General features: G+C 43.4%; 1 protein-coding gene across 1 annotated transcript; it reads right to left on the bottom strand.

Moving 5' to 3' along the window:
- Positions 1-33,486: 33,486 nt before the first annotated feature.
- LOC124723165 (nuclease SbcCD subunit C-like) lies at positions 33,487-47,701 on the bottom strand. Its single transcript, XM_047248364.1, has 5 exons — positions 47,670-47,701; positions 47,137-47,186; positions 46,998-47,047; positions 38,859-39,113; positions 33,487-34,233 (listed from the first exon to the last, which is right to left on the bottom strand). The coding sequence occupies exons 2-5, from the start codon at positions 47,171-47,173 to the stop codon at positions 33,847-33,849; spliced, it is 729 nt and encodes a 242-aa protein (XP_047104320.1). The 5' UTR covers positions 47,174-47,186; positions 47,670-47,701; the 3' UTR covers positions 33,487-33,846.
- Between the last annotated feature and the right edge of the window lie 24,388 nt (positions 47,702-72,089).

Here is a 72,089-nt window from a genome sequence, read left to right on the forward strand (position 1 = left end):
TATTCAACACGGTGGCGTTGCTGTCAGGGTTGCTCCGAGCCATAATCCGTAGGTAGCAGTCATCGACTGCAGTAGTAGCCCTTGGGCAGCCTGAACGAAGCATGTCATCGACATTTCCTGTCTCTGTATCTCCTCCATGTCCGAACAACATCGCTTTGTTCCACTCCGAGACGTCTGGGCACTTCCCTTGTTGAGAGCCCTTCCTGGCACAAAGTAACAATGCGGACGCGTTCGAACCGCGGCATTGACCGTCTAGGCATGGTTGGACTACAGACAACACTAGCCGTGTACCTCCTTCATGGTGGAACGACTGGAACTGATCAGTGTCGGATTCCCTCCGCCTAACAGGCGTTGCTGATGCATGGTTGTTTACATCTTTGGGAGGGTTTAGTGATATCTCTGAACAGTCAAAAGGACTGTGTCTGTGATACAATAACGACAGTCAACGTCCATCTTCAGGAGTTCTGGGAACTGGGGAGATGCAAAACTTATTTTGATATGTGTAGTTCCTCATGGTAGTACCACGAGAACGCCGACCAGCTTCGCCGTTTCTGTGAAGCTCGTTCCCATCAGAGAAAAGTAACCTTAACCTGGATCCATGAGGTCAAAAAGCACTGGGATATCATCAGGATGACAACAGGGAAGGGTGATAGGACCGCTGTTGTTCTCTCTATATACATGTGTTACAAAAAGGTACGGCCAAACTTCCAGGAAACATTCCTCACACACAAATAAACAAAAGATGTTATGTGGACATGTGTCCGGAAACGCTTAATTTCCATGTTAGAGCTCATTTTAGTTTCGTTCACCTACGCTCAATGGAGCACGTTATCATGATTTCATACGGGATACTCTACCTGTGCTGCTAGAACGACACAACAAGTGGTCCATGCACGATGGAGCTCCTGCACATTTCAGTCGAAGTGTTCGTACGCTTCTCAACAACAGATTCGGTGACCGATGGATTGGTAGAGGCGGACCAATTCCATGGCCTCCACGCTCTCCTGACCTCAACCCTCTTGACTTTCATTTATGGGGGCATTTGAAAGCTCTTGTCTACGCAACCCCGGTACCAAATGTAGAGACTCTTCGTGCTCGTATTGTGGACGGCTGTGATACAATACGCCATTCTCCAGGGCTGCATCAGCGCATCAGGGATTCCATGCGACGGAGGGTGGATGCATGTATCCTCGCTAACGGAGGACATTTTGAACATTTCCTGTAACAAAGTGTTTGAAGTCACGCTGGTACGTTCTGTTGCTGTGTGTTTCCCCCCAGTGATTAATGTGATTTGAAGAGAAGTAATAAAATGAGCTCTAACATGGAAAGTAAGCGTTTCCGGACACATGTCCACATTACATATTTTCTTTCTTTGTGTGTGAGGAATGTTTCCTGAAAATTTGGCCGTACCTTTTTGTAACACCCTGTATAAATGATTTGGCGGACAGGGTGGGCAGCAATTTGCGATTGTTTGCTGATAATGCCGTGGCGTACAAAAAGGTGTCGAAGTTGAATGAATGCAGGAAGATTCAAGACGACTGACAAAATTTCCAGTTGGTGTGATGAATGGCAGCTAACCCTAAACGTGGAAAAATGAATGTTAATGCGGATAAGTAGGAAGATCAAACGTGTAATGTTCGGGTACTGTATTACTAGTGTCCTGATCGACACATTCAAGTCTTTTAAATATAGGGGCGTAAAGTTGCAAACCGATAGGAGGTGGAACGAACATGTGAAAACTGGTAGGGAAGGCGAATGGTCGACTTCGGTTTATTGGGAGAATTTTAGGAAAGAATGGCTCATCTGTAAAGGTAATCGCATATAGGACGCTGGTGCGACCTATTCTTGAGTACTACTCGTGTGTTTGAGATCCGTAACAGGTCGGATTGAAACAATTCAGAGGCAGGCTGATAGCTTTGTTATCGGTAGGTTCGAATAACACATAAGTGTTACGGAGACGTTTCGGGAACTCAAATGGGAATCCTTGGAGGGAAGGTGATGTTCTTTTCGAGAAACGCTATTGAGAAAATTTAGAGAACCGGCATTTGAAGCTGACTGCCGAACGATTCTACGGCCACCAACATATACTGCGCAGAAGCTGACTGCCGAACGATTCTACGGCCACCAACATACACTGCGCATAAGGACCACAAAGATAAGATACGAGAAATTAGGGCTCATACGGAGGCATACACACAGTCGTTTTTCCCTCGCTCTATTTGTTAGAGGAACAGGAACGGCCGTACGGTGGCTTGCGGAGTATCTGTGTAGATGTAGATGCAGATTTAGAAAAGATTTGCATAAGTCCATCAGACATTTTAAACAGAAACTCACGCAGACAAAAAATTGGCAAATGGGAAGTATTGCCAGTGAATGAAGTCACCGCCATTTCAAGGACAAAGCTGACTGAAGGAAGAAGAAGAATCCAATGAGAAAAAAATGAGAGCTGCTTGGAAATTTCGAAGATTGAAATATAATAGCTTTGCAGCCGGCCGAAGTGGCCGAGCGGTTCTAGGCGCTTCAGTCTGGAACCGCGCGACCGCTACGGTCGCAAGTTCGAATGCTGCGTCGGGCATGGATGTGTTGATGCCCTTAGGTTAGTTAGGTTTAAGTAGTTCTAAGTTCTAGGGGACTAATGACCTCAGATGTTAAGTCCCATAGTGCTCAGAGACATTTCTTTATAATAGGTTTGCGTGTTTGGATAGAGCTCAGTCGCACCTACTAATAACAATAGTAATAACGATATATGTACAGACAGAACAATATTCACTGCTAACTGATCAGGCATTGTATTGACATAGGTATGCATGCAACAGCACCGTACCTAATACGTTCCAAAATGACGCGTATAAGAATGAAATTCTCCGGTTCGCATACCTCGGTTTCTGTTGGTGGTAAAAAGGTGGTCAAGTGTTTCGGATATCCATGGAGATAGGGACAATTTCCATACCCAACAGCAAGATCGTCTTAATGCCTCTATACTACAGTGCTGGGTCGAAGTACGAATATTACACATTTTCTCCCGCTTAGGCAAATCGAGCAAATCCGTTGGTACTTTTTGCAATTGATGTGGTCTGCGGTGGGCTCGATGGGACTTACGGAGTCTCCATTAATTCATGGCCGGCTCCTCGGAAAACCCACAACAAGAATTTTTATTATATTTTCGCTATCACCAGCGGACCACAATCCAGTCGAGAATCCCAAGACGGCTATGCACAGCAAATGGCTGAAACTTTTTACGATATATTCCTATGGTTCCGATCTCGAACAACCTAGAAAATTTTCTAGGTAGTATCATCCATTTCCAAGATACAGAGATTCAAATTTACCCTAGTTCTACACGTAAAACAGGGTACGAGGCGAAATCTAAATAATAAAGAACAGCAGCAAATTGCTGAAATTTCAAAGGTATATTCTCTAGGCGTTTTTCTAGAAGTGCCATCTCCTATTTTCAAAAATCGTTACCGTTACCGAGAAATATCCCAAAAACATGTCTTTGGATTCCAAAACCCAGCCCCGAATTTCTAGACGGCTATGAACAGCAAATGGCTGAAATTTTTTACGATATATTCCTATGGTTCCGATCCCGAACAACCTAGAAAATTTTCTAGGTAGTTTCATCGGTTTCCAAGATACAGAGATTCAAATTTACCCTAGTTCTACACGTAAAGCAGGGTACGAGGCGAAATCTAAATAATAAAGAACAGCAGCAAATGGCTGAAATTTCAACGGTATATTCTCTAGGCGTTTTTCTAGAAGTGCCCTCTCCTGTTTTCAAAAATCATTACCGTTATCGAGAAATATCCCAAAAACATGTCTTTGGATACCAAAACCCAGTCCAGAATTTCTAGACGGCTATGAACAGCAAATGGCTGTAATTTTTACGATGTATTCTCAAGATCTCGATCTCGAACAAGTCTGAAAATGTACTTCGTATCTTTACCGTTTCAGAGATACAGAGGTTCAAACTTACCCTACCTTTACGTACAGTACAAGAACGTAAAACCTTGTCTGAGGCTGTAACAGAGCGTGGTACGAACCCTCCGAAACCACCAGTGCCGAGCGCGTGGGCGGCCGCGCAAGGTCGAAAACAAAGGATGAGTCGAGATCAATGAATGAATATGAAATAAGACGACAGATTCGGGAACTTTCGACGAGGAAAAAAGCACTGCTCTGTCCATAATTTACAAATAAATTTTATTTCGCAGTACCTGAAGATTCAACTGCGAATTAAAGCATTTAAGTACACTTCAGGCCATTAAAATTGCTACACCAACAAGAAATGCAGATGATAAACGGATATTCACTGGACAAATATATTATACTAGAACTGACATGTGATTACATTTTCACGCAGTTTCGGTGCATAGATCCTGAGAAATCAGTACCCAGAACAACCACCGCTGGCCGTAATAACGGCCTTGATACGCCTGGGCATTGAGTTAAACAGAGCTTGGATGGCGTGTACAGGTACAGCTGCCCATGCAGCTTCAACACGATACCACAGTTCATCAAGAGTAGTGACTGGCGTATTGTGACGAGCCAGTTGCTCGGCCACCATTGACCAGACGTTTTCAATTGGTGAGAGATATGGAGAATGTGCTGGCCAGGGCAGTAGTCAAACATTTTCTGTATCCAGAAAGGTCCGTGCAGGACCTGCAACATGCGGTCGTGCATTATCCAGCTGAAATGTAGAGTTTCGCAGGGATCGAACGAAGGGTAGAGCCACAGGTCGTAGCACACCTGAAATGTAACGTCCACTGTTCAAAGTGCCGACAGTGCGAACAACAGGTGACCGAGACGTGTAACCAATGGCACCCGAAACCATCACGTCTGGTGATACGCCAGTATGGCGATGACGAATACGAGCTTCCAACGTGCGTTCACCGCGATGTCACCAAACACGGATGCGACCATCATGATGCTGTAAACACAACTTGGATTAATCCGAAAAAATGACGATTTGTCATTCGTGCACCCAGGTTCGTCATTGAGTACACCATTACAGGCGTTCCTGTCTGTGATGCAGCGTCAAGGGTAACCCCAGCCATGGTCTCCGAGCTGATAGTCCATGCTGCTGCAACCGTCGTCGAACTGTTCGTGCAGATGGTTGTTGTCTTGCAAACGTCCCCGTCTGTTGACTCAGGGATCGAGACGTGGCTGCACGATCCGTTACAGCCATGCGGTTAAGATGCCTGTCATCTCGACTGCTAGTGATACGAGGCCGTTGGGATCCAGCATGGCGTTCCGTATTACCCTCCTGAACCCACCGATTCCATATTCTGCGAACAGTCATTGGATCTCGACCAACGCGAGCAGCAATGTCGCGATACGATAAATCGCAATCGTGATACGCTACAATTCGACCTTTATCAGAGTCGGAATAGTGATGGTACACATTTCTCCTCCTTACACGAGGCATCACAACAACGTTTCACCAGGCAACGCCGGTCAACTGCTGTTTGTGTATGAGAAATCTGTTGGAAACTTTCCTCATGTCAGCACGTTGTAGGTGTCGCCACCGGCGCTAACCTTGTGTGAATGCTCTGAAAAGCTAATCATTTGCATATCACTGCATCTTCTTCCTGTCGGTTAAATTTCGCGTCTGTAGCACGTCAGCTTCGTGGTGTAGCAATTTTAATGGCCAGTATTGTAACTACAGAAACGAAAGAAACCTTGTAATAATCATTCCCTACGTACAGATGAAGCGAAACCTGTAAGCAAATCTCGGCAGCTGTCATTTTGAGAAGAATTAATGAACTATTCAAAATGGCGGCGGCCGTTAAAAAGATTTAAGTTGAAGTGGAGCATCCTCTTCGTCTTGAGGCGTGCACAGTACAGAACATCTCGCCGTCCAACGACATAAGCTGCGGCTGGTTAGGAAACATCTGGGTCAAAAAGGAAGCGTTCAGGTCTACGGCCCGGCAGGCGACAGCTATCCGCGTGACCACTCACCAAGTTTTTTTTTTTTTTTTTTTCATCTGTAGACACTCCAGCGTGAGGTGCCGACCTACTAACAAAAGCCCTGAGCACCGCCGTTCCGGCCCATTCTTCTTGAAAGGCCTGTTTCGCCTGCGACCGCCTATTGTCCATATGTACTCTCTGCCACGCGACGTTAAAGCTTAACGGTTCGTGACTTCGGGCACAGTCTAATAATGATGCTCGGATTCGACCGCCGTTTCGTTCGGCTATCGCTAGCATTCCGCTATACTATGGGCGCCAGCGGTAGGGTTCACCGAATTCTGCCACCCCCACCCCCCTGTTTCTTGCCGAAACGTCGATATCATAGTTCAGGATCCTCACTCCGAAATGTTCTCAGTTCAACTTCTGTAGCTACTCTATATATCTTTCTATGAATGTGTCTATGTCAATCCCCCACCACCACTACCACCACAGCCATAGTTTATACTTCCCCCTCCGCCGCCACCACCACCATTACATGGTGTGCCCAGTCACAGCCCCTTCTTTCCATCCCTCCTCTTCTCACTCTCCCTTCGCCCTCGCTCTTTGTCGCCCCCTCTCCAGCTTCTTCCTCCCGCTCCTCTCCCTCTGATCCTTTCCCCCCACTCCCCCTGCCAGTCCCTGCAGCTCCAGCTAGGGTGGTGCCCCGGCAGGCCACTGCCCATGCCCAACTCTCCCCATCGCCTTCGCCATCACCGCCACCACCGTCGCTGTCGCCGTCGCCTTCACCGTCACCATCTCCGGCGCCGCCTGCTGCGTCCACGCCGGGATCTGCCCCTTCCCACCACCTCCCTATAGCTCCCATCCATCATGTCACCACCCATCCTTCTGCCGCCGTTAAACGCCCTAGTGGCACCACCACCTCCTCCGCTCCCAAAAAGGCCCCGCCCCGTCCTCCTTACCCCCCCCTCCCCCAGTTGCCATGGATGTCTCCCCGCCTGGCCCTGCTCCCTCCGCCTCCTCCTTTTGTTGACTCCGACCTACATAGGGAGAAACGATCACCACGATAAAATACGGGAAATCAGAGCTCGTACGGAAAGATATAGGTGTTCATTCATTCAGCGCGCTATACGAGATTGGAATAATAGAGAATAGTGAAGGTGGTTCAATGAACCCTCTGCCAGACACTTAAATGTGATTTGCAGAGTACCCATGTGGATGTAGATGTAGATGTAGATCTGGGAGCCCATGTTGTAGTACTGAGGCACGTAAAGGCCGGTCTGAGTAGTAAAATATGTTTTACGTTTCCAGAATGAGATTTTCACTCTGCAGCGGAGTGTGCGCTGATATGAAACTTCCTGGCAGATTAAAACTGTGCACCCGACCGAGACTCGAACTCGGGACCTTTGCTTTTCGCGGGAAAGTGCTCTACAATCTGAGCTACTGAAGCACGACTCAGGCCTGCTCCTCACAGCTTTACTTCTGCCAGTATCTAGTCTCCTACCTTCCAAACTTTACAGACGCTCTCCTGCGAAACTTGCAGAACTAGCACTCCTGAAAGAAAGGATAATGCGGAGACATGACTTAGCCACAGCCTGGGGGATGTTTCCAGAATGAGATTTTCACTCTGCAGCGGAGTGTGCGCTGATATGAAACTTTCTGGCAGATTAAAACTGTGTGCCCGGCCGAGACTCGAACTCGCTGCAGAGTGAAAATCTCATTCTGGAAACATCCCCCAGGCTGTGGCTAAGTCATGTCTCCGCAGTATCCTTTCTTTCAGAAGTGCTAGTTCTGCAAGTTTCGCAGGAGAGCTTCTGTAAAATTTGGAAGGTAGTAAACGAGATACTGGCAGAAGTGAAGCTGTGAGGACTGGGCGTGAGTCGTGCTTCGGTAGCTCAGATGGTAGAGCACTTGCCCGCGAAAGGCAAAGGTCCCGAGTTCGAGTCTCGGTCGGACACACAGTTTTAATCTACCAGGAAGTTTCGTTTGTTTTACGTTGTTTGAATTTCACGTAAGTCAATTATCTAAATTTTGCTGACTAATACATTTCTTTTCATGTATGTTACATGTCGTGCTGAAGCATAGAAAAGAAGGGAACCAGCGGAAAAGTGCTCCTATCAGAGCACAAAAAATGCGAGTATGTTCCTATTTATTTGAAAGACTCTGACTGCAAAATAGGGTACCACCTGCCTCATTCAGCCTTCCTCAGCACCTTTAAAAATTTACGCAAAATTTTTGTCATGCAAACATATTCGCGCTTTTCTATGCCGAGAGAGAAGAAGACAGTGGCAATAGTAAAGAGACGCAAAAGTGATACATACTGGAAGATAGTACACAGTAGTAGTATTATAGAAAGAGCGAAGAGGACAATGGCGAGAGAAAGAGAGGGACACAGTGGCAGTGGAAGAAGTTGACAGTGATAGAACAATGCTAGGAAAAAATGAAGGGGTGAGTGGCCGTTGGGGGGGGGGGAGGTGTAGGGGAAGGAATAAAGAGAAAGAGAAAGTGGAATTGGGTGAGAGCCAGTGATAATAATTTAAAGAGTATATGACAGTGACAATGAGGAAGAGAGAGATAGTGACAGCGGGAAAATACAGCAGCAGTAGGAAAGAAGGAATGAGACATTAGCGGTAAGAGAGAGCAAGAGGGCAGGCCGGTGTGGCCGTGCGGTTCTACGCGCTTCAGTCTGGAACAGCGTGACTGCTACGGTCGCAGGTTCGAATCCTGCCTCGGGCATGGATGTGTGTGATGTCCTTAGGTTAGTTAGGTTTAAGTAGTTCTAAGTTCTAAGGGACTGATGACCACAGATGTTAAGTCCCATAGTGCTCAGAGCCATTTGAACCATTTTGAGAGCAAGAGGAAGGCAACGATAGGAGACTAGTAGTAGGACTGTGGCTGTGACACGGGAGACAATGACAGAGAGATACAAAGAGATAATGACAATGAGTTGTGCTGAATGAGTGAGTGAGAAAGTGCAACTGGGAGTGGATGGGTACGAGTGACGTATAACGAAGGAAAAGTGGGTGTGAGTGGGCTACAACTAGGGGAGCTTGTGGGAATTTGAGGAGCGTTAACAAAAGTGCAAAAATGTTCACATGCCAAAATTTTTGGGGAAAATTTTAAAGGCGCTAAGGAAGGTAGAATGAGGCAGATTGTACCCCCTTTCCAGTCACAGTCATAGACAGGAACATAGTCACATTTGCCGGCTGGTATAGTAATTATCACATCCAATTGTTAACAATGTAGTGGTAGTGCCGTGAGTTCTCGGTTATACTTCCGAACTCGTGTACTCGTTTTCTTTTCTAGGCTGGTAGAGTTCACTTGTCTCCGACAAGACTAAAGCGACGAGTTGCTGCTATAAATGGTCGAAGAGTCGAATCTCCGAGTGTACGGATAAGTCCAGATCAGGGATGAGGTCATACGGCCCGCTGGCGAGTTTAGTGGGGGCGTATGGAGCTCATTCCCTATCTCTAGTTCCCCAGGTGTCTGGCCATTACAGTTTTCCCTTAGTTAAAGCCTCTTATGTCGGTGTATCTCTAGTTCCCCAGGCGCCTGGCCATTACAGTTTTTCTTAGTAAAAGCCGCTTATGTCGGTGTATTTCCCAATTTGTGGCCCGTATCCTGGTTAGAATCATCTCGCGCCTGTATACTTTCCTTACCACGTCACGTGCCCTTAACGCCATCAGGAAGTATTTAATCTCTGTTGGTCCATCATGGACAGGGAACATCGGCTGGTTTAGTAATTGTCAATGTCAATGAAATTAACCAACAGCCGTGTAGCCCAAGATGTCATTTTATTTTATTTTGAAGGCTACCAGTTTCAGCATTTCATTATGCCATCTTCAGGCCCCTGCATAATAAAACAGTATACATGTAGTGCATATCAGGGTGAACAAAGCAAGCTTACAGAAAGTGATGGGTAATCATCATGTTTATTAAAGCTTAAAAATGAAAGTAGTGGCCTTAAACCAAATCTCTGTGTACATCCAGCATAATAGACTAAAACATGTGTACATATTTGTTAGTGGCGTTAAACCAAATCTCTGTGTACACACAGCACAATACGCTAAAACATGTGTACATATTTGTTAGTCATAAACCTACTTAACACCACAGATTTACAAGATAACATGCAAAAACATTAAAAATATCAGAACTAGATAGTATACAATCAGTAGCTCCGTTGAAACAAAGCTTGTCCTTTCTGTTTTTTTTTTTTTTTTAATATAAAATCTTATAAAATTCTTATAGCCGCCTGGGGTAGCCATGCGGTCTGAGGCGTCTTGTCTCGCTTCGCGCGAATGCCTCCGTCAGAGGTTCGAGTCCTTCCTCAGGCATGGGTGTTTGTGTTGTCCTTAGCGTAAGATAGTTTAAGTTACATTAAGTAGTGCTTAGGCTTAGGGACCGATGACCTCAGCAGTTGGTCCCATAGTCCGTACCACAAATTCCAAAATTCTTATAAGTGAGGAAATCCCTAGGCCTGGATACTACCACAATTTGTGATACGATTAGTTGTCACATTATCAAAAAACAACTTGACGCAAAATCCAACAGCAGTCGACATACTAAGAGAAAAACAGCATGGAAAGATCACAAATACCTTGTGGGCGTAGGTTAAACTGCAAATCGAAATAAAAAGGTATGATTCGGTTTCCTTAATATGACTTAACAGTTCGGCATTACCACAGTGAAACAAACCGATAAGGATCTCAACTCCTTCTTAACCAAGGGGAGTTCTCCACGTTCTCAGCCGACAATGTCATACTATTTCCCAGGCAGTGTAAGGCAATACCCTAATGGCCTATCTATAGATGACGAAGCCATCTAAATAAAAAGACATAGCAAGTTGTGTTGCGATAGCTAACATGGGTATGGAAAAAAATAAAAGGTAAATGAGTGTGCGAAGACCACCATATCATATGAGTTGAAGCCCACAAAGGGTGTAACATCATCAAACTCCACGAACACCAAATCACGTTTCTAGTAAGAACATCATAACATTCCCCCTAAGCTAAGTCAGAAAGGGTGCAGGCTAAACACAGGAAAAACGTAGATACAGAAACCATTGGTATAACAGTTGTAAATTGTCGTAGCTGTGTTGAGAAAGTAGCAGAGCTAAAAGCGCCTAATAGAAAGCACTGATGCTCAAATCGTTATAGGCACTGAAAGCTGGCTAAAGCCGGACATAAGCTCAGCCAAAATTTTTGCGAAGAATCTAACGGTGTTCCGAAAGGATAGGCTAAACACGGTTGGTTCAAATGGCTCTGAGCACTATGGGACATAACTGCTGAGGTCATCAGTCCCTTAGAACTTATAACTACTTAAACCTAACTAACCAAAGGACATCATACACATCCATGCCCGAGGCAGGATTCGAACCTGCGACCGTAGCGGTCGCGCGGCTCCGGACTGTAGCGCCTAGAACCGCTCAGCCACTCTGGCCGGCAACATGGTTGGCGGTTGCGTGTTTGTTGCTGTCAGAAGTAGTTTAACTTGTCGCGAAATGGAAGTAGATACTTCCTGTGAGTTAGTATGGGCAGAGGTCATTGTTGGCAACCAGAATAAAATAATAATTGGATCATTTTACCGACCTCCCAATTCAGACGAAACAGTTGCTGAAAGGTTCAAAGAAAACTTGAGTCTGATTTCAAACACGTGCCCGTCTCATGCGATAATAACTGGTGGTGACTTTAAGTTACCCTCGATATGTTGGTGAAAGTACATGTTTGATTCCGGAGGTACGCATGAAATATCATCCGAAATTGTGTTAAAAGCATCCTCTGAAAATTATTTCGAGCAGTTAGTTCATGAGCCCACGCGGTTAGTAAACGGTTGTGAAAACACACTTGACCTCTTAGCAACAAATAATCCTGTGTTAAAAACGAGCATCAAAACCGATTCAGGGAGTAGTGAACACAGGGTTGTCGTAGCGAGACTGAATACTGTAATCCCCAAATCCTCCAAAAATAAGCGAAAAATATATTCCTATTCAAAAAAGCAGATAAAAGTTCACTTGACGCCTTCCTGAGAGACAACCTCCACTCATTACAAATTAATAATATAAGTGTAGACCAGATATGACTTTAATTCGAAGAAACAGTATCGGCAGCCATTGAGAGATTTATACCAAATAAATTAACAAACGACGGAGCTGATCCTTCTTGGTATACAAAATGGGTTAGAACACTGTTGCAGAAACAACGAAACAAACATGCCAAATTTAAACATACACAAAATCCACATGATTGGCGATCTTTTACAGAAGCTCGAAATTTAGCGCGGAAAACGGTTGTTTAAAGTTTGTGCTATCAATTGAAAGCTCAGCCGTCTATCAGAGTTCAAACAAGCGCGTACGACGGTTTGAACATGAAAAAGATGTGTGCCAAACTCGTCCCAAAGTGTTGACCGACGATGGGTCCTACGCAACCTGTAACACCTTCAAAAACCACATGCGAGATTTTCATATTCCTTGTTCGCTACACGCAAACTATTAGTCCTACCGCAAAAATGAACAAGATCTTTTTGTGTGAAATTTAATGTATACAAAGTTTGTAGTGGGATACGTTGTTGCTGGAGCCTACGATTTCCGAGTTACTCAAGAAAAACTCTTTTGAACGTCACTTTTATACATTGTTTTAATAACTCGGAAACTATGGCCTCCAGCGGAAACATATCCCAAAACAAAATTTAAAGACATTAAATTTCCTACAAAAAGGTCCTGTTCATTTTCTTTGTAGGAGTAATAGTTTTTACATATAGAGCGACAGAATATGAAAACCATGTGCATGATATTTGAGGGTGTTGGGCGTTGCATAAATCCCATCTGCTGGGGCAACTGAATCATATATATATATATATATATATATATATATATATATATATATATATATATATATATATATATATATAGTATCGCTCAAAAGTATTTCGGAGATTTTCTTACACTATTATACAATTTTAACTTATGCATCAATAATAAAACACAAATGAACAAATTACATAGGATGAAAAAACATTTTGTTAGAACCAAACAGAAGAAAAACAGTGATGAAGTCTTGACCCAAGATGTTCTTGGCTTCATACTTGGTTGCTTGGCCTTTGCATGTATAACTGCAGCACACCTGGATGGCCCTGAATTGCTCACGCACTTCTGTGTAGAGTGCCCCCTACTGCAGTTTCGTTGTCGAACTCGTCTATCCAGCTCGCCCCAAAGATGTTGTATGGGCTTTGGCTTGGCCATTTGAATACTTTTACTTTGTGCTGCTTCAGAACTGTCTTGACACGACCAGAAGTGTACTTGGGATCGTTGTCATGCTGAAGTTGCCAATTACGAAGCATATTTCGTCCTCTGTGAGGTACGATATGGTCTAAAATATTTCATCATACTTCAGACTATCCATTACCCCATGAATTTTGACGAAAGGACTTAAACCACTTCGTGAGAAACAGCCACACTGCATGGTACTTCCTCCTTCGTGCTTCCTGGTGGGTACTTGGTACTTTCTGTTATTCTTATTCGGCCGTTGAACATACTGTATCCCGCCGAGCACAAGAGATTAAATTTTCTCTCATCACTCTATAGAGTTTTTCGTCAATATTCAGTGGTCCACGATGCGTACTTCTTAGCAAATTGTAGTCTGGCCTTCCTGTTTTTCGCTCTTATCCTAGATTTTCGAACAGGTCGCCTGCCATTCAGATCTATAGCTGCTAAAAGACGTTTAACTGTTGAAACATTGACCTTCACCCCTTGTTTTACCTGTGGATCATCACATATTACCCGGGCTGATCTTTTGATATCAGTCACCGATTGTCTTCGGATGATCCTATCTTCTTTTTGGATGGTTTTTCGGGGCCGACCATTTCGTGCGTTGTTCTCCATCGTCTCCCTTTTTTTCTGAAGCCGGACCCAGACACTCACAAGCTGTTGTGGGAGGCCAAAAACCTTCTCAGCAAAGGATTGAATTTGGCCTTCATGCAGTGGTACTGAGATAACTTGTCTGAAGTCAACTGAATATTCTTTAGTTGCAGGCGTTACTGTAAATAAATAAAAATATTAGCATTAGATTTACTTTATGTAGATAGGTGTGTTACAGCATTCTCGTTCTACAAAATTCTTATAAACCCCTTGGAAACACTGTTTACGGATAAAATTCATGCTTACCTGCACTGAGCAAGCAAACATGTGACCGCGACGAGGTCAAACAATCTTCTTTCTGAACAACCGGTTTGTTTTGATTTCGCTTATAGATAAACACGCCTCCAATCTACCAGTTCAACTACAAAATACTTTTGAGCGATACTTAGGGATACGACAAGAATGGGCATTCGAAACATAAAGGTCTAGTAAATGTGAGGCATGAAATGCGTACCTTAAGAGCTATGCCTACTTCAACTTAGATATTGTGAAGCACATGTCCTCTGCTGCAAGCCCTTTTCCTTCCATATTTTGAGAAGTGACAGTCTAGTAAACCATGGTGTCTAAGGTGCCTACCTTAAAATCTATGAGCATTTGTTCAACTTTCACTATTGTTAAACATATTTCTTCTACTTGACAAGTGCTCGTAACTCTTAAGGTATTCCTTTTACAGCCCATGTTTATTAGAAACTTTTTTCCTTGTTTCACTCATATCACCTCCTCCCAAAATTTGGAAAGCAAAGAGCTTACAGTACAAGAGATTTGTCTGACAGTATTGAAGATGAAGAAGCGCTCATAGCTCTAAGTTAATCATTCCAGAGACCATGTTTACTAGACAGTTTTGCTTCTAATTATCATTCCTGTCGTGTTCCTGAATGCTGACCATTCCTCTTGGAACTGCGCAACCTGCGCAACAACTAGCATTTTCGTCTTAACAATTAATTCTGGGCACAACCTACCCTCCAACACCCTTACATCTTTTATAGACTGTTTCTGACTCGGGACCTTTGCTTTTCGCGGGCAAGTGCTCTACCGACTGAGCTACCCAAGCACGACTCACGCCCCATCCTCACAGCTTTAAGGTTCGCAGAAGAGCTTCTGTGAAGTTTGGAAGGTAGGAGACGAGGTTCTGACGGAATTAAAGCTGTGAGGACGGGGCGTGAGTCGTGCTTGGGTAGCTCAGTCGGTAGAGCACTTACCCGCGAAAGGCAAAGGTCCCGACTTCGAGTCTCGGTCCGACACACAGTTTTAATCTGCCAGGAAGTTTCATATCAGCGCACACTCCGCTGTAGAGTGAAAATTTCATTCTAACTAACAGATAGTTAACATTCCTGCAGATTATAAACAAGCTAGCTCAGAAGAGGAAGTGAACTTAGTAAGTATTAACATGCAGTTGAAACAAAGACTATTGAAAGTGAGTGATTAGGAATGTAACATGAGACTAAACCATGTCCCATAGTTAAGAAATGTAGGACAGCTGATGGACAAGAAAAGATGAAAGAAAGCACCACATAAAGCCAAGAATAGCTGGTCACATAATTCCAACTGGACCAATGAAACCATGAAGATCTTGATCAAATGGCCAAAAATCAGATAGTTATTGATTGCTAGAAGAAATCTGTGAAGTTAACTTATACAGAGGCTGAAATTGAACTTGAATTTGATGAAGTGATATCTGAAAAGAATGAGCTTATAGGGCTGTCGGAAGTTATCACATTAGTAAAGGGTCATAGAGTGGGAGTGTATCATGGTTCGTGTAGTAGTAATAATGTGACAGATGACTTGAAAATCTTTGCCAGTACTTAATAAGATATTATCTTGTGTATAAAGAGAAGATTTAAAGGACATTTTGATGGGAAATAAGTATGTATTTTCCAAAAACCGAAAATAACTGTAGATTGAAATTGGATTGATACTACACTCATGTTTTTTTGTCAAACAACATTGTTAATAGAGAAGCAATGATGAGAGAATTGCGGAGGGTGGAAGACTAGAACATTATAAATAATAATATCGATGAATATAATAAACATCTGACCGTTATCAGCAAAAAAATACAGAGAAATGTGACTTGTAAAACATGGGAGGACGTTGTGTAAAATAATGAGGTGAATGGATTGCCTAGAGAATTCAGGTGAAACATTGCAAAAATTCCATAACGTAAACTACTCGTTAAGTCTTAACTTAACCACCATGTACGGGCACGTTTTGCTGGCATGAAGAATTTAGACTATACAAAGCTTTCCTCTTTTGAAAGTAAATTTTATCAATATAATGATGCTCCTTTTGGACTTCATACATCAGTCTATGTTTTCAGCAGAGCACTTAATCAAGCATTAGGAAATAGCTTCAAAAATTCCAACATATATTGAAGATATTTTCATTGGAATGCAAAATTCTGTAAAGCACTGCCAAATATTGGAGGAAACTTTATGAATATTAGAGAAAAATAGGATGACATTAAAGCTAAGGAAATGAGAGCTTAAAAATATAAGCTAAATTCAGCAAGGCTCACAATTACAACAAATGAGATTAAGAAGGCTTCAGAAAAACCAAAACAAATCAAAACTTTTCTAGGTCCAGAAGAAGCAGCTCAAGACATTTCTTGGTCTTTGTATTACAGAAATTTTATTTCAGGTCAAAGTTACAACAGCCACAAACTGAATTAGCTGTTGTGAAAGATTGGTGTTTTTGTAAAGAAGGGGATGACAACATCCATTTAGTGCCATCAGGAAGAAATTGTTAAAAAGTAATGTATTGCCATTCATACCTGAGTACATAATTCTGTATGGCCAAAGACAGAGACAGGTCTGAGCTTGATCTAGATATTTTTAGGAAGTATAGGAAGGAGACCAGTTAGAAAACCATATGGCTGCATTTCCTAGTAGGACATTTATGAGGTATGAGAGAAATTATAGCATTTCAGAAAGACATGCGCTTGCTATCATGTGGAATCTTTGTAAATTTACAATATTTTCCTATGACCACAAGACAATTATATAAACCGATCATAAAGCTTTTACAATTTTAAAAGAATGAAGACCTATGCATACCTTATTTACATGCTGTTCATTATTCTTACAGAAATCATAGTTTAAGTTAAGATATGTCAAAGGGGATTAAAATGATGTATCTGTTGCTTTGTCTATATAGGAGGAAGAAGTGTGGTTACAATTAATCAGTGATGATGAGTTCAAAGTTATTTTACATAAATAATGTACACTGATGAACCAAATCATTGTGACCACTGCCCGCCGCGACGTTGGATGCTGCCTTTTGGAGATGCAGGCACATGATGCGGTAACAAAATCATGCAAGCGGAGCAGACAAGGATGGGGGATAACCCTAACAAAGATATGGGCTCCAACTGGGGAAATCCATTCAGATAAACGACTTTGACAAACGGAAGATTGTTATTACGTAGAGCCTGCACCTCGAAAATGGCGAAGCTGGTCAAATGTTCACGTCCTACTGTCGTGAGCATCTACTGAAAGTGGTAGAAGGACAGTGAAACTACAACTAGGTAACTACATGGTTGGACGTCCACGACTCTTCACAGGACTTGGGGGCTCAGAGGCTTATCTGCTCTGTAAAGTAGGGTAGATGGTGATCTGTGGCATCTCCGCCGAAAGAGCACAATGCCGGTGCATGCACAAATGTTTTGGAGCACACGTTGTTGAACACGGAGCTCTGCAGCAGACCACCCATACGTGTTCACATGTTGACCCAACGACATCATCAATTACGATTACAGTGGACACGAAACCATCAGGATTAGACCGTCGATCAATGGAAACGTGTCGACTCTTGGGATGAATTATGTTTTTGCAACACTACATCGATGGTCGTCCTCATAAATGCCGTCATCGAGGTGAACGACGACTCGAAAAGTACCGCGCGCCGCGGACGCAGGCTGGTGGGAGCAGTATCACGCTATGGGAGACATTCTCCTGCGTTTGCACGGGCCTGTGGTAATAATCGAAGACACGCTGACAGCTGCGAACCACCTGCATCCCTTCATGCTTGATGTCTTCCCCGACGGCGATGTCATCTTTCAGCAATATAACTGTCCAAGTCTCGGAGTCAGAACCGTACTATAGTGATTTAAGGAGCATTATAGTGAACTCACGTTTATGTCTCTGTGACCAAATTCGCCTGATGTAAATCCTATGGAACCCATGTGGGTCGCTATCGGGCGCCATCACCGCGTACCCAAATCAGCGGCCCATTAGTAACGCGAATTACATGACCTGTGTGTAGACATCTAATGTCACATACCGCCCCAAACGTACTAACTCTCGCATTCCTGATATGCAGAATCGTTCCGAAAATGGACAAACAAGCTATTGAGCTAATGATCCATTCAGATATGTTACCTCCATCTCATAAAACAAAGACGGTCAGAAGATGAGATCAATAGGAGCAAGACCGCTGATTTGCAGAAATGGTAATTATTTGCAGATAATAAAATTTAGGAAGGTATATTTTCTTCATGTGAAAACACAGCTAAAATCATACTATCTGACAAGCGAAATTTCGAAATTTTTTAGATGACATAAAGCAGACCCTATGAAACAGCAGATGTGCCCTATACTAATACCGCCTGTCTGTTGTATCCAAAGTAGAAGTTGAAGTTTGGTGTTTACAATAATGTTGATATAAAAACTCATTTGTGTAAATATTAGTCCTGATGGAACTGGTTCATAAAGAAAGAGAAGTATATAAGTGTAGCTATGAGTTCATATATTTAAATTTAGTGAAACATAAGTGTTTTTCTCGTAAAGCAGAAGGGTCAGAAAAGAAAACATGATTGTCTTCTTGGGAAACGTCTCTAATGAACCTGCAAAGATGTTTGAGCTTTGTTTAATAATCATAAAATGAGGACATGTGTTTCCTTGGCTACTTAAGAAATTGGTTAAATTTTCTCATTTTGAAAGTACTGAAGAGCGATCTGTTTTATTTGTTAAAAACCATTCAGCAGCCAAGACTGCATAAAATATTTCCTTTTTTGTGGTAACCAGCCTCAACAGTGTTTGTTGTCATCTTTAGGTCTTAAGACCTGAAGACCTAAAGATAACAGCAAAATCTGTTGCAACCTGTTGTCTTAAATAAAGAAATATTTTATGTGATCTTGACTTTTGAATGGTTTTTAACATTTAAGAAACCGACAAACAAAGATGAGGCTTTTTCTTCTAGTTGGAGATGTACTTCAGAGTTGAGAAAATTTTGCAAACCTTTGCAGGTTTTCTGTTTTATGTAGATATCTTGTTTTTTATATGGCTTTAGGTTTATAAGTGAATGACATTTTTTAATATCATAGAAGATGTGATGAAGGAAGTGAGATGGGCTTTTGCTTGGGACAAGAAGTCATCTTGTGCCAGAAGTGACAGTGGGGAGCATTTGATGCCTTAGCCTGTCAGTCAAGGGGAGTAAGCTGTGTGAGGTCTGTAACAAATTTAGGGAGAGTTGATTACTGGGCGACTGAATGAGGGATTTTCACGAGGTCAGTGTGCGCACACTGACTGAAAGGGGTAAAGACGGCACAATAGCAGCTTAGATGGACGAAATGAAAGATCAGTATTATGTATTTTCACCGAAATTGCATTAAAGACTGTAAAAATATTATACAGAAAAACCAAGTACATCAGAAAAGATTGTGGCAGTGAGCAACCTAATTGCAACTACAAGTATGACTCTAGGATTATTATTACGAAAGTTTCTATTGCTTTAAATATCATCGGTTACAAAATTAGTTACAGTTAAACAACAGAGTAGTCTGAGCATATGATGCATCATATGAAAGCTGACGATTTTACTAAACTCTACAAGAAACTACATTTCACCTCAGGTATATGCGTAAGGAATTACATGCAAGTGTATTGAAAGCTGAAATGCAAATGTGCCAATGCTATTAATCCTTCACAGTTGCGTGTAATATAAAGGCAGCATGAGTTTCCCAGATTTATACCTAATGTTTTTAGTAGATCAGTAACCTGAATCTGCTCTTTGATATGTATTTATAATTTTATGTTACGTTTTGTCATACTAGAAACCTGGATGCATGCATTAACTACAATCTACTCTTTGATATGTATTTATAAATTTGTGTTACGTTTTGTCATCCTGGAAACCTGGATGTACTCGTGCATTCTGAGCATCATTAGTAACTTGTTTAATACAGTGTGATATTTTATTCGGAGGCCACAAAAAAGGGCCACAATAATCTGCTTAGTGTTCCATTATAATGTATCTGATGGTCATTATTTAACTATCTAACTTGGATCCAGCTGTTTGTGACTTCACAGGCAGCGTTCAAGGATAAGGAGTAGGGTACACAAGATCTTTTGTCAACTGTCTTTCGCCATTCGTGTATGTTGGCAAGTTTTTCGTGGAAGCTGTGTGGCTGAGCTGCTGCACATTCGGTACTTTATGATTTTACAAGCATGATATAGGGACTAAAGTTATGTGACTGTGATTTTGGTGGTTAATTTTTATACTATATGAAATTTAATTTTGTTTACAAGATTTGATGTAGCTGTGAATTATATTTACTTGCTGCATTTAACACTTATATTCGTGTGTTTACTTGGTTATTGAAAATAGTGAACTTTCAGTTTACATCACGACTGATGATGGGAAACTTCACATTTGGATTTTCAATATTTGCAGTTGATCTTATTTATGTATTCTTCCGTCGCTTCTTGATAGAACATTTCCATATTGAGGGTTGAATAGCACTTAGGCGGTTTTTTGTTCTACTAATTTTTATTTGTATGCACTAGTTTTCGGCTTATTAGGCCATCTTCAGATAACTACTGGCTATTGTTTACAAAGAGCTTATGTTCTTATTCTAAATAATTCTAATGTTGTCATACATGGTACTGACAAACCATAAAATGTAATTTATTATGTTAAAGAACAGTTTTACAGAACAAAAAGTCAAAAGACTCGTTTGATAATTCCAGAGACAATACCACAACTAAACATCGTATGAAAGTGCGTTGCATGTTAGTCCAGAATGTTTGGTTCATAAGAACATAAGCTCTTTGTAAACAATACCCAGCAGTTATCTGAAGATGGCCTAAGAAGCCGAAAACTAATTCATACAAATAAAAATCAGTAGAACAAAAACCCATCTAAGTGTTATTCAGCCCTCAATTTGCTGTTGATTTTCATAATTACTGTGCAGTTAAGTGAATCTTGCTTCCAGGTGTTTCTGTATTTGAATCTCTGCTCGCACTATGTAAGTCATTATTGTTTTAGAGTTTTTTGATTTTGAATCCACACTCCACATGAGGCCACCATTATCATATGTATGAACTTCAGTTAATCCATATTTACATTGTTTAAACTCTAACTAGCTAGTTTCATGAAACTCATTAATCCTATGGGATTTATCCAGTCATTTACCTACTTCATTAGTTTGTTTTACTAATTTGTTTATGTAATAAAAATGGTTTAAGCACTACTTCTGTTATACGTATCTGCTTTAAACTGACAGTGCACAGCCAACTTTTCAGATTTCACAATGACTCAATGGAATAAATTAAGGCATTCATTGCCAGTACTGGTAGCCACATATTAAACAGCTGGAATGTTCAAATGCTGATAGGCAAGGATTTCTAAAAATAAATAAAAAGACTGTAGCTATTACAATACAATACAATATTCACTTTTGTCAATAAAATGTGTGAATATGAATGCTTAATGTAACATATTTGTTTGGTTATAAATAATGAAGCCCTTTATGATGTGTTCCAGATACTACATCACTTGAAAGTTCTCTTTTGTTGTAGGAACTTCCAATGTATATTGTAAACTATAAAGTGGCAGTTTAAGAATTTTACTACAGACATGACTTGTAAGCATGGACACTATGTATGCTGTTAAAAGACTTCAATCCGAATTTTTTTGAGTTATATGTTTATTGTACTATTCATTGCAAACTTAGTGCAGAGGCTGTCATTATTAAACACCAGTTGTATTAGATTAGATTAGATTTTCGTTCCATAGATCCGTATTGAGGAGATCCTCGTGGATGTGGAACATGTCACTTTTTTTAAGCTGAAATAACAGTACTAATAGTATGAATATATACAATACATCATTTGTTTCTATTAAAAAATTCGTCAATGGAGTAGAAGGAGTTGGCCACAAGTAAGTCTTTCATGCTCCTTTTAAACTGATCTTTATTTGTAACTAAATTTTTTATGTTTGCTGGCAAATTATTGAAGATGAGTGTTCCTGAGTAGTGGACCCCTTTTTGAACTAAAGTAAGTGCTTTTTAGTCCTTGTGCAGATCATTTTTGTTCCTGGTATTGTATGTATGAACTGAGCTGTTTGTTGGAAAAAGAGATATATTATTTAGGACAAATTTCATTAAGGAGTTAATATACTGAGAGGCAGTAGTTAGTATACCCAGTTCTTTGAAGAGGTTTCTGCAAGACGTCCATGAATTTACTCCGCAAATAAAACGTATTACACGCTTTTGGACTCTGAAAACTTTTCTTTAACTTGAAGAGTTGCCCCAAAATATTGTACCATATGACATTATGGAATGAAAGTAGGCAAAGTATGCAAGCTTTTTCATTTTTATGTCGCCTATGTCTGCTATCGCTTGAATTGCAAATACAGACTTGTTAAGGCGTTTCTGCAGTTATGTGGTGTGCTCGTCCCAACTGAATTTATTATCAAGTTGTAATCCCAAGAGTTTAAGACTGTCAACCTCTTCTATCTGCTCTTCTTCGTACTTTATGCATATGCTAGGTGGAAATCTCTTACAGGTTCTGAATTGCATATAGTGAGTCTTTTCGAAGTTTAATGTCAGTGAGTTGGCTTTAAACCATTTATTAATATCCATGAAAATATCATTAGCAGATCTTTCTAAAACTACACTATTTATTGCAATACTTGTGTCATCTGCAAACAAAACGAACTCTGATTCTGGCAGTGTAACTGATGAGAGATCATTAATGTACACAAGAAAAAGCAATGGCCGTAAGATGGATCCTTGTGGGACACCACATGTAATTTCTTCCCATTCTGATGATGACTGATGACTTAACTCACTAGTCCCTTGCACTGACACCCTTTGTTTCCTGTTAGCGAGGTATGACTTGAACCATTTTGCAGCACTGCCCGTGACACCATAGAATTCTAATTTATTTAAAAGGATGTTGTGGTTTACACAATCGAATGCCTTTGACAAATCACAGAAAATACCTGGTGCTTGTAACTTGTTATTACATTTTTACTGTAGGTGTAAATAGCCGTTTCGATCTCAGAATCCTTCAGAAATCCGAACTGTGTTCCTGATAATATGTTATTTGTGGTGAGATGGTTGAGAAGCTGCCTGTACATTACTTTTTCTAAAATTTTTGAGAATGCTGGCAAAAGTGAAATCAGTCTGTAGTTTGATGGCATCTCTCTATCCCCTTTCTTGAATAGAGGCTTAACATCTGCATATTTCAGCCAGTCAGGAAATGTCCCAGTTATAATTGAGGGGTTACACAAGTAACTTAGAATTGTACTAAACTCACAAGAACATGCCTTAATTAACTTTGTTGATATTTCATCGCAACTACTAGAATGCATTGTTTTTAAAAACTTTATTATGGAAGTTATTTCTTTTGGTGAAGTGAGTGACATATTCAATTACCTGAAGCTATTTGTAAAGGCTAGTTTCAGATATTCAAGGCCATTATTTACTGATCCTGACAATCCCATTCTATCAGTAACGGATATAAAGTACTTGTTAAATAGATTTGCCACACTATGCCCATCGGTTACTAACATGTCATCTACCCTTAGTGCTATTTGCTCTTGTTCCTTTCTGATTCTACCAGTCTCCTCTTTCACTATATCCCATATTGTTTTTATTTTGTTCCCTGACATTGCTATCTTCTTCTCGTAGTGCATTTGTTTAGATGTCTGAATTAATTTTTTTAATATTTTACAGTATTCCTTGTATTTAGCTAAATCATCAGCATTGGAGCTATTCTTGGTCGACAGATACATTTTCCTTTTTGTCTTACAGGATATCTTTATTCCTTGTGTGATCCATGGTTTTATTATAGACTTCTGTTTAATTTGAGTAACTTTTAGAGGAAAACAGTTTTCAAACATGGTACTGACATTGTTCATGAATGTGTTTTATTTTTCATTCATGTCATGAGCACTATAAACATCTTTTCAGTTCATATATTTGAGCAGTTTTCTAAAACACTCAATTTTTGGTTGATTGAATACTCTCCTGTACTCAGATTTAGCAGTCTTGATAATCTGCTTAAAATTTACATCTAAAACAAGGAGCTGCATGTCATGATCTGATAGTCCATTTATTAGAGGTTTTATTATATGATTGTGTTCCTTTGATTTGTCTATAAAAATGTTATTAATGGCTGTCCTTGAGGATTTATTGATCCTAGTTGGAAAGTTTACAGTGTGAGTTAGATTGAAAGACAACATTACTAACTGCAGTAAATGTTTACTGGAAGATTGCATTAAATAATCTGTATTAAAGACACCAGCAATCAAAATTTCTTTGTCTCTTCCTGTTAAATAACCCAAAAGAGCTTCTAGATGATTTATGAATAGATTATAATTTCCTGCAGGTGCTCAGTAAATAATTACTATTATATAGGATCTGTTATGGAACTCTACTTCTGTTGCACATGCTTCTAGATGCTGCTCTAAACAAAATTTATTAATGTCAATGTTCTTGAATTTATGGCAATTTTTAATAAATGTGGCAACTCCTCCTCCATCCAGATATGCAGAAGTAGGAAGCTAGCTTAAATCTGGAAATGTCTAACATATCTATACCAGTGGTCACTTGATGTTCAGAGAGGCAGATTATGTCAATTTGGTTAGATGAATTCATTTCATCGATACAAATGAGTTGTTCATCAACTTTATTTCTGAGTCCCGGAATGATCTGGTGTAATAAAGATAACTGATACTGCATACTAATGGGATTATAACTGCTTTGATGAAGATGAACTGGCAGTTTCTGATTACTTTCTGTGGCTCTGAGCACTATGCGACTTAACTTCTGAGGTCATCAGTCGCCTAGAACTTAGAACTAATTAAACCTAAGGACATCACACACATCCATGCCCGAGGCAGGATTCGAACCTGCGACCGTAGCAGTCACGCGGTTCCAGGCTGAAGCGCCTTTAACCGCACGGCCACACCGGCCGGCCTTACTTTCTGTTAAACATTGTTTAAATGGAGGCTGTATGCTAAAATCTGACTCCTGTTCATCTGTTTTCTCAAACTGAGTGTGTCTGCCAATCTCTCTTAAAACTCGTTTTCTATCCCCCTTCCCTATCCTAAAAAAGGCATCCCTCTGACACCTGTGACCACTGGTATTTTACCACTTGTGACAGTGTCCCCCCTTAAGTTTTCTGCAATCAACCCAGACAGTTTTCCCTTCCCTTTCCTATTGAGGTGCAGGCCATGCCTAGTGTAGTCCCACCTATCAATAGTATCCACAGGAATCAATCCAATATGGGACCCTATATCCATCCCAAGCAGCCACTCCAAGTTCACCCTCCTACAGAAGAGTTCAAATGAGGCCGATCATGGTGTCTCAACACAGACAAAAATCCCACACTCGTATGCTTCGTTGCTGATGCTATCTTCACCAGGTCACTCTCTATGGAATATTCAGAGTCTCTGTCAATGCTATTTCCTGGACCACCCACTATAACCACGGCATCCTCCTTCGTGAAATCCTTGCTTAAAGAACCTATATCCTCTGTTACTTGACCCAGATCTGCACTAGGCTTGAAAAAGTTTGTGACCTCGTACTCTGGACCTAGATTTTCCTGCAGTAGTTGGCCAACACCTTTACCATGGGAACTACCTAACAACAGAACTTTCTTTCTCTTTACAAATTTTCCTACCTTTTTCAAGTCCTTGAAAGCTTGTTGTGCCCTTTCTACAGCTTCAGCTACATGAGGCTCATCCAATTCTGACTGAGGCAACAGGTCAAATATATTTTCAAGATTTATCACAAAGGTGTCTGATGCTCTCCTTTGCCTGTTCCCCCTATTACCTGTTGCCACTTCCCACCTCTGTTCACCCTTCTCCCTCTTTAACTTGTCCAGATCCTCCCTTGCCTTGTCTAGGTCAGCTTGAAGAGCTGCAATTTTCCCTTCCTGTTCCAGTATTTTCCTATCTCTACTGCAGATCCTACAATACCACTGGTGAGCCTCATTTATGTCCCCATTTCCCACGCCACAACATTCGCCCCAATGAAAGAAACTACAACACCCATCACAGCATACCCTGGAACTAACGATCCTACGGCATGTCACACACTTCTCACTCATGGCAAAAACAGAAATCGTATAAACTGATTTAAGTACTGACTAATACGTAAACAAAGGACCCTAGAAACTACTCAGGCAGATATAAATAAATTGAAAGAGTACTGAATAAAAAAACTGGTGATTACATATAAGTTTAAGTCACTGTTTATTTACGATACGCGCGCGTGAAATTAGGCCTAAAATCTGTGCTATAGGCGCGAGAAGGAAAATAAAACTTCTTACCCCATTTAATCTTATTTAACACTTCACTAACACTTCCACTAATGTAACAACACTTATAATATATTTATACCAACTGAAAACGTTTACCTATAAGTTTAGTTCACTGCTTACTTACGATTCGCGCGCATGAAATTAGGCCTAGGATTCGTGCTACAGGCGCGAGAAGAAAAATACGCTTCTTACACCGTTTAATCTTATTTTAATCTTCATTAACACTTCCACTAATTTAACAATACTTATATTATATTTATAACACCTGTAGACGTTTAAAAATAGCTTAATAACAACGGTTTTTATAATTATTTAGTGCAACAAATACTCGAAGGGTCCGCGTCGGCGCAGTATTGCGAAGAGCACATTAAAACTGCGTGATAATCAAACTATAACTTAGTAAATTTAGTTCACTTCTAAAAAAATAAAATCACTGTTCATAGAAAGAATGGAGTTACTGTGTTATATAATTATGTATAATTGCAGGAATGGCTGGAGGGAAAATGCAAAACTGTAGAAGCATGCATCACTATGGGCAAGATATAAGCCCCGTATATGAAAACTAATGAGAGCTTTGGCTTTGGAGAAAAGAGATACACATGAATTAATACAAAAAGCTCATGTCGCTAGCCATTACTAAGCAGGAAGGGGAGGCTATAAGATGGAAGGAATGTATAAAGTGAGACAAACTGAATAGAGAGCTGAAAGACATGAGTCGAAGCAAGGCCACTGTAACAGACAACATTCACTCAGATTCACTGATACCACTGGCAGAGCCAATGATGACAGAACCATGCCTGGTGGCATACCAGATGTATGAGACAGGCGAATCACTAGTTCTATTGTATGCAGGCGCAGAGAGCTGTGAATATTATCACCAGTTTAAGCTACTGACATGAATTGTCTATAGAACATTTGAAAAACTGGTAGAAGATGGCATCATGGAAGATCAGTTTGGGTTCTGGGGAAATCATGGAACACATAAGCCAATATTAAATAGCACCTCCAACTTGTAAAACAACCAGACAAATTACAGGAGTTGAAGGACATGAAATGGTAGCAGCAGTGGAGACTGGAGTGAGACAGTGTTGAGTCCTTTGTCCGATGTTATTCAGTCTGTATATAGAGCAAACAATAAGGGAAACCAAGCAGAATTTTGGAAAGCAAATAAAATTCAGAGAGAAGAAATTAAAGCTTTGAGGCCTGTTGATGACACTGAAATTCTGTGAGAGACAGCAGAAAGCAAGTGAACAGTATGGACAGTGTCTTGAAAATAGGCTATAGGATTATCAGCAACAGAAGTAAGCCGGCCGCGGTGGTCTCGCGGTTCTAGGCGCTCAGTCTGGAACTGCGCGACTGCTACGGTCGCAGGTTCGAATCCTGCCTCGGGCATGGATGTGTGTGATGTCCTTAGGGTAGTTAGGTCTAAGTAGTTCTGAGTTCTAGGGGACTGATGACCACAGATGTTAAGTCCCATAGTGCTCAGAGCCATTTGAACCATTTGAACAGAAGTAAAATGAGGGTAATGGAAATTTAATCGAATTACAACAGGTGATGCTGAATGAATTAGATTATGAACTGAGACATTAAAGGTGTAAGTGGTTTTCGTTATTTGGGTAACAGAATAATTGATGATGGCTGAAGCAGAGAGGATATAAAATGTATACTGGCAATTTTAAGAAATACACACCTGAAAGAGAAAAATTTGTTACCACCGAATATAAATTCAAATGTTAGGAAGTCTTTTCTCAATATGTTTGTCTGGATTTTAGCTTTGTACAGAAGTGAAATTTGGATGATAAGCAGTTCATGAGAGACGAGAATAGAAGTTTTGAACTGTTGTGCCACAGGAGAATGATAAAGTATAGATGATTGGATTGAATAACTAATTAGGATATAACGAACTGAACTAGTGAGAAAAGCAGTTATGGCAGAAATTGACTAAAACAAGGGATTATTTGACATCAAACATTATAATGCAGCAGTGCATCATCAATTTGACAATGGGGGAAAGTGAAGTGGCTAAAACTTGTATTGTAGTGCCAAGGACTGGTCACAGGGAGCAAATTGTAACAGATCCTGGAAGATAATTTACTGTTAGGGGGATATTTGAAGTCTTAAAAGAACACTTTATTTCCCATTGAAAAATGTGGGCACAAGTGTAATGTGGTCGTTTTGTGTCATTTTACAGGTACACTGTTGAATCTGTATTAAGCATTTGAGTTCATGTAAGCATTCTCTCAAATATATTGTCAAGCACTGCAGATGGCTTGCAACATATTAAAATTTAAACACTCTTCCAATTATAATGTATCATAATATATGGCATAGCATAGAGATACAACATGAGTTCTTTGTGAACAACAGCAATTTAAACTACATAAAGTTCGGAGTTCAATAGTATCTCCTTGTAAATACTCAGTGGACAAATCACATTTCAGTTATTCTGATTTTTGGCTGTGGCTACCTTATTACAATGATGCATTTACTGTGCTGATGCAAAGGAGTTGCTCATAAGTGCTGAGACAAGACAGTGTCATGTTACTGGCCAGTAGATGACATTGCTACATAAATTCTTGTGCCTTCTAACATCACTTCGCTTGCTGTTATTCTATGATGACTATCGATAAATGTCATACTGTATAACTACAGTGACCCTTGTTTATTATGACACTGATTTGGACTGTTCTTCAAGATTTTGTATGAATGGATTTACTTGTTTTTGGCTTGTTACTCTGTTTTCAATTCAGAATGGATATCACTTCGTGAATCCTGCAGAGTGGAAGTTTCACTCTGGATCCTTAAAACAGTTTTAAAATATTGGCCCTCAGACAAAAGGCCAATAAAGTGCACCAGAAAGATATTTTTACCAGACACAGTTCCTTGTTGTTCTTGTTGGCAGCTTCGATCTAGGAACCCGCCAACAAGAACAGCAAGAGACTGTGTACAAGAAGGTTTCAGTATCACAAACACATGGTCTGAAAAATGGAACACATGGCAAAATCATAACATGCCTTGCATCACACAAAAATCACCTGGTTTTGACCTACCACGCAAAATGTGGTCCACTCTAAATAGGATTAGAACTCGTCATGGCAGATCTACATCTACATCTACATCTATACTCCGCGAGCCACCTTACGGTGTGTGGCGGAGGGTACTTATTGTACCACTATCTGATCCCCCCTTCCCTGTTCCATTCACGAATTGTGCGTGGGAAGAACGACTGCTTGTAAGTCTCCGTATTTGCTCTAATTTCTCGGATCTTTTCGTTGTGATCATTACGCGAGATATATGTGGGCGGTAGTAATATGTTGCCCATCTCTTCCCGGAATGTGCTCTCTCGTAATTTCGATAATAAACCTCTCCGTATTGCGTAACGCCTTTCTTGAAGTGTCCGCCACTGGAGCTTGTTCAGCATCTCCGTAACGCTCTCGCGCTGACTAAATGTCCCCATGACGAATCGCGCTGCTTTTCGCTGGATCATGTCTATCTCTTCTATTAATCCAACCTGGTAAGGGTCCCATACTGATGAGCAATACTCAAGAATCGGACGAACAAGCGTTTTGTAAGCTACTTCTTTCGTCGATGAGTCACATTTTCTTAGAATTCTTCCTATGAATCTCAACCTGGCGCCTGCTTTTCCCACTATTTGTTTTATGTGATCATTCCACTTCAGATCGCTCCGGATAGTAACTCCTAAGTATTTTACGGTCGTTACCGCTTCCAATGATTTACCACCTATGGCATAATCGTACTGGAATGGATTTCTGCCCCTATCTATGCGCATTATATTACATTTATCTACGTTTAGGGAAAGCTGCCAGCTGTCGCACCACGCATTAATCCTCTGCAGGTCCTCCTTCTGATGTTGCTACTTTCTTGTAGACAACCGTGTCATCTGCAAATAGCCTCACGGAGCTACCGATGTTGTCAACTAAGTCATTTATGTATATTGTAAACAATAAAGGTCCTATCACGCTTCCCTGCGGTACTCCCGAAATTACCTCTACATCTGCAGATTTTGAACCGTTAAGAATGACATGTTGTGTTCTTTCTTCTAGGAAATCCTGAAACCAATCACAAACCTGGTCCGATATTCCGTAAGCTCGTATTTTTTTCACTAAACGTAAGTGCGGAACCGTATCAAATGCCTTCCTGAAGTCCAGGAATACGGCATCAATCTGCTCGCCAGTGTCTACGGCACTGTGAATTTCTTGGGCAAATAGGGCGAGCTGAGTTTCACATGATCTCTGTTTGCGGAATCCATGTTGGTTATGATGAAGGAGATTTGTATTATCTAAGAACGTCATAATACGAGAACACAAAACATGTTCCATTATTCTACAACAGATTGACGTAAGCGAAATAGGCCTATAATTATTCGCATCTGATTTATGACCCTTCTTGAAAATGGGAACGACCTGCGCTTTCTTCCAGTCGCTAGGTACTTTACGTTCTTCCAGCGATCTACGATAAATTGCTGATAGAAAGGGGGCAAGTTCTTTAGCATAATCACTGTAGAATCTTAAGGGTATCTCGTCTGGTCCGGATGCTTTTCCGCTGCTAAGTGATAGCAGTTGTTTTTCAATTCCGATATCGTTTATTTCAATATTTTCCATTTTGGCGTCCGTGCGACGGCTGAAGTCAGGGACCGTGTTAAGATTTTCCGCAGTGAAACAGTTTCGGAACACTGAATTCAGTATTTCTGCCTTTCTTCGGTCGTCCTCTGTTTCGGTGCCATCGTGGTCAACGAGTGACTGAATAGGGGATTTAGATCCGCTTACCGATTTTACATATGACCAAAACTTTTTAGGGTTCTTGTTTAGATTGTTTGCCAATGTTTTATGTTCGAATTCGTTGAATGCTTCTCTCATTGCTCTCTTTACGCTCTTTTTCGCTTCGTTCAGCTTTTCCTTATCAGCTATGATTCGACTACTCTTAAACCTATGATGAAGCTTTCTTTGTTTCCGTAGTACCTTTCGTACATGATTGTTATACCACGGTGGATCTTTCCCCTCGCTTTGGACCTTAGTCGGTACGAACTTATCTAAGGCGTACTGGACGATGTTTCTGAATTTTTTCCATTTTTGTTCCACATCCTCTTCCTCAGAAATGAACGTTTGATGGTGGTCACTCAGATATTCTGCGATTTGTGCCCTATCACTCTTGTTAAGCAAATATATTTTCCTTCCTTTCTTGGCATTTCTTATTACACTTGTAGTCATTGATGCAACCACTGACTTATGATCACTGATACCCTCTTCTACATTCACGGAGTCGAAAAGTTCCGGTCTATTTGTTGCTATGAGGTCTAAAACGTTAGCTTCACGAGTTGGTTCTCTAACTATCTGCTCGAAGTAATTCTCGGACAAGGCAGTCAGGATAATGTTACAAGAGTCTTTGTCCCTGGCTCCAGTTCTGATTGTGTGACTATCCCATTCTATACCTGGTAGATTGAAGTCTCCCCCTATTACAATAGTATGATCACGAAACTTCTTCACGACGTTCTGCAGGTTCTCTCTGAGGCGCTCAACTACTATGGTTGCTGATGCAGGTGGTCTATAGAAGCATCCGACTATCATATCTGACCCACCTTTGATACTTAACTTAACCCAGATTATTTCACATTCGCATTCGCTAATAACTTCACTGGATATTATTGAATTCTTTACTGCTATAAATACTCCTCCACCATTGGCGTTTATCCTATCCTTGCGGTATATATTCCATTCTGTGTCTAGGATTTCGTTACTGTTCACTTCCGGTTTTAACCAACTTTCCGTTCCTAATACTATATGCGCACTATTTCCTTCAATAAGAGATACTAATTCAGGAACCTTGCCCTGGATACTCCTGCAGTTTACCAATATTACGTTAACTTTTCCTGTTTTTGGTCTCTGAGGACGGACGTTCTTTATCAACGATGATAATGTCCTCTCTGGTAAGCCGTCAGGTATTTTATCGTTTCGCCCAAGGGGGGGTCCCTCTAACCTAAAAAACCCCCGTGTGCACGCCACACGTACTCTGCTACCCTAGTAGCTGCTTCCGGTGTGTAGTGCACGCCTGACCTGTCTAGGGGGGCCCTACAGTTCTCCACCCAATAACGGAGGTCGATGAATTTGCAACCATTATAGTCGCAGAGTCGTCTGAGCCTCTGGTTTAGACCCTCCACACGGCTCCAAACCAGAGGACCGCGATCGACTCTGGGCACTATGCTGCAGATATTAAGCTCAGCTTGCACTCCGCGTGCGATGCTGGTTGTCTTCACCAAATCAGCCAGCCGCCGGAAGGAACCAAGGATGGCCTCAGAACCCAAGCGGCAGGCGTCATTCGTTCCGACATGTGCTACTATCTGCAGCCGGTCACACCCAGTGCGTTCAATAGCTGCCAGAAGGGCCTCCTCCACATTACGGACGAGACCCCCCGGCAAGCACACCGAGTGCACACTGGCATTCTTCCCCGACCTACCCGCTATTTTCCTGAGGGGCTCCATAACCCGCCTAACGTTGGAGCTCCCTATAACTAATAGGCCCGCCCTCTGTGACTGTCGAGACCTTGCCGGAGAATCGGCCACTGGCCCAACAGGCGAGGCATCCTGTGGTGGCTCGGAAACGATGTCATCACCACTAGGAAGCACCCCGTACCTGTTGGAAAGGGGTAAGGCAGCTGCCACGCGGCCAGATCCCACCTTCGCCTTACTCCCTGTATAATTGGTGTAAAATACTATCCCCTCAGTGTGACTGCAGAGAAAGACAGACCATGAGCCACATTGTCAAAGAGTGTTCCAGAAGAGCCTATAATGGGAGCCCCGACGACTTCCTGTTCACAACTCCAGAGTCGACAGATTAAATTAATAGACTTGATGTTTGTTTGTGATCCTTAAACTTTGTTATATTAGTAATGTTTGATTGCAATTATTAACGCTTGTTATATTAGTGATTTGTCTGTTTCTTTCTTACGTGTCTGTATTGCCATACGATAAATAAATAACCAGACATGTGGATATTAATAGGTCTCATATTGAATAAAACAGTAATATTTCAACTTTTATTTATTTGCAAAAGTACAAAATGCATTACTACAAAAGCATCCATTCTTTTGATATTGCAGCCTTAATACACTTATAGAAATAGCTCTCTGAAATTTCACAGCAGCTAGTTCCTGTTTATTATAATACTGAAGTAACAAGTACAGGAAAATCTCCATGCAATACCTCTCTTATGATCTTTGACTCTCATTGAGTGTGTTATTCTTCTTCAGTATAGTTGGTAGATATTTGTTGACAAACAAGAAAAGAGTCTGAGGGAACATTGTTACAATCTTATAATATAATAGTACTAATTACTAGTAATCAGACAAATTATGTGCAAAGCCCCACATTATCCATACCGATGGAGGAGAGGAGAGGATAGATGTTACTTGTTACGCTGCTGAGAATGGAACTGGAGTATCAAACTCAGCAAAGAAACGGCGAGGTCAGTGGTGGCTGTGCTTGTGCGCATTGGCCTGTGCGGCCTGAGCAGCTGCAGCGGCCTGCTGTGCGGCGTGCTGCGTGGCGGCCAGGTCTGCGCGCGCGTCCTCCAGCTGCGCCTGCGCCTGGCCGAAGCGCGTGCGCGCCGCCGCCACCATGCCGCTCTGCGACGCCAGCTCGGCCTGCGCCTCCTGCGCTGCGCGCGCCGCCTGGTCGGCCGCCACCTGCGCAGCGTTCACCGCCGCCGTTACTGCGCGCACCTGGTTCTGCGTCGCCTCCACGGACTCGGCCGCCGTCGTGGCAGCTCGCTGCGCCTGCGCCAGCTGCAGCAGCTCAGACTCCACCTGCACCAGAGCGTCCCGCTGTGCCTGCTCCAGGTTAGCCACGATCAGCTGAAAATAATTCCTCTACTCTGCTTATCTCCTTCTCAGACAGTCTTCTGGTTGCGTTCGTCACTTATCAGCACAGTAATCACGAACATCGATAGGGGTTTCTCTTGATGTATTGCAGTAAATGGTGGCACACTCAAACATGTGAATCATTTCCAACAGTACATGAAAAGTATAAGTTGATTTAAACTACCGGCCATTAAAATTGCAGCACCACGAAGATGACGTGCTACAGATGCGAAATTTAACCGACAGCAAGAAGATGCTCTGATATGCAAATGATTAGTTTTTCAGAGCATTCACGTGCTGACATGAGGAAAGTTTCCAACCGATTTCTCATACACAAACAGCAGTTGACAGGCGTTGCCTGGTGAAACGTTGTTGTGATGCCTCGTGTAAGGAGGAGAAATGCGTACCATCAAGTTTCCGACTTTCATAAACGTCGGATTGTAGCCTATCGCGATTGCGGTTTATTGTATCGTGACATTGCTGTTCACATTGGTCAAGATCCAATGACTGTTAGCAGAACATGGAACTGGTGGGTTCAGGAGAGTAATTCGGAAGGCTGGATCCCAACGGCCTCACTTCACTCACAGTCGAACTGACAGGCATCTTATCCGCATGGCTGTAATGGATCGTGCAGCCATGTCTCCATCCCTGAGTCGACAGATGGGGACGTTTGCAAGACAACAACTATCTCCACGAATAGTTCGACGACGTTTGCAGCAGCATCCACTATCGGCTCACAGACCTTGGCTGCGATTACCCTCTATGCTGCATCACAGACAGGAGTGCCAGTGATGGTGTACTCAATGACGAACCTGGGTGCACGAATGGCAAAACGTCATTTTATCGGATGAATCGAGGTTCTGTTTACAGCATCATAATGGTCGCATCCGTTTTGGCGAGATCGCGGTGAACGCACATTGGAAGCGTGTATTCGTCATCGCCATACTGGCGTATCACCTCACGTGATGGTATGGGGTGCCATTGGTTACACGTCTCGTTCACCTCTTGTTCGCATTGACGGCACTTTGAACAGTGGACATTACATTTCAGATGTGTTATGACTCGTGGTCTAGTGGTTCTAGGCGCTCAGTCTGGAGCTGTGCAACTGCTGCGGTCGCAGGTTCGAATCCTGCCTCATGCATGGATGTGTGTGATGTCCTTAGGTTAGTTAGGATTAAGTAGTTCTAAGTTCTAGGGGACTGATGACCAAAGATGTTAAGTCCCATAGTGCTCAGAGCCATTTGAACTATTTGTTATGACCCATGGCTCTACTCCTCATTCGATCCCTGCGAAACCCTACATTTCAGCAGGATAATGCACAACCGCATGTTGCAGGTCCTGTACATGCCTTTCTGGATACAGAAAATGTTCGACTGCTGCCCTGGCCAGCACATTCTCCAGATCTCTCACCAATGGTGGCCGAGCAACTGGCTCGTCGCAATACGCCAGTCACTTCTCTTGATGAACTGTGGTATCGTGTTGAAGCTGCATGGGCAGCTGTACCTGTACACGCCATCAAAGCTCTGTTTGACTCAATGCGCAGGCGTAACAAGGCCATTATTACAGCCAGAGGTGGTTGATCTGGGTATTGAATTCTCAGGATCTACGTACCCAAATTGTGTGAAAATGTAATCCCATGTCAGTTCTAGTATAATATATTTGTCCAATGAATACCCGTTTATCATCTGCAGTTCTTCTTGGTGTAGCAATTTTAATGGTCAGTAGTATATGTAACCATCGGTCACAGTTGATGTTTTCTGAACAAGGGAAGGCTATGAATCTGTGCTAAAATCTCAACTGCCATAGGATCTTGCCAGTTTTTCTATCCCCTTCAGTTGTGTCACGAAATACATGTTTGCAGCAGTTGAATGTGACACATATGTTGCGAAAATCCTGAAATTGAACCTCAATAAACAGAAACAAACTTATAAATGACATACTTTATAAAACAAACGATGTTAGCAGGTAATGAACATGTTAGCAACTGAAATTAAGAACATATGTTTCATGCCCTTATTTCAGCTAATTGTTTGTGACTCTGTTGCTATATATTGACTCTCATTTTATTATATTCCAGCGCACTCTAGCGAGAAATTTACGCAACTGTCACTTCTTCCTCTGCAGTAAAGGTATACTAATAACAGCAGCAGAAGAGTATGCCTAACTCTATCAAAACATCAGTATTAAATGTAGATTAATGACACATCAAAACATAAAAGACAAATACAGAACACGGAATCTCAGAGCGATTCCCTTCATTGTAAGCAGTAGAATACGAAAACTGAGGCAAGTTTGATACGACTTCCTTAGGCTCAGATTGTTGGATCTTCTGGAAATCCTTAAGAGCTGAACTCCACAGAAGCCATGGTCCTACACCTCTGTTACATGAAGCTAACTGGCCTCTCCAGCTTGATGTCAGCAGTTACCAAAATGAGACTTATTTAAATCAACATGGAAAATATTCAGACTGCTTCCTAATAATTTAAATTCTGTAATACACTGTAATATCCACAGCTAGTGGTCTAGTATTTACCTTTTATGTAAACTGAAGGTGGAAGGAAGAGAAAGGAAAGGAAAGAGAAGGAACTGTTGATATCAGCTGCATCAGAACTTTATGCGGAATCAGTGGTGATGAGTGAAAATATTTCCTGAACCAGAACTCTAACCCAAGATCTCCTGCTTACAAGGCAGTTACATTAACCACTGCACCATCCAGACACAGTGTTTATTGCAACTGCATGTACTATCTCGACACGCCTGCTGGCCGTCACACATTCCTATGTAGCGCCACCTATCTACAGTCCCTGTCCACGAGATTCCCAGAGGAGGTCAAACGGTATTGTGCATCGACACTGAAGGTTTCTGAGTCATTGCCCATCGAGGTGAATCAGTTATGTTAATGCATGGTGTCTGTTCCTATGGACATGTCTGAAAGAACAGACACCACACATTAACATAACTAATGGTTTGCAATGCTACCTCCAGGTCATAGGAGTCCCGAGTTTGGTTCCTTGTTGAATCAGATATTCTCTTCACTCAGGGACTGGGTGTTTGTGTTGGCCTAATAATTTCATCTCATCTTCAATGACATGAAAGTTCCCAAAGTGGCGGCAAATAGACTTGAACCAGTCAGCTGAACAATCTGTGACAGGGTCTCCCAACCAATAATGCCATACCATCATTTTGATTTTCAGTATTGAAGAATATATTTTAATCTATCTTCTGGTGTGGATCCCCCTTGAGACTAGCTCCTAGGTGCTCCTGGCCATGATACTGAATCACAAATAAAACTTAAAAAACAGAAACGAATTTGACTCTAGGACTCAAAGAACTTCCCAATGCTGTCTGTCTACTGCTATACTCGGTGTGCGACTGTTAGAATAAAATACACACACACACAAATGAAAGCATATTTCACCAAGAAAAGATTCACTGGACGATCCACCACTACATTGTTTTTGGTTGCATAAAATCGACTTTCTGATTCTACTACAGCCCATCAATCAAGCATAATTTGCATTGACTTTTAAAATTTGAAATTTATTGACAATGTTAGGAACAAGAAGTTTTATAAAAGAAATGACTATTCTGTTTGTAATTTTTTCGTTTTTAAAACAAACTTCTTGTATGTACTTGCATGTTGCTACTATTGCAACAACTAATGTTTCACTTTTCCCTTTTACTTTAGAATAATAGAGTGTTACGAGCAGTAGATGCATGACTGAACTGAATGACGAAATGTCATGGGTAAGGTTGTCCCATTTGAAGATGTCCCCTGGATAAAACCTGAATGGGGCGTATATGTAGTCAGTCTTTTATATACAGCTGTGGAGTTAACGTGGCAGTACATCGCGAGTTCACTGACTTTGAATTGGTTGTAAAATGGTGGTAAGTTCCTATGGGACTTAACTGCTCAGGTCGTCGGTCCCTAGGCTTATATACTGTACTACGTAATCTAACTTAAAATAATTTACGCATGTCAGAGATTACACAAACATTCGGGTTTCTGTGATCAGCGTAGCCTCGGGTGGATCTTCCGTATTGCAGATTATCACCACATGCGTAAACAGCTGCACAGAAGGACCAGTGTATGACCAACGAACGTCACGTCGCCATCACAGAGGCATACGGGCGATTGACGGTCTACGGCAATAAAGATCGTCGCCGATTTGAATTGGCGCCTCACGTATCCACTTCTTCCATGCCTTCACAGAGTCAAACGCACAGTATAGACAATATCTGGCCATCGAACACACAGTCAGAGCTTGCCCATGACTTTTGGCCACTCTGTATTCAAGAAGCGAATAACAGCAGCACGCAGATCATAAAGGAAATATCTTGGGCAAAGCACTATGTCTTTTTTTAAACATATAACACAGGCCTTGAAATGAAATTATACATTGCTTTTCGTAAATAAGGGAAAACCCACAAAACCAGCAATAACTCTGCAAAACTGCAAGCAGTTTTACAAAAAAAAAAAAAAAAAGCGCTGTTCTACAGTAGTACTGTCACATGCAAACCTAAAGTGTATCAGTTTATTTTCATCAACTGAACGTAGTAGACAACTGCTTGTTTGTGTATAAGATGAGAAGTAAATAAGAAAAATTGTGAGAGCTCACCTGCTTGCCGGCGAGCGCGGCCTGCGCCGTGGCTGCCGCGGCGGCGGCGTTCTGCGCGAGGGCGTTCTTGGCCTGGAAGGCGGCCTGGCCGCCCGCGGCCGGCTGCCCGGCTACTGCGGCGTGGGCAGCGTCCACGGCGCCCTGCGCGATGCTCACCAGGCCCGCGCCCACGCTGTGCCCGTGCCCGTGGCCGTGGCCGTAGCTCGACCCCGCCGCCTCCGCCTCGGAAGAAGCCACCGCCGGATCCGCCTCCACCTGCCGTCGCAACAAGCAAAAAGATACATTCTCATTATTCGTGGATAAGCAGCTGCCAGCAGCAAGTCGTATACTCTTAGCTCACTTATTTGTTACATAGTTTAATTCTCAATTTCTTTGCGTGTTTTTGGGTACTTACATTGTTTAATTCATAAATTTCGGGCGTATTATAGTATTTGAGAGTTGTAGCATCGCGTTTTAGTACCTGAATAGTATAAAATCGCGTAGTCTCCTTCTGCCGCCGAGCAGTGTGTCAGCAGTGCGCAAGTAGCAGCATCACTGCATTTACTAGGCAATCTTGTATTTTAATAACCGTTTAAATTTTTTATCGAATTGTTTGTGCTCTCTGTAGATTAGTTCAGACGTTCTTTGCACAACAGTATTTAGCATGGATACGGACTGCGACTGCTGTGTTCGGATGTAGGCTGAGTTGGCATCCCTTCGCTCCCAGCTTCAGGCAGTGTTGGCTTCGGTCACACAGCTTGAGGCTGTTGCCAGTGGGCATCACTGTGGGGGTCCAGACGGGGGTTTGTCGGGGACGGCCAGCTCGTCCCACGCATCCCCCGATCGGACTACGGCTGTGGCTGCTGGGGATACTGCCCACATTGAGGCTGGCCCATCACCTGTGGTCGAGTGGGAGGTCGTCTCGAGGTGTGGCAAGCGGCGAAAGACATTCCGGAGGGCTGAACGGAAGGCCTCTCCAGTTTGTCTGACGAACCGGTCTCAGGCTCTGTGTCCGGCTGATACTGATCTTCGGCCGGATATGGCTGCTTGTCCTGTTCCAGAGGTTGCCCCTCAGTCTGCAAGATCCGGGCGGTCGCAGAGGGTGGGCTTACTGCTAGTTGGGAGCTCCAAACGTGAGGCGCCACAAACAGAAATCCATGGGATTTATATCTGGAGACCTTGGAGGCCAAGGTAAAGACTGCCCTCTACCTATCCAATGTTGACCATACGTCCGAGTTAGAAGCTGGAGCACTCGTAAATGAAAATGTGCTGGAGCTCCGTCATGCATGAACCACATGTTCAGGCATTGCTCCAGTGGGACATCATCATGTACATCTGGAAATACAGTCCGTAGAAACCGCATATACTGCTGTCCGATTAGTCTCTGCTGTAGGAATTGTGCTCCAGTTATGCAGTCTCCGAGCAGTCCTGCCCAGACGTATAACGAATAACGCTGCTGGTATCGTGATACGTGTGTTGCATTAGGATTGACATCGACCCAAATGTGACAGTTATGGTAGTTAAAAATACCGTCACAGGTAAAGCCAGCCCCACCCGTGAACAGAACACTGCTTACAAACTGGGGATTCAGGGTACACTGTTGTTGCCCCCATTAGCAGAAATTCTCTCTAGGATGCAAGTCTGCTTTGTTGAGGGCTTGCACTCGCTGGAGATGATATGGATACAGTACTTCCCTATGTAAAATCCGCCATACATTGCTATGACTCGGGACACGCTCTGGGGTAGCAATCCTCCTTTTTCAAGTACTCTGATGTTCGTGTAAAATGCGTAACATCCTTTTCTCAACATCGAGTGTTATGGATCTAGATCAACCTTGTCGTACATGTTGTACGAAACTCCCGATTTCTCTAAGGCGGTGATGTAACCGGTTAAATGTAAGCTTGTCGGGATGCCTGTGGAGAGGAAAAGCTTCTTCATACAATCGTGCAACCTCAAGGGCACTGCTGTTCTCCTTGCCCATAATGAAGTGCATGTCAGCGTACTCTTCACTGGTGAAGCAGCTGTCAATAGCGACTCCACGTTCGTGACTGATTGTGAGGCCAGTACGGCACAGTGCACGGAGGAAGTAGTTGCGCATGCTTAAACGAACATATAGTCGATTCCAAACCTTGAGATACCAAAGGAAATACTGCGGTATTCATGGGCGTTTAGAGTTGGTTCCCAACTCGAATTAATGCGATACTTCGGCAACGGCTGATCTGCGAACCCATGTTTATTGGAACTTAATAGCTACTTTTGGCATGTACTTTTCATGTGCGAAATATTAAACAAAAACACGTTGTATTTTATACTGTTACTACTGAGAGGTGCTAACTGATTATTTACATAAGAATGGAAAAACTGATAGAAGCCGACATCGGGACAGATCAGTTTGAGATCCGGTGAAATATTCATCGGAGGTTTATACCACTTATAGACTTATACAGGGTGGTCAGAAACAGTGTGAAAATCTTGTAAAGGTGTTGCCGTGCAGATTCTGCTGAGAAATAATTGCTGAGAAAAAAATTCGATACGTTGCGCCGTTTCCGAGATAATTATCTAGTTAGCCAATTGGGCCGTTTCTCGCGCAAATTCAAGCGCCCCGCTATATACAGTTAGTGTCAGTTATTCTCATAGCGTAGATGACAGCGCACGAGACTGCCCAGCCTTTGACTCGGGTTCAGTCCATACCGTCCCGTGTCGCTCTCTTATTCGGTTTTTAGTAAACCAAACGAAGGACACGTTTGGCAACACCGTCTCTGGCGGCCGCTCGAGTTAGCGCGCGCAACGAACGGCCTGATTGGCTCACTTCAATGCTAATTATCTCGGAAACGGAGCAACATATCGAATGTTTTTTTCTTAAAAATTATTTCGCAGCACAACCCTTCCTGCAACGCCCTTACAATTTTTCAGACTGTTTCTGACTACCCTGTAGAAAGGGCACAACCGACTTCTTTCCCCATCCTTCCCTTCGACGGCACCGATGACCTCGCTGTTGGTCCACTCCCCCAAGTCAACCAACCAACGCAAACATACCACTATACATGGCCGGCCGGAGTGACCGAGCGGTTCTAGGCGCTACAGTCTCGAACCGCGCGACCGCTACGGTGGCAGGTTCGAATCCTGCCTCGGGCATGGATGTGTGTGATGTCCTTAGGTTAGTTAGGTTTAAGTAGTTCTAAGTTCTAGGGGACTGATGACCACAGATGTTAAGTCCCATAGTGCTCAGAGCCATTTGAACCATTTGAATAAACAACTCAACTTCTAAACCGACTACATCCATGGCGGGATGACGGCAGCTGTCATCATGTGCACTGCCCCATTCTCCTACGACTGCTGCTTGGCCGCGATTTTTTTTTTTTAATTTTCATTTTGTTCACTGTAGTTCGTTGCATCTGCTCGGGGCCGACGTCGTAAGACATCCATTTACGTTCGTTGTTGATCTGTTAACTCAGTTTTTTTTATTACAGAGGGCGCATTACCCTCTAGCCGAACACGTTGAGCTACCGTGCCGGCGTCGCGATCTGCGGAATCGCTGGGAAGCAGCAGCGAGCAGCGATTGTCGAGCGCAGCTGTCTCGCCGCGTCCTCGTAGCGAGATATCAGCTTTCCTGCCGTATTGTGTGTGGCTCCATTGTTTCACGTATACTGCTAAAACAAGCTAGGAAATGACGCTGCGAGCTCTCGATAACAAGGCGTTCGTATGCATCGAATCTAAATGTGTGTCGTAAATTGCAACAACCCAGAAAGATTGGCCTAAATGATTCCAAATGCGGAGAATATACAGAGCAAAATTCTAGCTATAAATCGTTCAAATTATAGTGACATGGTGAACATGTAGGCTTAACTGTCAGCGTTACATCCAAGTAGGAAAATGAACGGTCATAAAACGAACTGTATTTGTTCATGGAACGAGTCAGTACATATTTTACAAAATGCTGATTAGAAAATTTATTTAAAAATTCAAGAATTAATAAAATACGAAAAAATTGTCAAAGAGTGTAGGAATAAATAACACAGTACAGCTAAAAGTTCTGTAAATACCCGCCACTGGTTGAATACCGGGCTGGTCCCCACGTTCCGCCTCAGTTACACGCGTCACAGACATTTGAAACACGTTCGCACTATTTCACGATTTACACTAGGCGCAGACAGCTGGGGTACACTGATTCCACCCCTGAGGGTACGGGGTGGCGGCAGGAAGGGCATCTGGCCACCCCTAAAACTAATCTTGCCAACTCCGTTCTAACCACGCCGACCCTGCGATCGCTGCGGTACTATGGCGTAAGCAAAAGAAAGAAAGAAAGAAGATAGAAGTTCTCCAATTCTGAACTACAGCCAGGAACTCCTGTGGGGTGGTGTCACGTGTTTCTGTTCTGTGTCTGTTGCCTTCATTGATATTTAGCAATGATCCACCAGAAACAAGAGTGATGGCTTAAAAATATTCTTTTTGTAGATGACATGAGTATTATCGTGAAAGACGTAAATGGTTCATGGCTGTTTCAAGAATCCTTCGCCAAACGCAACATCTTGGATGGTTTCCTTTACCCGTTACAGCTGTGGTCGAAAATTACTCAAGCAAAGTTATTATTGGAAGCAGCAAAAACCGAAAAATGTCAAGAAGTATGCGTCTGCAGTGGTGTAAATTGCACCGACAACATAAAACTAGTTAAAAGGAAGACAAACGTGAAACAGAGATTCACCGGACGAACTATAAAAAGTAATATAAGAAAGTGGTACATTACGCCCCATCGTTCGACCAATTTCTGCATATTGCTCGCCAGCCTGAGACCCGTAGCAGGAAGGAGTAAGATGAGATGCAGAAGATACAAAGAAAAGCGGTGTGTCTCTTCACGGAGGCGATTTACCAATCACAACAAGGACACCATTAAGAGAGGTGTTATGCGCCACGGAGATGTATTGTTATGATTCCGACAGTGTTACTTCCAAGATGACTCAGACATTATATCATATTCTCCCATAAATATCTCGGAAAATGACCATGAGAGGCAATTCACTCAACATCTAGCTCATACGGAGACTTGCCGATTGTCGTTCTTCCCGTGCACTATCCGCAAGCGGTAACAGAGGTCCCCGACAACATTGTGGTTCCATCAGAGGCTGTAAACCGTCTTTCGGAGTTAAGATGTAGATGTACTGCAACTATATTCCGAGAATCGAAGACACTGTAAATTAATAGGAGTACCCTTAACTATGTACAGTTACGAGAGGTCTTCAAAATGTAAACTGCACATTATCACCGCCGTCTGGGCACCCTTGTTGACCGTTGGTACCTTTTCACTACGGCTTAATGCGACACTGCATTTGGTCCACATACCGCTGGAATTTCAGGGTGAATCTGTGTGCAGTTTAGACATTTTGTCCACAAGAATCGTACTGTCTCACGTACTTCCACTGTGGAGTACGTTTTCAGTTTCCGCGACATTTCAGTATCGAACAGCGTGATGCCCTGTTATCCGTCCCGCAGCAGAACTGTTTCTGCAGGAAACCCAGAACATGGGCTCTCGTCTGACAATGCACCACTGCAGTTGCGCAGATGTCTTAGTATGGGACGATATGTGTGAACTACTATCTGAAGTTGCTACGTGTTAATGACCATATTACGTACTTTCTACATCTACATCTACAGCTACATCTACCTAGATACTCCGCAAGCCAATGTACTGTTGGTGGCGGATGGTACCTTGTACTACTACTAGTCATTTCCTTTCCCGTTCCACTCGCAAACAGAGCGAGGGAAAAACAACTGTCTATGTGTCTCCGTATGAGCCCTGATTTCTCCTATCTTATCTTTGTAGTCCTCATGCGCAACGGTGGCAGTAGAATCGTTCGGCAATCAGCTTCAAAAGCCAGTTCTCTAAATTTTCTCAATACAGTTTCTCAACAAGAACGTCGCCCTCCATCCGGGGATTCCCATTTGAGTTCCCGAAGCATCTCCGCAAAGCCTGTCCGGCTAGCCGCGTGGTCTAACGCGCTGCTTCCCGAGCGGGAAGGCGTGTCGGTCCCCGGGGGTAAGTGTCGAGGTCCGGTGTTCCGGCCAGCCTGTGGATGGTTTTTAAGGCGGTTTTCCATGTGCCTCGGTGAATTTTCCCTTATTCCGCCTCAGTTACACTGTGTCGGTTTCCTCGTACGCATACACCACGCAAACATTCGGGATTACACTCGTCTGGTATGAGACGATCTCGGAGGGTCCGCTGGCGGCCGAACCACACAGTAACCCTGGGTTCGGTGTGGGGCGGCGGTGGGGTAGGTGGACTGCTGTGGCCTGTTGTGGGGTTGTGAAATACTCAGGGCTACGGTGGAACGAAGTCTCTCCGTCGTGTCTAGGTCCCAGGTTTAATACGTTCATACATACACACAACCATCTCCGTAAAAAAATTACGTGTTCTTCAAACCTACCGCCGGCCGCTGTGACCGAGCGGTTCTAGGCGCTTCAGTCCGGAACCGCGCAGCAGCTACGGTCGCAGGTTCGAATCCTGCCTCGGGCACGGATGTGTGTGATGTCCTTAGGTTAGTTAGGTTTAATTAGTCCTAAGTCTAGGGGACTGGTGACCTCAGATGTTAAGTCCCATAGTTCTTAGAGCCACTTGAACCATCAAACCAACCGGTAACAAATCTAACAGCCTGCCTCTGAATTCCTTCGATGTCTTCCTTCAATCCGGCCTGGTACAGATCCCAAACACTCGAGCAGAACTCAAGACTAGGTCGCATCAGCGTCCTATATGCGATCTCCTTTACAAGTTAATCACTCTTTTTCTGAAATTCTGTAAATAAACCGAAGTCGACTATTCGCCTTTCATAACACAGTTCCCACATGCTCCTTCCATCTCATTTCGCTTTGCAACGTTATGCTCAGACATTTAAGCGACTAGACTATGTCAAGCAGGACACTAGTATCACTGTATCCTAACATTACAGGTCTGATCTTCCTACTCATCCGCATAAACTTACATTTTTCCACATTTAGGGCTAGCTGCCATTCATTACACCAACTGTAAATTTTGTGTAAGTAGTCTTGTATCTTCCTACAGTCACTCAACTTCGACACCTTACCGAACACCACGGCGTCCTCAGCAAACAACCGCAGATTGCTGCCCACCCTGTCCGCAAATCATTTATGTGTATAGAGAACAACACCGGTCCTACCACACTTCCCTGGGGCACACCTGACGATACCCTTGTCTGTGATGAACACATGCCGTTGAGGACATCGTACTAGGTTCTATTATTTAAGAAGTTTTCGAGCCACTCACATATCTACGAACTTATTCCATATGCTCCTACCTTTGTTAACAGCCTGCAGTGGGACTCCGTGGCAAATGCTTTCCAGAAATCTAGAAATATGGAATCTGCCTGTTGCCCTTCAGCTATAGTTCGCAGTATATCATGTGAGAAAAGGGCAAGCTGAGTTTCGCACGAGCGATGCTTCCTAAAACCATGCTGATTCGTGGATATAAGCTTCTCAGTCTCAAGAAAGTTTATTATTTTCCAACTGAGAATATGTTCAAGGATTCCGCGGAAAACAGAAGTTAAGGATAATGGTCTGTAATTCTTTTACCCTTCTTATACACTGGAGTCACCTGCATTTTTTTCCAATCGCTTGGGACATTGTGCTGGGCGAGAGATTCACAATAAATGCAAGCTAGATAAGGGGCCAATGCCATAGGATACTCTTTGTAAAATGGAACTGGGATTCCATATGGACCTGGTGATTTATTTGCTTTCAATCTTTCAGTTGTTTCTGTACGCCAGGGATGTTTATTACTATGTCTTCCATACGGGAGCCTATCCGATGGTAAAATGATGGTATGTTTGTACCACTCTCCTGTGTGAACGGTTTCTTGAACGTGAAATTTAAAACTTTGGATTTCGTTTTGCTATCTTCAACTGCCACACCAGACTGGTCAACAAGGGACTGAATAGGAGCCTTAGACCCGCTTAGCGATTTTACGTAAGACCAGACCTTAGATTTGATCAAACGCGTTTGAGCTACAAAAACTGTTAAGTGACAATGATCACTCTTTTCTTCGATAACGCTAAAGCTCGGTGTGAACTGTTATCTGTAATGAAACCTTAATCTCCGTATGACTGATGCAGAATTTGTGGTCAGTTCAAAAGCATTTGCTTTCGTGTAACTTACGTTGGCCAGCTGTCCCGCGTCCTCGGCTGCTATAGCTGAGCACCACAGCCCTGCGCACACAGAGAAATGCAGATTATGGAGCTTCTACATGACACTTCAGCAGGCAAAACATAATTAATGTCCTTTCAAAATGACTTACCCACAAGGACGAAAGCAAAGACGGACTGCATCTTCATGATGATAATAACCCTAAAAAATGAGAGTTCATATCTGTAAATTTTAAATGTCATTCATCTGGACAAAACGTTTCATGCATTTTTAAGTAGGTATTCTCTCTCTTGACGTTTGCTTGACAGCACAAAGATTTTCATGTAAACGAACAAAAATGTATTACAACTATCCAAGAACAAGTTATTGATGTATGAAAACAATTTAGTGTTAGTGTCGTATTTGTACACATGACTGTAAGTAACGGACTCTTGCAGTCTATGGCAGCCTATGGCTTTAAAAATGTTTAACATTGCTTCTTTGTCCACGGATATGGATGTAATTAACGGGTCCAAATTAAAGATTTCCCGTACTCATTGCCACAGATTTAAAGTAGAAATTATATTACATTATTGGGTGAAAACTGAAAGTTAGTGGTAAATTAAGAAAAGCAACTGTCACGCAGGTTTGGATTTTATCGTAACAGAAATGTGAACCAGTGTGCTTGAACACAGTGGTACTGACCTGGGATCAGCTACAGCTACCTGTGTGAAAGGAAAGCGGGAACTGGCGACGGTAGAGGGCGAGAGGCGAGTATTTATACAGGACCGCAGGCCCTTCCGCGCGAGCTGCGGGAAGAAAATCCAAGCAGCAGCTGGCTCGCTTTTTCTTCACAGACATTGCCCGACTCTTGTTTCTTGCTGAGGTCCTTTCTATCTCGGAGATGACTTTCAGTTTCCAGGCTACAGACGGGAGTAATTCACGTTCACGACCAATGACACATTTCATCTGCAATACGCCCTGTCTTTGGTAAGTATTAGAAATTCTAAAAGTGGGACGACGTAACGAGCTAGTTGTAATCCAGTAATAGTCTTCGATATGTTGGCGAAAATACATGTTTAATTCCGGAGGTACGCATAAAATATCATCCGAAATTGTGCTAAATGCATTATCTGAAAATTATTTCGAGCAGTTAGTTCATGAGCCCACGCGAATAGTAAACGATTGTGAAAACACACTTAACCTCTTACAAAACAAATAATCCTGACTTACTAACGACCATCAAAACTGATATAGGGATTAGTGAACACAGGGCTGTCGTAGCGAGATTGAATATCGTAATCCCCAAAACCTCGAAAAATAAAGGAAAAACATACCTATTCAAAAAAGCAGATAAAAATTCACTTGACGCCTTCCTGAGAGACAATCTCCACTCATTCCATATTAATAATATAAGTATAGACAAGATTGGCTTAAATTCAAAGAAATATTATCGGCAGCAATTGAGAGATTTATACCAAATAAACCAACAAACGACGGAGCTGATCCTCCTTGGTACACAAAACGGGTTAGAACACTGTTGCAGAAACAACGAAACAAACATGCCAAATTTAAACAGATGCAAAATCCCCAAGATTGGCGATCCTTTACAGAAGCTCGAAATTTAAAGCGGATTTCAATGCGAGACGCCTGTAACAGTTTCCACAACGAAACTTTGTCTCGAAACCCGGAAGAAATTCCAAAGAGATTCTGGTCGTATGTGAAGTATGTTAGCGGCAAGAAACAATCAATGCCTTCTCTGCACGATAGCAATGGAGATACTACCGAAGACAGTGCTGCCAAAGCAGAGTTACTAAACACAGCCTTCCGAAATGCCTTCACAAAAGAAGACGAAGTAAATATTCCAGAATTCGAATCGAGAACAGCTGTCAACATGAGTAACGTAGAAGGAGATATCCTCGGAGTAGTGAAGCAACTTAAATCACTTAGTAAAAGCAAGTCTTCTGGTCCAGACTGAATACCAATTAGGTTCCTTTCGGAGTATGCTGATACATTAGCTCCATACTTAACAATCACATGCAACTGTTCGCTCGACTAAAGATCCGATCCCAAAGACTGGAAAATTGCACAGGTCACACCAATATTCAAGAAAGGTAGTAGGAGTAATCCACTAAATTACAGACCCATATCGTTAACGTCGATATGCAGCAGGATTTTGGAACATATATTGTGTTCGAACATTTTGAATTACCTCGAAGAAAATAGTCTATTGGCACACTGTCAACATGGGTTTAGAAAACATCGTTCCTGTGAAACACAAATAGCTCTTTATTCACATGAAGTGTTGAGTGCTATTGATAAGGGATGTCAGATCAATTTCGTATTTGACACTGTACCACACAAGCGGCTCGTAGTGAAATTGCGTGCTTATGGAGTATCGTCTCAGTTATGTGACTAGATTTGTGATTTCCTGTCAGAGAGGTCACAGTTCGTAGTAATTGACAGAAAGTCACCCAGTAAAACAGAAGTGATTTCTGGCGTTCCCCAAGGTAGTGTTATAGGCCCTTCGCTGTTCCTTATCTGTATAAACGATTTGGGAGACAATCTGAGCAGCCGTCTGCGGTTGTTTGCAGATGACGCTGTCGTTTATCGACTAATAAAGTCATAAGAAGATAAAAAAACTGCAAAACGATTTAGAAAAGATATCTGAATGGTGCGAAAAGTGGCAGTTGACTCTAAATAACGAAAAGTGTGAGGTCATCCACATGAGTGGTGAAAGGAACTCGTTAAATATCGATTACACGATAAATCAGTCTAATCTAAAAGCCGTAAATTCAACTAAATACTTAGGTATTACAATCACGAACAACTTAAATTGGAAAGAACACATAGAAAATGTTGTGGGGAAGGCTAACCAAAGGCTGCGTTTTATTGGCAGGACACTTAGAAAATGTAACAGACCTACTAAGGAGACTACCTACACTACGCTTGTCCGTCCTCTTTTAGAATACTGCTGCGCGGTGTGGGATCCTTACCAGATAGGACTGACGGAGTACATCGAAAAAGTTCAAAGAAAGGTAGCACGTTTTGTATTATCGCGAAATATGGGAGAGAGTGTCACAGAAATGATACAGGATTTGGGCTGGAAATCATTAAAAGAAAGCCGTTTTTCGTTGCGATGGAATCTTCTCACAAAATTCCAATCACCAACTTTCTCCTCCGAATGCGAAAATATTTTGTTGACACGGACCTACATAGGGAGGAACGATCACCACAATAAAATAAGGGAAATCAGAGCTCGTACGGAAAAGATATAGGTGTTCATTCCTTCCGCGTGCTATACGAGATTGGAATAACAGAGAATTGTGAAGGTGGTTCGATGAACCCTCTGCCAGGCAGTTAAATGTGATTTGCAGAGTATCCATGTAGATGTAGATGTAGATGTAACACACACTTCTGTGCCGGCCGCGGTGGTCTAGCGGTTCTAGGCGCGCAGTCCGGAACCGCGCGACTGCTACGGTCGCAGGTTCGAATCCTGCCTCGGGCTTGGATGTGTGAGATGTCCTTAAGTTAGTTAGGTTTAAGTAGTTCTAAGTTCTAGGGAGCTGATGACCTCAGAAGTTAAGCCACATAGTGCTCAGAGCCATTTGAACCATTTTGATGACGATCACCCACCCTTCTCTCCAAAGTAGGTCATGAAGCTTCAGTTACACTACAGGCCATTAACATTGGTACACCACGAAGATGACGTGCTACGGACGCGAAATTTAGCCGACAGGAAGAAGATGCTGTGATATGCAAATGATTAGCTTTTCAGAGCATTCATACAAGGTTCGCGCCGGTGGCGACACCTACAACGTGCTGACATGAGGAAAGTTTCCAAGCGATTTCTAATACACAAACAGCAGTTGACCGGCGTTGCCTCGTGAAACGTTGTTCTGATGCCTCGTGTAAGGAGGAGAAATGCGTACCATCACGTTTCCGACTTTAATAAACGCGGATTGCAGCCTATCGCGATTGCGCTTTATCGTATCGCGACATTGCTGCTCGCGTTGGTCGAGATCCAATCACTGTTAGCAGAATATGGAATCGGTGGGTTCAGGAGGGTAATACGAAACGCCGTGCTGGATCCCAATGGCCTCGCTTCACTAGCAGTCGAGATGACAGGCACCTTATCCGCATGGCTGTAACGAATCGTGCAGCCACGTCTCGATCCCTGAGTCAACAGATGGGGACGTTTGCAAGACAACTACCATCTGCACGAACAGTTCGACGACGTTTTCAGCAGCATGGACTATCAGCTCGGAGACCATGGCTGCCGTTACCCTTGACGCTGCATCACAGACAGGAGCGCCTGCGATGGTGTACTCAACGACAAACCTGGGTACACGAATGGCAAAACGTCATTTTTTCGGATGAATCCAGGTTCTGTTTACAGCATCATGATGGTCGCATCCGTGTTTGCCGATATCGCGGTGAACGCACATTGGAAGCGTGTATTCGTCATCGCCATACTGCCATATCACCCAGCGTGATGGTAAGGGGTGCCACTGGTAACACGTCTCGGTTTCCTCTTGTTCGCATTGACGGCACTTTGAACAGTGGACGTGACTCTTCATTCGATCCCTGCGAAACCCTACATTTGAGCAGGATAATGCACGACCGCATGTTGTAGGTCCTGTACGGGCCTTTCTGGATACAGAAAATGTTCGACTGCTGTCGTAGCCAGCACATTCTCCAGATCTCTCACCAATTGAAAACGTCTGGTCAATGGTGGCCGAGCAACTGGTTCATCACAATACGCCAGTAACTACTCTTGATGAACTGTAGTATCGTGTTGAAGCTGCATGGGCAGCCGTACCTGTACACGCCATCCAAGCTCTGTTTGACTCAATGCCCAGAAGTATCAAGGCCGTTATTACGACCAGAGCTGGTTGCTCTGGGTACTGATTTTTCAGAATCTATGCACCCGAATTGCGTGAAAATGTAATCACATGTCAGTTGTAGTGTAATATATTTGTCTAATGAATACCCGTTTATCATCTGCATTTCTTCTTGGTACATCAATTTTAATGGCCAGTAGTGTATATTGTGACCTGGTTACTGTGGTAGCCAGGGGCGATCAGACACTTCATACTCGTGCTCATTAAACCAGTCCCGGCTGACGTGAGCTGTGCCAACAGAGGCCCTGTCTTCTTGGAGCACACCACCACCACTGAGGAACAAACACCGAGCAATGGGATGGACCTAATCAGCCAAAATGGTCACTTAATCCTTGTCAATAATACGACTTTGCAGATTAACCGTGGGGACCATGGAAAACCACGATATGGTTGCCCAAACCATCACCGAACCCCCGCCATGTTTCGTTCTTGGAATGCAAACTCACAAGTAGTTGGAAACAGTGTGAAACAAGACTCATTCGACCCACTGACTTCCTTCCATTGCTCCATAGCCCATGTTTCATGGCTTCAATACCACGCTTTTCTGTTACGGGCATTTCCATTACTGACGAGTGGTTTTGGAATTACAGCTCGCCCAGCAACTCCCCGGTTATGAAATTCCTTTCGTGTTTTTTTTTCTTTTTTCGTCACAGTTCTCTTCAGTGACCGTCTGCCACGATCATCCAACACGCGCTCTACTCCGCGTTGCGATTTAGCGGATGATGTTTTTCTCTTTCCCGGCAGGCGGTGTAAATCTTGGATATGGTGCCTCTTGAAACACCAAACACTTCAGCTAACTTGGTTAAAGAAAGCACCTAACATACGAGCACCAACAGTTTATCCACGTTCGAATACACTTAGTCCCGACATAATGCACTCACAACTACACAGTGTACTGAGGACATTGTACAGACAGCGTTAGTGGTCCAATGCAATAGCTCGGCCAGCAGGCTTGGGTAGCATATTCATTTATGTTCAAGAACGCATTTCTCACGGTGTTTCCATATTTTTATCCAACCTCTGATACAGGGTGTAAATTTTATGTTGACAGGCCAGAATAACTCGAAAAATAAGCTTCACACGAAAAAATGTGTAGAATTCAAAGTTGATTATCTGCTGGGACATCTGCTGGTGCTAAAATTAGCCCGCCACCCCGGCCCCCTGGGGGTGGGGCGGGAGGCAACTTAAAAATTTCAAATGGGAGCCCCCATTTTTTATTGCGGAATCAGATTCTACGTAAAGAAACTACGTACATTTTGTCTTAATTTTTTTTACTCTTGGTAGTTGGCGCTGTAATTCAAGAAAATCCATGTTCTCATTTTTGCGTGGAAAATGGTACGGATACATAAAAAATACTTATTTACTTCGTAAATTTTGATTCGCTAAAACTAAAACTCTCCACCTCTTCCCATAGGGTGGGGTTAGAGAAAGAGGAATTAGAGTTTTACAAATGTTCACCCATCAATATTTGGGTCAACATTTGTAAAACTCTGAATTCCTTATATTCACGGTACACACGTGAAATGGTCGTACGGTAAAATCCCCATCGCTACCTAGGAGATGCTGTGTCCTAGAACGTTCATACTCACTTAAATCTCGATAACGTGCCATTGTAGTGGCAACAGCCGAGCCAGACACTTGTTGTCTTATATAGGCGTTGCCGACGGCAGCGCCGTATTCTACCTGTTTGCATACCTCTGTATCTGAACACGCATGCCTATACCAGTTTCTTTGGCGCTTCACTATATATAAATATTTCCATCCTTTAAGGATGACAAATCAGAGCACCGGGCATACAAGTCAAGCACCCGTGTATTCCTCAAAGCGTTTGTGATGCGAAATGCAGTGTTGGATCTCGCATTATATTGCTGTAATAAGCCATTTGGTACCCTTGTATGACAACAGGGTTTAACGTTCTTGCCACATACTGTCAAGCAATCAGTCTACTTTCAACAGCTACCAAATCAGTCCTGTTGGCTTATACTGTACCTCCCCACACCATGATTCCAAGAGTTAAGAGAGGTATGGGTATCGAGAACCGCTGCTTTCTGTGATTTTTGACAAGGTCGTCTACGGCCGTGTTGGTGTCTATTGTGACCGCTACAATAGAATCGCTGTACGCCACAGTGTAACACTGTCCTACTTGACTCTGGCTCTACACGATGCAAGTCTCAGTTGCTTCTGGTGTGGTTTCAGCGACGAACGATGCCTGGCAACTCGAGATCTCAAACCAGCTTCCAGTAATCTGTTCCTGACAGTTCGTGGTGACACTTTATCTGTTACCTCTGTTCGGGTTTCAGCTGTTGTTATCCGTCTGTTCGCGAGAGTCAGTCAAACAATCCTATGATCTTCTCGAGGTTTAGCCCTTTTAGAAGGCCCCATGCCTACTCTTCTTGCCAATTGTTGTCCTGAACCCATTTTTGTATCCCACCTGGAAGGTGGCGCGTGGGTCTGCTCCTGAAAACTGAAAGTCTGGCCGAATGAAGGAAGTGAGTAGGAGCAGGAGAGGTTAAAATCTTTCGGTACTGCAGTGTGAATTATAGATGTTTACTGTTGTGGATTGGCAGGAGCCAACCCACGGAGTTTGGAGGAAGCCGAAAGGCACGCGTTTAAGCTCACGCAGGCTGGCGTGAGGTCTGGAACAGGACAAGGTAATCAGAACTCAGAAAAACGGACGCAGATGGTGGAATACTTAACTTTAATCCATTAATGTTGAACGTAGCTCTTGTCTGTACATTCTTTACAATATCAATAGCAACTGATAATGGCGCCTTGCTAGGTCGTAGCAAATGACGTAGCTGAAGGCTATGCTAACTATCGTCTCGGCATATGAGGACGTATTTTGTCAGTGAACCATCGCTAGCAAAGTCGGTTGTACAACTGGGGCGAGTGCTAGGAAGTCTCTCTAGACCTGCCGTGTGGCGGCGCTCGGTCTGTAATCACTGATAGTGGCGACACGCGGGTCCGACGTATACTAATGGACCGCGGCCGATTTAAAGGCTACCACCTAGCAAGTGTGGTGTCTGGCGGTGACACCACATTTACTATATGCAAAAACAAGTTAATAAATGGTTCCATAACTTTGAAATGATGAGCATAGCCTTAGACCCGTCGTAAGTAGTACATAGTCTCATAGCAAGCCAACACCCTCTGAGGTTGAAGCGATGTTTCCAGGCCGTCTGCCCTTGATGAAATGGGGCAGAATCTGGAGCGGAGCTCTTAGAGTTCCACAGCGCCTGCTGGAGGGCGTTGTCGTCGGTGTCTGTCGTAGTGCCAACTTATGAACTTGCACCTACGCCGTGGCATCGTAGCTATCGATACCACACCCATACTGCCACCACTTGTTATTCAGCCATTCCACTACAGCCAACTCTATGTGTGATTTGTTGCTTTGATGCTCCTATGTCTCTCACGCTAATGATTCGACCTTTCTCGGTGTCCGAAAGATGACGATGAGATGCACATGGACGTCCTCTGAGCATGTTGTGATGCGATCTTCATCCGAAAAGTTCCAATAACGTCAGGCACACTCACCAGCCATAATGTACGCACACCATTCTTCATTCGTAGGAATAGCTTTCTTCCGAAGTGCAAATAAGTTCATATACGGATGACATTTTAATCAACATACACTGAGGTGACTAAAGTCGTGGGATAGCGATATGCACATGTACGGATGGCGGCAGTATCCCGTACACAGCGTATAAAAGGGCAGCGCCCTAGCAGAGCTGTCATTTGCACTCAGGCGACGCATGTAGAAAGGTTTCCGACGTATTTATGACCGCACGACTGGAATAAACAGACTCTGAACGCAGAATGGTAGTTGGAGCTAGACGCAGGGGACATTCCATTTCGGAAATCGTTAGGGAATTCAATATCTCGCCATCCACAGTGTAAAGAGTGTGCTGAGAATACATTTCAGGCATTACCACCTCGGGACAACGCTGTGGACGACGGCCTTCACTTCACGGCCGAGAGCAGCGACGTTTGCATAGAGTTGTCAGTGCTAATAGACAAGAACATTGCGTGAAACAACCTCAGAAATGAATGTGGCACGTACGACGAACGTATCCGTTATGGAAGTGCGGCAAAATTGGCGTTGATGGGGTGTGCAGCACACGACCGATGCGAGTGCCTTTGCTAACAGCTCGAAATCGCCTGCAGCGACACTTCTTGGCTCGTGACCATATTGGTTGGTCCCTACCCGGCTAGAAGCCCGTGGCCTAGTCATTTCTGTTGGTAAGAGCTGATGGTAGGGTTCGACTGTGGTCATGAACCCAAGTTGTCAACAAGACATTGTGCAAGCTGGTGGCGATTCCGTAATGATGTGGGCTGTCTTTATATGGAATCCACTGGATTCTCTGCTCCATCTGAGCCGACCGTTGACTGGAAATGGTTATGTTCGGCTACTTGGAGACCATCTGCAGCCAAGTATGAACTTCATGGTCCCAAACAACGATGGAATTTTTATGGATGATAAAATGCGAGGTCAATTTCTGCACAAAATCTTGCACCGACAACACTTTCGCAATTACAGACGGGTGTAGAGGCAGCATGGCTCAATATTTCTACAGAGGACTTCCAACGACTTGTTGAGTCCATGCCACGTCGAGTTGCTGCACTACGCCGGACAAAAAGACGCCCGACACGATATTAGCATTGCGACGGCGAGCTACAGGCGACTGCTCCAGCACGTCCGACTGCACGTACGCAACAGTTCGATCCGAAACCACGACCTGCTCCAAAGAGTGGGATACACTAGTGTTCATCTTGCACACGACTGCCACACCTGGCGCACGTACACCCGATACCAAATGGTGTTGCTGACAGGTTAATGGTGGTCTTTGGATACTGTCTCAGCCAAGGGATGCTGTTTAAGGTTAAATACCTTACTTTAACTTTTCCACACCATTCTGCAGGACTTAATCTCACGAATGTGCGGAACAAGGCTCTCGCTCAATACCTGCGAGCGATAGTAAGGACTTGGAACCAACGGCAACATTCCATCACGTCGGCGATCCTGGACATTCTTCTTCCCCCGTCCTTCGAACCGCCTGTAGCACTATATTGCCTTCCTTTTCCCATGCCGTGTTATTCTTTGTTGTTTTACACTACCAGCCATTAAAATTGCTAGACCAAGAAGAAATGCAGATGATAAACTGGTAATCATTGGACAAATTTATAATACTAGAACTGACATGTGATCACATTTTCACGCAATTTGGGTGCGTAGATCCTGAGAAATCAGTACCCAGAACAACCACCTCTGGTCGTAATAACGGCCTTGATACTTCTGGGCATTGAGTCAAACAGAGCTTGGATGGCGTGTACAGGTACGGCTGCCCATGCAGCTTCAACACGATACCACAGTTCATCAAGAGTAGTGACTGGCTTTTTGTGACGAGCCAGTTGCTCGGCCACGAGATTGTAGCCTGCCAGCTGACGGGTATCCACCGCGACTGATTGAGGATGCAGATCTACTGGACTTCCTCTCGTGAAAGGCCAAACCGACTGAGTGGGAACTTGAGTGCCGCCTCTTAGGCTGTACGTGTACCAACTTCCTGGTCGTACACTACGTGTGCTGAGGGAGCCCAGGGCACCAACAATCGTCATCCGGAAGTCGGTGTGGGTACAGGTATAAGCGCGCCTCCACTATCGAGAATACTGCGGCCCATCGCATCCACAGAGGGGTGTCCACGCACCACCTCCTTAGCTACCGTAACCGTACTCCGCCCGCCACGCTATCGGGCAGTGTGCCTGACCTCCAACAAACCCACGTGAGCTGCCTGAGTACTGTGTCTAGAGTTCCTCGCCGACGCCTGAGGGAACAGCCCGACCCATTCCCTACTCGCCGGAGAAGACAATACTCATTGTAGGAATCACGTTAACAAAATATTAATACAGATACCGCCCTTTCACTGACGCCTTCAGGGGTAAGACTGGAACACTCACGAGTCCCCAGAGCACAGCTTCTGACACTTGCAACGTCACCCCCTCACTTGTCAACCCTCGATACTCACTGGTCACCTGACCCCAGGAGTGACCGTTGCAATACACACTGAAGCGCCAAAGAAACTGGTATAGGCATGCGTGTTCAAATACAGATATATGTAAGACAACAAGTGTCTGGTGCAGTTGTTAGATCGATTACTACTGCTACAATGGCAGGTTATCAAGATTTAAGTGAGTCTGAACGAGTTGTTATAGTCAGCGCACTAGCGATGGGCCGCAGCATCTCCGAGGAAGAGATGAAGTGGGGATTTTCCCGTACGACCATTTCACGAGTGTACCGTCGATATCAGGAATCAGGTAAAACATCAAATCTCCGATATCGCTACAGCCGGAAAAAGATTCTGCGAGAACGGGACCAACGACGACTGAAGAGAATCGTTCAACGTGACAGAAGTGCAACCCCTCCGCATATTGCTGAAGATTTCAATGCTGGGCCATCAACAACAGTCAACCTGCAAACTATTCATAGAAACATCATCGATATGGGCTTTCGAAGCCGAAGTCCCACTCGTGTACCCTTGATGACTGCAGGACACAAAGCTTTATGCCTCGCCTGGGCACATCAACACTGACATTGGACTGTTGATGATCGGAAGCATTTTGCCTGATCGGAAAGTCTCGTTTCAAATTGTATCGAGCGGCTGGACGTGTACGGCTATGGAGACAACCTCATAAATCCATGGACCCTGCATGACAACAGGCAATTGTTCAAGCTGGTGGAGGCTCTGTAATGGTGTGGGACGCGTGCAGTTGGAGTGATATGAGACCCCCAGTACGTCTAGATACGACTCTGATAGGTGACACGTACATAAGCATCCTGTCTGATCACCTGCATCCATTCATGTCCATTGTGCATTCCGACGGACTTTGGCAATTCCAGCAGAGCAATGTGTCACCCCACACGTCCAGAATTGCTACAGAGTGGCTCCAGGAACACTCTTCCGAGTCTAAACATTCCCGCTTGACCATATCTAGGACGCCTTGCAGCGTGCCGTTCAGAAGAGATCTCCACCCTCTCGTACTCTTACGGATTTATGGACAGCCCTGCAGGATTCATGGTGTCAGTTCCGTCAAGCAATACTTCAGACATTAGTCGAGCCCATGCCATGTCGTGTTGCGGCACTTCTGCGTGCTCGCGGGGGCCCTACACGATATTAGACAAGTTTATCTGTTTCTCTGGCTCTTCAGTATATATTGCGATCCAGTTCAGAAACATGCGCCCAGGACAAGGAGCCAACGTGGGCGTTCTCACTGGTGACATGTAACCAGTCAGTTTCACGGAATATGGCGTCCGACGCAGAACTTCTATTTCTATGCGCTATCGCTGTGAATATAATTGTAAAAAGGGAGAATAGTCGGAGAATTGAATGTAGATGGTGGGTACATACCTTATTCAGTAAACGAATTAGTCATGGAGCTTACAGTCCAATGATGAGTGACCTGAAAGTTCAAGAGACACAGAGTTTCAAAAATTTTGGTCGTATGTCTACGACGGACTTTGAAGTATTACTAAATATGACAGCTCAATGCTACAAACTGGAGGATACAAATTTTTGAGAAGTTGTAACCCCTGCTGATCAACTTGCCGTTAAATTACGCTTTTTAGCTACTGGCGATTCGTACAGCTCCTTAATGTATATGCATAGGATTTCCAAATCCAAAATCAGTGACATAACACCAAAAGTGTCACGCTATAATAAGGGCACTTCAAAGAGAAACTGAGGTAGTAACTTGTTATGTTTACTGATTTTTTATTTAGAACTAAATGCTATTAACTACAGTTATAAAAAAATTGATTTTGACAGTAAAACATTTAGTTGTCCACAGTTAAAATAATACGTTTTCTGTCTGCCCATCAGTCACGTCAACTGGTACAAATTTTATTACTGTTATTGTTCTTGACTCATTCCGAAATTCATCTAGTTCTCCGAGTTTTGCCTCAAAAATTAAGTCCTGTATCTTCTTCTGCACGATCGTAAGACGTCTTTTGTTTCGAAATTCTCGAAGTTCACATTCTACATATTTCGCGAACGATGTAAACTTGACCTCCTTTTTCGTTATGATATGTTCACTTGTCCTCCTCAGAACTACCAACGCATCATCTGTCGAATTGCGTTAGTTCGGTCTTCTTGCGCGGTGAATTTTGAGATGGCTCCAGATGATAAGTACTCGAAGTACCGGTACTTTGTTCCTCTCCCAACTGTGTTTCGCCTTTGAAACTTATCCCTTCTGATGTACCCTAAAAAAAAGGAAAAACATATTCTTCAGATTTTTTGTTTATTTTTTCAGGTACCGAATACTGAAGCACAATGCAAGGAATTTGCTTGAGAGTTTGAGATTCGCTGGAACTTTCCACCCTGTATAGGGGTTTAGATGTAAAACACGTGCAAATTGTTAATCCTGCTCATGGGGGGGGGGGGGGGGGTTGTTTAGGGAATAGACCAAACAGCTAGGAAAGGACGGGGAAGGAAGTCGGCCGTGCCCTTTCAAAGGAACCACCCGGGCATTTGCGTGGAGCGATTTAGGGAAATCACGGAAAACCTAAATCAGGGTGGCCGGACGCGAGATTGAACCACCGTCCTCCCGAATGCGAGTCCAGTAATCCTGCTCATGTTGGAAGCACTTATAACAGCTATAAAGACACTTTCAACATTGTGTTAATGGCATCAGTAGTGTCGATTACTAGTTTCTTTACGCAGATGTGAGTGTGCAAAGTCGTATTCAGATGGAGGTGTATTTAACCGTACAACTCTCAACAAAGCCCTTCAAGCAGGTGAGCTGCACATATTAACTCCGGAATCTCTGTCTGGAAGAGCAGTGTCCACCCACTATGTAACTATCGCTGACAATGCCTTCGCACTACAAGAACATGTCATAAAACCCTTTCCAGATAATCATAACCAATGCAGCAAATAAACAGTATTTAATCATAGGCTCAGTAGAGCCCGACGAGTTGTCGAAAATGCCTTTGGAATGCTATCCTCTGTTCCTCGTGTTCTACAAATAGCTATTCATCTCGATCCCTAATATGTAACACCTCATCGGTGACATGTGCCGGGCACAAATCTCAGCGACAAATCTTTGTGTGTGAACGTACCTTGACACGTAGCGGCCTAGCGCAGCAGCCCTGTCGCCTTAGGAAACCCCAATGATCGAGAAGCTCGGTTTGGCCCCAATCGCTACGGGTGGCGCAGAAGACAAGGAGTCGTGGGAAGTCGTGGCTGGATGCCAGACGTGATTCGACTATAGATGGCCGCGTAGTTGGACAAATCCGTTAGATGTTGCAGTTTTCGTTAACTGTATTGAGAACTCGTCAATGTTAGAACCGACTCTTTAGCAAAAATCGGTAGAAGCAATGGTTACTTCAGAAAACTAATAAAAAGCCGAAATAAGTGTGAACGTCAGCACGTGTGCATAGAAACGTTAGGAACGTGTACCGTACCTTGTACTAGAGGCAATAAACCTTTCGGTTCTATGAATTCAGTGTCTTGTTTCGAATCTTTTTCACGTCTATTAGAACTAAGTCTGTAGATTTTTAATGGCAAGTATGGTGATTTTGATAGGGCACGTACCGGCAGCCACACACTCCCATTTTTAGACCTCAGGTGCACGTTCATTAGGAGCAAAATGCCCACTCTAAGCAGTGCAGCATGAACATTCTGATTATCGTGGTTATATCAACACAGCTAGTTCTAGAGAGAAACTTGGCCGTGGCAAAATCGACTAAGAGACTAGGCATCTTACACCACTTCAAAAAATGGTTCAAATGGCTCTGAGCACTATGGGACTTAACATCTGAGGTCATCAGTCCCCTAGACTAACTAACTAACCTAAGGATATCACACACATCCATGCCGGAGGCAGGATTCGAACCTGTGGCCGTAGCAGCAACGCGGTTCCGGACTGAAGCGCCTAGAACCGCTCGGCCACAACGGCCGGCCTTACACCACTGATCAATCATTCAGTCATAAGTGAAGCAATTAGGCCTATTTTTTTTTCAGTCTCCGATCAGTCGCGAAATTGAAACCACAATGTAAATCTGGTGGAGCTTTGTGCAGATGTGTTGCAGAGTGTGTCTAGTATGCCCGTATATCGCCTCACTTCACACATTTCAGTTATGAGCGCACAGCGAGCACGTAAAGATGCCTAGAAATAGGTCTTCCGCCAAGTGTGAAGTTCTGTTGAGAGGTTTCGCCCGATTTCTTGCAGCCCCCATGACGTTACTGTCATACGTCTCCTTCTCCATGAGAATTCTAGGCCATATACTGCAGGTGTAACGAGGTCCTGCAACGTTTTCTATGGGAAGTGTTTCATCACCCACCATACAGCCTGGACTTGGCTCTCTCTGATTTTCATATCTTCGTTCACATGGACCGCTAGCTATGAGGACAGCATTTTGTTACCGAGAACGAGCTGCATAGTAGTGTAGGGAATTGACGAAAATCACAGACGGCTGCCTTCTACGACGAGGGTATCGGAAAGTCGGCACCACGCTACAACAAATGACTTAAGGCCGTGCCCTACGTGAGCGACAGAAGCGAGCGACAGTGAGCGACTTCTGGATACGCTACACTCCAGCGACAAGCAGCAACATCGGGCGAAAACCTTGGGTGTCCTGCGTGCGAGCGACCGTGTCGCGCTACAAGATGGCTGCTTACAGCCAGCCAGCTGTTTCTATAAAACAGCGTCCTTAACCTGTAGAATACTGTAGCTGCAGAGTAAGGCTACAGAATTAGGTTTACTTAAGAAAATAAAGCGAAAAGGAATCCTGTGCATGAAATTTACAAAGGGAGGAATCTCCATGGGGAATTTCAGGAGTATTGTCAACTACAAAGATCACCGGACAAGTTCTTCGAATACACGTGAATGAGCAGAGCATTCGACTATCTCATCAATAAATTAAATACGATTGTTTTCTTGCATGATCAAGAACTTTTAACAGCCAATAAATACAGAGCAATGACTATTACATAACAAACACGCTAAATACAAACATAAGTACACAGATTGACACCATTGAACAGTAGGTGGCTGTGGTGTAGGGGTAGTGTATGCAGTTCATAATTACATGTGAGAAAAAGGTCTTGGGTTCAATTCCAGATCTTACTGACTCAGTTACGATTCTGTATACTAAATTTTATGTTTACTGTTTACACTGCATCGCTAAGTATATTTTTAAGATCTTGCCAAAGAACTTGATCTTCACACCTGTCCCAGTATATCACACTTTTTATTCCTAATAAATTACAATGAACCATGAAATTTTACAGATATTTGACGTTGCAGTCAGTGTTAAGGCCAAGCGTTTCAATTACTCTAAATAGTCTGTAAAAGTAAAGCTTACAAAATTTTTGAAATGAAAGTCAAACTTTTGTGTAATGATTTGTCTAAAAGTATGAAATAAAAAATATTAGGGAAAAGTTTGGTGCACCTGATTTTCAGTTCATGATTTCGAGCATCATTCAAAGGCACATAGAACGTTTCTCTGATCTACTTAATTTTTTACACAAATCATTTCATAAAATATTTGACTGATTTCTTCCATTTTTCAATTTCAAGTTTTATTCAGAAAGCGTGGTCTTACTTACTCCTCGTTGGCCTTCCTAATGTACTTGATTCGAAGGAAGCGCTTTTGACATTTAAATACCGCACCAATGTATCTTTTTATGTGCAGAATAGCTAGGTCTTGAATAGACAACATTTTTGACACTTCATTTACAGCATCTTTTCGTGAAATATTTCAATTTTTCCTCAGCTTATTAATTAAGTTTTCGTTCATTACCTTGATTACTTTCAAGCAGTTAAATATTTTCATGCCAAACTAGACCTCATGCTGGTCACTTTGATGCCCCATTTAGCTGTTTTTCTCCCTTTATTTGGCTACAAAAATTTGGACAAGACCTCATGGTCTAAGTTATAGGGAGTCTTGTTTTCGCTCTGCTCACGCGTTTATAAAAACGTATCGAGTGTTAACCATACGATAAAATAGTCCTTTTTGCGTGCTGTCATTTCCAAAATTCGTCGTTTCGATATCTTGAACCTTTTATGAGATACGAGGATTTTTACGACCAGCGCAGGAAAGGTTCGGACGCGCCGCGAGCGACCCGTCCACGGATATAGCAACCAGTATCTCAAGAATGAAAAGAGATATCATTCCAGTCTCAACTTTAAATACAATTTAGATATATTGGTTACATTTCATACTCAATAATGTATGGCCTTAAATGAACTATACGGAAAGTCTACACAACGTGATTTTACCTCTGAAAATTTTTAAAAATTCGTGCAGCCATGTACTCAATATCGTGCAGCACTGTAACTATGACGAATAACGAAAATAAATTCTGACCTTTATCATTTAAGAATATCAAGCAATAGGTTGCAGAAGAATCAAATTTTTTCACCAAATAGTTTCCTTAAAATCGGATCTTGAGTAATTCATAGCTGCCGTCGCCTCCGCTCCACTGCTTTGCCAAGAAGACACGTGGCTGTCGCTCTATGTCGCGCGTTCTGCAGCAACAATATTGAAACACGTTTGAATTCGAACGTCGCCAGTTGCAGCGGGAGACAGGCAGCGACACAGATGACGCTCACGTAGGACACTTCCGTAACTACACCAGCGGTTGTGTTCTGTAGCCTGAAGCTGTCGCGCGCTGTCGCTCGCTTCGCTTCTGTCGCTCACGTAGGACACGGCCTTAAGTCTGAGCGGCAACTAAGTAGGGAAGTAGCAGGAAGGTGTAGCTAAATGTTTCACTGCGATTTCCATTTCATGACTGACTGGAGACTGAAAAAAATAGCCCTTGTATTTAAGCCTCATAAGGTTATCAGTAATGCAAATAAATGATTAAAGCCACGCAGGGTAGCCGTCTAGGGCGTCTTGTCACGGTTCGCGCTGCTCCCCCCCCCCCACCCTACCCTCCCGTTGGAGGTTCGAGTCCTCCCTCAGGCATGGGTGGGTGTGTTGTCAGTGTAAGTTAGTTTAGCCGGCCAGTGTAGCCGAGAGGTTCTAGGCGCTTCAGTCTGGAACTGCGCGACCGCTACAGTCGCAGTTTCGAATCCTGCCTCGGGCTTGGATGTGTGTGATGTCCTTAGGTTAATTAGGTTTAAGTAGTTCTAAGTCCTAGGGGACTGATGACCTCATATGTCAAGTCTCATAGTGCTCAGAGCCATTTTTGAAGTTAGTTTAAGTTAGATTAAGGAGTGCATAAGCCTAGAGACCGAGGACCTCAGCAGTTTGGTCCCATAATACTTACCACAAATTTCCAGAATTTAAATAATTGAAGTTCCAAACAAATACAGCCACATCACTGCCTTAAATTTAGCGTTTTTTGAAGTCATTTGCTGCAACAGGAATATTTACAAGTGGTAGCATTCAGTCACTGTTTCTGGATGTACCGACCCAATACAACAAGGACAAGGAGAAAATTTTGCGACCAGGTAGTGAGAAACTGTGTCTCGCTGGAAAAAATCACTTCTTTTTTGACATAGTCTTCTTTATGTCAATAGACTTTGGTTCATCCATGATGCGTAATTCTGGAACACATTCAAGAGTTTTGTGTATGGGTGTCTACACTAAACTCAGCAACTTTTCCAGTCACCATTTTCCTTACATGTGTAACTGTGAGAAAGTCATGGGGTGCCACATCTAGTTAACAGAGGAGTTGTTCCAACAAACCCCTCAGTTTTCCTATCCCCGAAGCAAATTGTTGGGTACATGCCTTACCCTTACACTGACATACAAAAAAAAAAGTGAACCACTGAGAAAGGGAGGAGGAAACGAAGTAAAACTTCGCAGTTTGAAACAGTATGTGATGTTATTTCTGTGATTACAAAACCGTGGCCAATTTACAAGGAACTTGGCAGTATGAGCTCAATGATCAGTATGATGTTGCAGCCCCCCTGCCCTGAATGCATAAACTGCTTCGGTTGGGAGGGTGTTCATAAAGTAGTTGTATCCTCTCCTGAGGTAAGCTAGCTCGTAACCTTTATAACTGGTACTTGATATCCTGGATATTGGCACTGAGACAGAGATTACGTCCGAGGTGGTCTCACATACAGTTGTACAGCAAGCCTGTTCCCAGTTGCACTAATAAATATTCGAATCTATTACTCGACACAGGCGGTAAAACAAATCCGAGTCAGACACAGAGTCATAGCCATAACCTCGGGAAGACGAAGAAGGCCAATATTGCAAAAGCAGAGCAACGCTCGTTAAGTGATCGCCACACAGCGAATAGAACCATAGGAAGGAGCGTAACCAGTGCAGTATGACAGCATCAGAACGTCATCCTGCTAGCTGTACAACACGGCATGATAACATGCAACCTCCAAGTGCCACCGCACCAAGGCGTTCTAGTAGTGATGAGAAATGCAGACACAGAGAAAACCAGTAGCTAAGACACTACGGTGCAGACAGGGTCACTGACACCTCTGGATAAACGAGAGAAAATTGTCGCCTAATCTGCTACAATGACGTGCTATCTGGTTTTAAGTACCGTTGTTTCAGACATCTCGTTCTCGGTGTCTGGTCATGCCGTCTGCATCGCCGATCCAGACAGAATGACAGTCTCACTAGTTAAAGGTTAACTCTACTGGTGAACCGTGATATGCTGCTTTCTTCCTGTTCGAAGACTTCAGCTACGAGACTGAAGCCAACCGCGACTGATTGAAGATGCAGATCTACTGGACTTCCTCTGGTGAAAGGCCAAACCGACTGAATGGGAACTTAGGCTGTACGTGTACCAACTTCCTGGTCGTACACTACGTCTGCTGAGAGAGCCCAGGACACCCGTCTTCACGACAATCGTCATCCGGAAGTCGGTGTGGGTACAGGTATAAGCGCGCCTTCACCATCGAGAACACTGCGGCCCATCGCATCCACAGAGGGGTGTCCACGGACCACCTCCTTGGCTATCGTAACCGTACTCCGCCCGCCACGCTATCGGGCAGTGTGCCGGACCTCCAACAAACCCACGTGAGCTGCCTGAGTACTGTGTCTAGCATTCCTCGCCGACGTCTGAGAACAGCCCGACCCATTCCCTACTCCCGGAGAAGACAATATTCATTGTAGGAATCACGTTAATAGATACCGCTCTTTCACTGACGCCTTCAGGGGTAAGACTGGAACACTCACGAGTCCCCAGAGCACAGCTTCTGACACTTGCAACGTCACCCCCTCACTTGTCAACCCTCGATGCCCACTGATCTCCTCCAGGGGTACACCGTTGCAATATTCACTGAAGCGCCAAAGAAACTGGTATAGGCATGCGTATTCAAATACAGAGATATGTAAACAGGAAGAATACGCCGCTGCGGTCAGCAACGCCTATGTAAGACAACAAGCGTCTGGCGCAGTTGTTAGATCGATTACTGTTGCTACAATGGCAGGTTATCAAGATGTAACTGATTTTGAACGTGTTGTTATAGTCAGCACACTAGCGATGGGGCGCAGCATCTCCGAGGAAGAGATGATGTGGGGGTTTTCCCGTACGACCATTTCACGAGTGTACCGTCTATATCAGGAATCCGATAAAACATCAAATCTCCGATATCGCTGCGGCCGGAAAAAGATTCTGCAAGAACGGGACCAGCGACGACTGAAGAGAATCGTTCAACGTGGCAGAAGTGCAACCCTTCCGCAAATTGCTGAATATTTAAAATGCTGGGCCATCAACAACAGTTAAAGAAATAGTTAAAATAGCTCTGAGCACTATGGGACTTAACATCTGAGGTCATCAGTCCCTAGAACTTAGAACTACTTAAACCAAACTAACCTAAGGACATCAAACACATCCATGCCCGAGGCAGGATTCGAACCTGCGACCATAACATTCGCGCGGTTCCGCACTGACGCACCTAGAACCGCTCGGCCACCGCGGCCGGCTCATCAACAACAGTCAGCGTGCGAATTATTCAACGAAACATCAGCGATATGGGCTTTCGGAGTCGAAGGCCCACTCCTGTGCCCTTGATGTGTGCACGACACACAGCTTTATGTCTCGCCAGGGCGCGTCAACACCAACATTGGACTGGTGATGGCTCGAAACATTCTGCCTCGTCAGAAGAGCCTTTTTTCAAATTGTATCGAACGGCTGGACGTGTACGGGTATGGAGACAACGTCATGAATCCATGAACCCCGCATGACAACAAGCGACTGTTCAAGCTGGTGGAGGCTCTGTAATGGTGTGATGCATGTGCAGTTGGAGTGATATGGGACCCCTGATACGTCTAGATACGAGTCTGTCATGTGACACGTACGTAAGCATCGTGTCTGATCACCTGCAGCCATTAATGTTCATTGTGCGTTCCGCAGACTTGGACAAATCAAGCAAGACAATGCGACACCCCACACGACCAGAATTGCTACAGAGTCGCTCCAGGAACACTATTCTGAGTTTCAACACTTCCGCTGGCCACGAAACTCCCCAGACATGAATAATATTGAGCATATCTGTGATGCCTTGCAACGTGCTGCTCAGAAGAGATCTGCACCCCGTCGTACTCTTACTGATTTATGACCAGTTCTGCAGGATTCATGGTTTAAGTTCCCTCCAGCACTACTTCAGACATTAGTCGAATCCATGTCACATCATGTTGCAGCACTTCTGCGTGCTCGCAGGGGCCCTACACGATATTAGGCAGGTGTACCTGTTTCTTTGGCCCCTCAGTGTATTATATTGGGGACAGATCTGGTGATTTTGCTGACCATGGGAGAGCCTCAAAATCACGCAAACAGTTTATAGAGACACATGCCATGTGTGGTCGATGTCTGTCCTGTTGAAATATGCACCATGATACTGCCGCTTGAGAGGTAACACGTGAGAACACAAGATGTCCAGACATAACGTTGTGCCGTCATAGTTCCCTAAATCACTACCAGCCATGACCTCAAGTTACAACATGTGGCTCCTCACAACATTACACCAGAAAAAAAGCATCCTGCGCTTCGCCATAACATTGGAAGATGATGACCTCTCCCCAGGTAGCCGCCATATTCACTGACGATGGTGATCCAGGGTAGTGGAGAATCATGATTCATCACTGCACACAATGCGACGCCATTCATCAGCTGTCCATGCTTCTGAGCCACACCATCATTCCAAACTCAACCATTGCTGTTGTGGTGTTAACAGCAGCCTGCAGCCTATGCATGGAAGGGAAGTCCCTCATCCTGCTACTGCTAGTCTCCGACCAATGGTGCAGGATGACACAGAATTTTGGAATGAGTCCATTACTTGTTCTCGGATGGCACATGCAAATGGGAAGAGGTTATGGTATGCTTGGTGCAAAACACGCGATCCTTCCTCGTGGTGGTCAGACGTGGTTGAATGGAACCTTGAGAAGTGTGCCTGCGTTCTCATTCCCATGCAGTCGACTATCCGGTCACTGTCACATCTGAATACCCCGCAAATCTGGAGTTGACCAGCCGGTCACACAGAGGCCCACAATGAGGCACCTTTCAAACTCTGTCACGTGCTGATGTCTCACACGAGTACGTGGCACGGGTGGCCGTTCTACCTATCAGAGAGAATTGCAGCTCTTAAAAGCAAAACGAGGATAATGGAATGTAGTCGAGTTAACTCGGGTGATGCTGAGGGAATTAGATTAGGAAATGAGACACTTAAACTAGTAAAGGAGTTTTGCTATTTGGGGAGCAAAATAACTGATGATGGTCGAAGTAGAGAGGATATAAAATGTAGACTGGCAATGGCAAGGAAAGCGTTTCTGAAGAAGAGAAATTTGTTAACATCGAGTATAGATTTAAGTGTCAGGAAGTCGTTTCTGAAAGTATTTGCATGGAGTGTGGCCATGTATGGAAGTGAAACATGGACGATATATAGTTTGGACAAGAAGAGAATGACCGGTGGCCTTGTAGTCTGGTCCCTTCAACCGCCCCCCCTCCCCCCACAAGAAGAGAATAGAAGCTTTCGAAATGTGGTGCTACAGAAGAATGCTGAAGATTAGATGGGTAGATCACATAACTAATGAGGAGAAGAGGAGTTTGTGGCACAACTTGACTAGAACAAGGGATTGGTTGGTAGCACATGTTCTGAGGCATCAAGGGATCACCAGTTTAGTATTGGAGGGCAGCGTTGAGGATAAAACTCGTAGAGGGAGACCAAGAGATGAATACACTAAGCAGATTCAGAGGGATGTAGGCTGCAGTACGTACTGGGAGATGAAGCAGCTTCCTCAGGATAGAGTAGCATGGTGAGTTGCATCAAACCAGTCTCAGGACTGAAGACCACAACAACAACAACAATTGTTTACATGCCTTCCAATGGTGTGTACGTGTACGAAGTTATGTTGACATTCGACTGTGTCTTGTGGCTGCTTCACTTATTTGTCAGACAGTGCATAACGTGATTTGTCAACTTATGAAATACAGTCGTAAATAGAAGAAAAAAGAAAAGAAAGCGGAATAACACTACCGTCGGCGGAGCTTATGAAGTACGCATCACTGCCGCTAGGAGTGTATAGCCCAACTCATTGTCAGTTCAGTGCCATCTGTGTTGTCGACCTGGTTTGTTCTGTTCATCTGCAGTGACTGGTTTTGCTAGCGCTGTTTTGTTCGTGTTTCGTTTTTTATGATGGCAAGTTTAAGTGAATAACGTGCAGCTGTGAAATTTTGTTTTCTACTCGGGAAAAATGCTGCTGAAACTATTTTAACGTTGAAAACAGCTTGCTAAGATGACACTAATGGAAAAAAACTCAAGTGTACGAGTAGTTTGCTCTATTTAAAAATAGCGACATGTCGACTGATGTCAAAACTAGTTCTGGGCGTCCATCAACTGCCCGAATCGACGAAAATATTTAAAACATTCGAGAGCTTGTACTCACAGACCGCCGAAAGACAATTGAACTGCTGTTAGAGATTAGTGGGTTATCTTGGAGCTCGGATCAGCGAATTTTAATGGTACATTTGGGAATCAAAGTGGTTGCAGCAAATTTGTTCCTCAGGTTCTTATACAATCAAAAGAAAAGGAATGGTTCCACTGACCCACGCACCTTACTCGCCTGACCCGGCTCAGTGCGACTTTTCCATATTTCCATGTATGGAAGGGGGCATGGAAGAACACTGATTTGACATTATTGAAGAAATCAAGAAAAGAAAAACAGAGAGGAGCTGTCAGCCATTTCTGAAGACGACTACAAAAAATTTTTCGAACTGTAGAAGCACTGGTGTTACAAAGGTATTAGTTGTAATGGGGAGTATTCTGAAGGAGTTAAGGTTGTTTTTTAAACAACTTTAAAATACGAGGGTGAGTCAAATGAAAACCTTAAATTTGTAATAACAACTCGAAACCTATAGAAATTCATCGACGAATGAATGTTCAGTTCGGTGAAGCATGTTTGTCACAGCAGCAAGTCTACGAATCGAGTAAGAAGTTCGCAAATGGTGTGACTTCAGTGGAAGATGCTCCTCGTCCAAGTCAGGCACAACGAGTTGTGACTCCACAGAACATTGCAGCATTGAAGCCATAGTAAGGAAAACCGCCGAGTGACACTGAATGACATTGCAGCATGTTTACAGATTTTACAGATTAATTCAAATGGCTCAAATGGCTCTGAGCACATCTGAGGTCATTAGTCCCCTAGAACTTAGAACTACTTAAACCTAACTAACCTAAGGACATCACACGCATCAATGCCCGAGGCAGGATTCGAACCTGCGACCGTAGCGGTCTCGCGGTTCCAGACTGCAGCGCCTAAAACCGCACAGCCACTTCAGCCGGCTACAGATTAGTCATGGGTCAGCACACCTCATTGTGCATGATGTGCTCCAGTTTCACAAAGTGTCTGCAAGATGGGTGCCACGGCAGCTGACTCCTGAAATGAGAGAACGACGTGTTGATGCTTGTGAAGAACTTCTTCGGCGCTTTGAACGAGAAGGTGATGGCTTCCTTGCAAGAATTGTTACTGGGGGCGAAACCTGGGTTCACTTCCACCAACCGGAAACGAAGAGAGCGAGCAAGGAATGGCGCCATTTTTCATCACCAACTGATTTCCATATGTTTGGACCACTCAGAGACGCAAGGGGAGGAAAGAAGTTCCGTTCTGATGAAGAGGTACGCCATGCGGTGCATGAATAGTTGCGCGGACTACCAAAAGAATTTTTTTCTAAAGGAATTTATGCACTTAGTAAGCGCTGGAGGATTTGCATTGAGCATGGGGGAGATTATGTTGAGAAGTGATACAGCTTTGTAC

The sequence above is a fragment of the Schistocerca piceifrons genome, chromosome X (genome assembly GCF_021461385.2).
Source record: "Schistocerca piceifrons isolate TAMUIC-IGC-003096 chromosome X, iqSchPice1.1, whole genome shotgun sequence".
NCBI classification, from domain to species: Eukaryota; Metazoa; Arthropoda; class Insecta; order Orthoptera; family Acrididae; genus Schistocerca; species Schistocerca piceifrons.

Bases quoted from the DNA above. Each gene is read 5' to 3' on its own strand.
- LOC124723165 (XM_047248364.1), bottom strand. From the start codon at position 47,173: ATGAAGATGCAGTCCGTCTTTGCTTTCGTCCTTGTGG. The intron at 47,048-47,136 runs GTAAGTCATTTT...CTGTGTGCGCAG, and splicing joins CTTTGCTTTCGTCCTTGTGG to GGCTGTGGTGCTCAGCTATA. The intron at 34,234-38,858 runs GTGAGCTCTCAC...AATTATTTTCAG, and splicing joins CCGCGCTCGCCGGCAAGCAG to CTGATCGTGGCTAACCTGGA.